Source organism: Rattus rattus, chromosome 8 (genome assembly GCF_011064425.1).
Source record: "Rattus rattus isolate New Zealand chromosome 8, Rrattus_CSIRO_v1, whole genome shotgun sequence".
NCBI classification, from domain to species: Eukaryota; Metazoa; Chordata; class Mammalia; order Rodentia; family Muridae; genus Rattus; species Rattus rattus.
The window spans coordinates 88,723,464-88,795,552 of NC_046161.1; the positions used below are offsets into that span (position 1 = coordinate 88,723,464).

Sequence of the window (72,089 nt, forward strand, 5' to 3'; positions counted from 1 at the left end):
CGGGTTTAGTGCAGAATTCTATCAGACCTTCATAGAAGACCTCATACCAATATTATCCAAACTATTCCACAAAATTGAAACAGATGGAGCACTACCAATTCCTTCTATGAAGCCACAATTACTCTTATACCTAAACCACACAAAGACCCAACAAAGAAAGAGAACTTCAGACCAATTTCCCTTATGAACATTGATTTAAAAATACTCAACAAAAATTCTGGCAAACCAATCCAAGAGTACTTCAAAACAATCATCCACCATGATCAAGTAGGCTTCATCCCAGGCATGCAGGGATGGTTTAATATATGGAAAACCATCAACGTGATCCATTATATAAACAAACTGAAAGAACAAAACCACATGATCATTTCATTAGATGCTGAGAAAGCATTTGACAAAATTCAACACCCCTTCATGATAAAAGTCCTGGAAAGAATAGGAATACAAGGCCCATACCTAAACATAGTAAAAGCCATATACAGCAAACCAGTGGCTAACATTAAACTAAATGGAGAGAAACTTGAAGCAATCCCACTAAAATCAGGGACTAGACAAGGCTGCCCACTCTCTCCCTACTTATTCAATATAGTTCTTGAAGTTCTAGCCAGAGCAATCAGACAACAAAAGGAGATCAAGGGATACAGATCGGAAAAGAAGAAGTCAAAATATCACTATTTGCAGATGATATGATAGTATATTTAAGTGATCCCAAAAGTTCCACCAGAGAACTACTAAAGCTGATAAACAACTTCAGCAAAGTGGCTGGGTATAAAATTAACTCAAATAAATCAGTAGCCTTCCTCTACACAAAAAAGAGAAACAAGCCGAGAAAGAAATTAGGGAAACGACACCCTTCATAATAGACCCAAATAATATAAAATACCGTGTGACTTTAACCAAGCAAGTAAAAGATCTGTACAATAAGAACTTCAAGACACTGAAGAAAGAAATTGAAGAAGACCTCAGAAGGTGGAAAGATCTCCCATGCTCATGGATTGGCAGGATTAATATAGTAAAATGGCCATTTTACCAAAAAGCGATCTACAGATTCAATGCAATCCCCATCAAAATACCAATCCAATTCTTCAAAGAGTTAGACAGAACAATTTGCAAATTCATCTGGAATAATAAAAAACCCAGGATAGCTAAAACTATCCTCAACAATAAAAGGACTTCAGGGGAATCACTATCCTGAACTCAAGCAGTATTACAGAGCAATAGTGATAAAAACTGCATGGTATTGGTACAGAGACAGACAGATAGACCAATGGAACAGAATTGAAGACCCAGAAATGAACCCACACACCTATGGTCACTTGATTTTTGACAAAGGAGCCAAATCCATCCAATGGAAAAAAAGATAGCATTTTCAGCAAATGGTGCTGGTTCAACTGGAGGTCAACATGTAGAAGAATGCAGATCGATCCATGCTTATCACCCTGTACAAAGCTTAAGTCCAAGTGGATCAAGGACCTCCACATCAAACCAGACACACTCAAACTAATAGAAGAAAAACTAGGGAAGCATCTGGAACACATGGGCACTGGAAAAAATTTACAGAACAAAACACCAATGGCTTATGCACTAAGATCAAGAATCGACAAATGGGATCTCATAAAATTACAAAGCTTCTGTACGGCAAAGGACACCGTGGTTAGGACAAAACGGCAACCAACAGATTGGGAAAAGATCTTTACCAATCCTACAACAGATAGAGGCCTTATATCCAAAATATACAAAGAACTCAAAAGTTAGACAAGAGGGAGACAAATAACCCTATTAAAAAATGGGGTTCAGAGCTAAACAAAGAATTCACAGCTGAGGAATGCCGAATGGCTGAGAAACACCTAAAGAAATGTTCAACATCTTTAGTCATCAGGGAAATGCAAATCAAAACAACCCTGAGATTTCACCTCACACCAGTGAGAATGGCTAAGATCAAAAACTCAGGTGACAGCAAATGCTGGCGAGGATGTGGAGAAAGAGGAACACTCCTCCATTGTTGGTGGGATTGCAGACTGGTACAACCATTCTGGAAATCAGTCTGGAGGTTCCTCAGAAAATTGGACATTGAACTGCCTGAGGATCCAGCTATACCTCTCTTGGGCATATACCCAAAAGATGCCCCAACATATAAAAAAGACACGTGCTCCACTATGTTCATCGCAGCCTTATTTATAATAGCCAGAAGCTGGAAAGAACCCAGATGCCCTTCAACAGAGGAATGGATACAGAAAATGTGGTACATCTACACAATGGAATATTACTCAGCTATCAAAAACAACGAAGTTTATGAAATTTGTAGGCAAATGGTTGAACTGGAAAATATCATCCTGAGTGAGCTAACCCAATCACAGAAAGACATACATGGTATGCACTCATTGATAAGTGGCTATTAGCCCAAATGCCTGAATTACCCTAGATGCCTAGAACAAATGAAACTCAAGACGGATGATCAAAATGTGAATGCTTCACTCCTTCTTTAAAAGGGGAACAAGAATACCCTTGGCAGGAAGAGAGAGGCAAAAGATTAAAACAGAGACTGAAGGAACATCCATTCAGAGCCTGCCCCACATGTGGCCCATATATATACAGCCACCCAATTAGACAAGATGGATGAAGCAAAGAAGTGCAGAAGTGTAGATCGCTCCTGAGAGACACAGCCAGAATACAGCAAATACAGAGGCGAATGTCAGCAGCAAACCTCTGAACTGAGAATAGGACCCCCGTTGAAGGAATCAGAGAAAGAACTGGAAGAGCTTGAAGGGGCTCGAGACCCTATATGTACAACAATGCCAAGCCACCAGAGCTTCCAGGGACTAAGCCACTACCTAAAGACTATACATGGACTGACCCTGGACTCTGACCTCATAGGTAGCAATGAATATTCTAGTAAGAGCACCAGTGGAAGGGGAAGCCCTGGGTCCTGCTAATACTGAACCCCCAGTGAACTAGACTGTTGGGGGGAGGGCGGCAATGGGGGGAGGGTGGGGAGGGGAACACCCAGAAGGAAGGGGAGGGGGGAGGGGGATGTTTGCCCGGAAACCGGGAAAGGGAATAACACTCGAAATGTATATAAGAAATATTCAAGTTAATAAAAAAAAAAAAAACAAAAAAAAAACAAAAAAAACCTTTTATCGATTCTTTGTGAGTTTTACATCATGAATTCTAGTTCTGCTTCCTGTCCCCTTGTATCCACCCTTTACCCTTGTAACCTCTCCCCAAAATAAAACACACACACACACACACACACACACACACACACACACACCACCACCACCACCACCACCACCACCACCACCATCACCACCATCACCGACAACAACAACAAAACAAAGCACAGAGAACATCTCATCACGGAAGCTGTAGTGCGTCACAGTGTGTCCCACAGTACATCCCTCTGTCCACACATCTTCACTTGCAAATGTTCATTGCAACGAGTCATTGGTTTAGTTCAAGGTCTCTGGTTTCTGGGACACCATCAATATTGGATCCTCACTGGGACAGCTTCCGGTTAACCTGTTGTTGCCCTGTGTCATGGTGATCCTGCAGGGCTGACCCTTTCACTTATGACAACCATTCACAGATGATACAGATTTTGATGTGACCAATTCAGAGCCCTGGATCTGGGCCTGGGTAGCAGCTGAGCTAGCTGGTCAGTGTACCAGTTCTCTGTTATCTCCACTGCCAGAGTGAACTCTCCAGCATTGCTCTGGCTAGGTCATCTACAGCAGCCGTCAGAGGAAGCAGGGTCAACAATCTGGCTCTCATGCCCTTGGGACCAGCTCTCCCAACTACTTAAGGTTGTAGGGGTGGGGGAGGGCATCACCCCACACCTACACCACCTCCCAGTAGAAGAGTGGTGAGGCCACCTCATCCATACTCTCACCCTCAGGGCTGGCTCACCCACATCCCCTCCACCAGGGGCAGCACTTCTCTGAGGTACAGGGCCTACTCTCCTGTTTGTTGTAGCTGGTGAGGGGCAGAACCAGCTCACCTGCTGTCATGACTCCAGCCAGGGTCAGCTCTCCCAAGTGCCTCAGCTGAGAACACACTCACCCCCACAGGTCACCTCTGGGTAGAGATGTCATCTCTCCCTTATTGTGGGGCTGGCTCACCTGAGCTCCAGTCCCCAGGGTGAGCTCTGTTGTGCTGTCCTGGTGAGGTGCAAAGCTGGCTCTCCTGGGTGTTGCAGCTGGAGGGAGGCAGGGGTAGCTCTCCTAAGTTCATGACCGTGTGGCAGCTTTCCAGGCTGGTGACATGGAGATGGTGACAGTCAGGTGGGCTCAGCTCTCCCACACTCACACCCTGTGGGCTGGTTCACCCACACCTCCACCACCATGACCACAGCTAGCTCCACTGTGCTGCCTGGGCGAGGCTCAGGGCCCTCTGTCCAGAGTGCTGCTGCTAGTGAAAGATGAGGCCGGCTCTCCAGAGTGCTGTAGCCAATGAAGGATGGGGCCAGTTCTGCACAGCCCCTGGATATCCACATGGTCCCACGTTGCTGCCCTTACCAGGGTCATCTCCATGTTCTTCAGTGATAACATGAGCCATGGGCATCAACACTGACCTCTGCTGCTGCATAGCCACAGACTCAGACATGGCCCTCAGAGGCAGCTCAGGATCTCTCCATGGCCCCAGGAGGCAGGGCTAGCCACTCCCAGCAGGCCACTCCTCTCCTCTCTGGAGTCTCCAGTTCCATCTCTCTTCACAGTGCTCAAGCCGCTCCACTTTTTCTCTCCCATCTGACCACCACATCCTCACACATTGTGATGCCTCTGCTTGGAGGCTGACGGGCCCCTGGGTAACAAAGGTAGCCGGTGCCATGCGCTGGAGGGCAGGTCTGTCTGTGGTTGGCATGGTAGTCTGTAGGTCTCTGTCTTCTTCCTCCTGAGCTGCACTGCCTGGATTTGATTCGATCATTATGAATCTTAGGCGTGAAACGGCTTTGGCCACCAAGCAGGCATCAGTCTAGGATGAACAAGGGACAGCCATCTGCTCTGCCCTTGGTGTGTAAGAACAAAACCAACAATGTGTCTCCCCCTGCTGGGGGTTGTGGGGAGAACATTCTTTAGTAGAATCTTGAGAAATCCCAATCCCGGGCTGGAGAGATGGCTCAGCTGTTAAAGGCTAGGCTCGCAATCAAAAATATGAGAGAAATCCCAATCCTAGTGATGTCACTAAAAATGTGGCTTTCTGCATTTCTGCCTGTCTTCCTGGGCATGGCAAGGTCACATATATTCCTTTGCTAATAGATGTGCTGTGTGGCTGGTGTTGGAGCTGTGGGATCGGCTTGCTTATTTTGCAGGAGACTCTAAGAGTCAGTGTGATTACCAGTGCTTTCTCCTTTGCTGTGGGGAAAGTCACAGAAGGTCCATGCATGTCAGCCTGTCTTAGGGTGGAGCAGAGAGGGGCATTCATTAAGGGAATGGTTCGGTTCTTATCATATGGTGTTGATTTTAGGTTGTTAATCCTCAGATCATAATCATATAATGTAACCAGGCCATGACTAACGGGTAAAGCCTCTTCCGCTAAAACAGCCCTGTGTTTTCCCTGCTGAAGGGATCGCCCTGAGTTTCAATTGCAAGTGAACTAGAGGATAGAAATTGCAGCCAGACTGTGACTAGACACATGGATCACCTCAAAGTCACACAAACTGAAGAAGATTAAAAATGGAAAATCAAAGAGGATCACAATGGCACTTAAAAGAAGCACAAAGATTTCAGTTGTCAGAGTTTCTCCATCTGTCATAGTTTTCCTGCAGAATAGCGACCAAAACAATGTGTGACAGATTTTCTTTTCCAGGGTATCCTTGACAATATCTGCCACCCCATATGCTCTTCTGCAGTGTGACCTTGGCATACCCCAAAGAGTGGGGGCTCGTTTCCACATCCTAGAATCTGGATGGGCTGTGGCTGCCTCGACCATGAGAAGCAATGCTGCCCAGGCCTTGACGGGATTGTTAACTGTTGAAAAGCTTCGCCATCCTGCCTGCCATTTTCCAGCCTTCACGTAGAGAAGTCTGACTACTGTGAGTTTTCAGAGTTGACCGAAGGTCCAAGAGGAAAGTTTAGGCTCTAGGATGAGACAGCACCACAGAAATGAATCCTCTATGGTGAAGGCCACAGTGGGTGTTATACAGGTGAAGATGAAGTAATAAGATGGCTTCCTTTCAGTTCTAAAGATACATAATCATGAGGGAAATGAATGGCTGTATGGACTACTGTGTATTGTGGACAAACAAAACACAGACAAGCAGATAGCAATTTATATCTGCATCTGTATGTATAGCTCTGTCTCCATCTATATATTTATATCTATATGTCATCTATACCCATCTATTTATTAGTCCACATGTCCATCTGTCTACCCCCACCCACCACTCACCCACCCACCTATCGATCTATCACCTATCTATCTATCTATCTATCTGTCTGTCTGTCTATCTATCTATCTATCTATCTATCTATCTATCTATCTATCTATCATCTATGTATGTATCAATGTAGTATCAATCATTATCATCTATCATCAATCTATTTTTCTATTTATCACCTCAATTATCTATCTAATCTATCTATCCTCTATCAATTATCTACCTACCTACCTATCTACTTACCTACCTATCATCTTTCTTTCTTTCTTTCTTTCTTTCTTTCTTTTCTTTCTTTCTTTCTATCTTTCTATCTATCTATCTATCTATCTATCTATCTATCTATCTATCTATGATAACAGCACCAAAAACGTGGGTGGTGGGGGGAATGTTATTTTTCTCACAGCTGTTATAAACTACAAGAGACAACTCAAAGGGGGAAGAGGTTAATTTTGGCCTGTAGTTCATGATCACCTACTTCCATTGTTCTCTGCCTAGGATGAAGCAGATGATGACTTTTATGTAAACATAAACATGTGCAACAGGTGCTCATCTCGTGGAGTCTGGGAAAAAAAGAGAGGGAGAGAGGGACTGAGTAGGGAGTGCCATTCCCCACACAGGTATGTCTTCTATAGCCTACTTCTGTTGGTAGCCTCTATCTGCTAAAATCTCTACCACCTCCTGTGAGAGGACCAGCACTTGACGGCCAAGACTTCAACACACAAGCCACAAGCCAGTGTGGGACCCTCTATACTCACTCCACAGAGTCACCGTTGAGCCTGTGTAGGACCTCACACACTCACTTTAACACTGAATAAACACCCTGAGTCTGTGAGGGACCTCGCACACCCAGTCCAGCACAAAAGACTTGGCTTGTTTTGTGATTTAAGGACAAGGAAATGGGTGAGTGTTTTTCTTGGGGCCTTAGGAACAGGGAAGACTAGCAGGCAGAGGTTCAGCCTAGCTCAGGGCTTTTCCACAACAAACCATCATCTGACACAAGGGATCCTTTAGGTGCACCCTGCAGCTGGCCTTAATGAGAAATAGAGCTTGGGAGACAGAGGGCTTGCTTCAGGTCACCCCGAGCTTCTGAGACACCTATTACCCAAGATTCTTGTCCTCTGATGCCTCCGACTGGCTTTGTCCTCTGCAGGGTCTGGTTCGATTAGTATTCATCCGCAAGAAGAGCCACGGGTGCTGGAACAATAAAAACATGTTTTGTTGTCTTTGTTTCTCAGTAATGCTCTGTAAAAGCAAATGATAATTCTCAAAGGAATATTAAATAAAAAACCATAAAGTAATCTCTGCCGCGGGCTGAGCATTTGCAAGGAGATTTGCTGTGCGATAGCTGGATTGTTTGAACCAAGTGAACTAAGGAGAGGAAGATACACAGGATCCATCTCTACCGCAGGAGTTCCCTGACCCACCCTGCATATCTACTTTCTCCACTTTGAAGCCTCATGGACACGGTCGCCATATACTATGATGACAGCCTCACCACAGAGGATGGTTCAACTTACCAGTTTTCAGCTGTAAGCTGGGATGCACCCCGAGTGAACTGGGTAGAAACCATGCAGCACATTTCGAATACCTTTTACCAGGCTAGCCATATTGGATGCAATACTCTCGGGTGATGCTGGGCAGTGGGAGGGGGTTGCAGTTTTCTGTCAGCCGTGCAGTCACACAGTCACTAAGGGGAACAATGGCTCCCGTGTACTGTGTCACCAGAAGGTCTATTTGCATTTTGTAACTCATGTTTCCAATAAATTACATGCTCCGTCCAGTTCTTGGTTAGACAATGGGCTTTGTGTTAGGTAATTTTTAATTCAACTGCAGGCTGGTTTGATGTTAAGTGACCTGAACCTGTTTAAAGGAAGCTCAGCTAAGCTAGGATGTTTGGTGGATTCTGTGCCTTAAATGCATCCTTGGATTACAGTTTCTTTAACTTAGAATTGGTTTATTGGGGTTATAAACCCACTGTAAGTTGAGGAGAACCTGTATAACAGTCACACACTTAAAATGCATGTATGCACACATATAAGTTATATAATGACGTGCTCATCTTATTGAATGGGTTAAGCTGCCATCATTGCTGTCAAACTCAACTGTCAGATCTCTTCATTTCCCTCCCGATGTTACCTCCAAAGGATTCCCACAACTTCCAGTCTCTTGTCAGTTACGACAATCTCATTTTCAGGTGTCAAAACGACTCATCAAATTGAAATACAAAATTTAATATTATATCACATCTCCTACGCTTTCCAGTCAGGATGGCCCAGATATCTAGGGACCTCTAGTGGAACAGGAGGACATGGTGACTTCTTTCCCTTCCCAGCTGTCATCCTGCCTTGCTGTACTAGTGACTCCTGAGTGAACGCCCACAGTCTTTTAGTGATGGCTTCCTCACATGTAACGGACACTATTTGGAGGAAGATTCCATTGGAGTTCTCTAAGTCTTGTGACATCCACCGGACACACCAGAGCTACACATCCTTGCATCTCTTAAAGTGGCAGTACAGTGTGCTCAACTTTACCACATCTCTCTTTGGGTCAGCCGAGTACGCATGATTTCCCAGGTGTTGGGGTAGAAATCTCAGCTCTTGTCCAGACAGAACACCAAACCAACATGGCTCCAGGTGGAGAGGGTTAATGAGAGAAGAACAGAAGAAGAAGAGAGGAAAAGGCTGGCCATGAGCACGTGGAGGGAAGGGGGGGTGGTGATGGGGAGAGAAGAGGGCAAGAGAGTAGAGAAGAGGAAAAGCAAGAGAGAGAGGAGGGGGCAAGCAGCCCCCTTTATAGTCAGGCACAGCTGGCTGTTGCCAGGCAACCGTGGGGCGGAGCATACCTGGCGGTTGCCCGGTAGCTGTGGGGGTGGAGCTTAGACAGAATACCCACACCAGGCAAGAATCAATCATGAGTCGCTATGTCCCAGACTTCCAGAGGAAGTTGTTAGTGTCTGAAAGGTTCTTCCCTTTGTAAAGAAACCAACTATTGGCACAATTAATGTTATCACAAACCACCCCCAAACTCAGCGGCGTGTAACTGTGTGCATGTATTCTCATCATCACGGCTGCAGTCCAACCAGCACAACTCAGTCTTGCCAAAGCAGCTTGGCTGAAACTGGTTCTTGTTGGTCTTGGCTCCTTTTGGCTGGGCTCAGATTGGATCTGTGCAGTTCCATCTGCTTCACTGCTTCTCAACCTTCCTAATGCTGCGACCCTTTAATCGAGCTCCTCATGCTGTGGTGACCCCCCTTCCCCATAACATTATTTTCATTGCTGCTTCCTAACTATAATTTTGCTACTGCTATGAATTGTAATATAAGTATCTGTGTTTTCTGATGGTCTTAGGTGACCCCTGTGAATGGCTATCCACCATAGCGGTTGACAACCGCAGATCTAGACCGAAGGTAAGAAATGACAGCTACTCCAAGGAAGCAGTGGTTAAGAGATGACGGAAGTGTAAAGGAACAACCTTCACACTTCATACCGATGTTAGCCTCTGCTCATACCACACATAGCCTCGGCACGTCCTATGATTGTGTCCAGGTCCCCTGGATGCAGTGGTGGGAGTGTTCTGTTTGCTACAGTAAGACATCAATGGAAAAAAAAACAGCCCTGAGGAAAAGGCTGAGGGAGCGAATGTTTGCTATCAGAGAACTAGCTGACTATAATCCCACCATCTTGGGGTAGGAGAGGTTCCCAAGCATCCCTCTTCAGTCATTTCTCCCCTTTCTGTCTTAAGAAGGCACTCCTGCTCCTCATTGCACAGGAAAGGAGGAGGCGGGATTCAGTTTGTGTTCAGCGAACTGCTCCTGGGACTCTCTCTCCCTGTGTGTCACTGGCTGCTGGATCTCAACAGCTGCTGTGTGCCATGTTCAGAAATTTGCTTGGACTTGAGTGTCTACACAGTACCTTCTTTCTGAGCTTTATTCAACCAGATAAAGAGTCCCTAAACCAAAGGAAAAGTTCTGTAGTATTGTATTAGAATCCCTACTGTCTGCCTCTCTAACCTTTATATACAGTGCTGAATATCTCTCTCCATGCCAACACATATGCCCTTCTCCCATTGTTATTTAGGATCTTACAGCGTTTAAAGTAAGGCTCTATCACTGTTTCACCAAGACCTTGGATGGTATGCAGAGAGCTGTGTGCATGCATGTGTGTATGCACGTTTTGTTCTTTTAAACAGCATCTGACATGTGTCTTCCTACACATAGTCCTAAAAACAAGATTGCTGAAGCAACAGCACTGTTAGGAAGATTGTACTAATTTTTCTTTCATGGAAGGGAGCCCAACATAATACTTTCATATAACGTTTCTTTACAACTGCTGTTGCAAGAGGCATTACTCTCTGTCACCTTTGCAGACTGGCAGTTCTGATGTAGAAATTGGAAGCCCCAGTGATAAATCTGATTTAGACTTGAGAGGATAAAGCAAGGAAAAAAAAACCCACCACAGTTGCCCACTTCTTTCCTATGCTGTCTCTAAATTTTGCTGCGTGCACACTGATGGACAGTGAAAGATTGAAAGGCTGTTTCAAGGCCGCGGGAGAGCATGAGAGTCTGAAGTGCGAGCTCTGCAGCTACAGCAGGTGGAGCCGATCCCCTGAGCCCACCTAACGCACGGAGTGTGGCCATCGTGAGGACAGCCTTTCAATCAGCAGCCACTTAACGGAATGGGCAGACTTCAGGCTGTGATTATATCAAGGGCTCCTGAAAACGTCAGATACACCACGGAACAGAGTACCCATGTATTCACTGGTAGTAATAGGCAATAGCTAAGCGTCCATTTTTTTTTTTCTTTTTGCTATCTCTGCTGTTTGCTTTCCTATAACAAGAACTTAAAAAAAAACCCATTTTCGGCGCATATCTTTTCTGATTATTGAATAAATATATTCTCTTTTGAAAGTAGAAGGAAAGCAAAAAAGATACAGGAAAAGATTTGCTCTTAATCTCTCTCCCCACAGGAGCTGAAAGAACAGATGCTTGTGTTTGGCTCTGACATTACACACATACAGCTGGCCCTCTGCACCCGCAGGCTCGGCATCCAAAGACTCAGCCAACCGTGGTTCCTGATTTAAATATTTCTGATCTAAAATATTAGATCAGAATGCACTGGTACTAAACAGGCATAATCTTTTTATTGTCACGATTCCCTAAATAACACGCATTTACATAACATTTGTATTGTGTTAGGTGTTATATGTAACCTAGAGATGATTTAACATAAACAGGAGGGCGTAAACAGGTTATGTGCAAACACACAATTTATGTAAGAAACCTGAACACCTGCATATCTTGGTATCAGGGAGGGTGGCATGGGCCAGGGAGATGGATGGACCCAGAAACCAATCCCCTCATATATTCAGAGAGAACTGCACTGTGCTGGGTCTGTGGTAACTGTGTACCACCCCCTGGTGGAAGATTTTTGAGTTGTAGCTGATCAGGTGATTAATCATTTGCAAAGGAACGGAAGGAGAAAGGGAGCTGCAGTTTTTTCAGTTCTGTAGTTCCCCTTTGCTTCAAGAAAGAAGCTTCTGGAAGCTTCACTGGGGAGCAGACAGTATAGAAGAAGCACGGACTTGGGACTGTCCAGAGGTGCAGGAGAGGCTTAGGAAGAGGTTATTTAACAAAGCTGACTGTTACTGTAGGAGGTGTTAGCAATTTCTCTAGGCTCTGTGTAACAGCTACCTAGCAACAGCTTGCATCTCCTCTTGGCAGGTATGAGCCAGGAGCCAGGCATATAAGGACTGCTTGGCCTCTCTCTCTCTCTCTCTCTCTCTCTCTCTCTCTCTCTCTCTCACTCCCCCTCTCCCTCTCCCTCCCCCCACCTTTCTTTCTCTCTTTCTCCCCACCTCTCCCCCATGTGGTGTTCCTGAGCAGTTTCTTCCTCTCTTCCTTTCTCCACTCTTTTTCTGTTCTTCCTCTCCCTACTTTTTGCCTCTACCCCTTTTCCAGGTCCCCTTCCCTTCCCGCCAATAAACTTCCTTCACACTGGTTTGTTACATGGCTTCGTTGTTCAAGGGGATATCTTGCCTAGGCTTGCTAAGGTACTCCCTTCCGCCCACATTATACCGTGCTGTTTTATGAAACACAACAGTAGGTGTCCTTCATATTTTCATTAAATGAAACTGAGCAAACAGACCATTTCTATTGCTTGGTGGTGTGGAGGAAGCCTAAAACAGGTCCCCCAGATCTGAAAAACAGGCAAAGGTTTTGCTTTTAAAGTGTGCTTGCATGCGCGTGCCCACACACGCGAATGTACACACACACATTTGTGTATGTGTGCTTGGAGAGAGCAAGATAAACAGAAGAAGAAACCCAAACAAGGAAATCAAAAAATTCTTTTTGTGTCTGAGTTGGGAAGTGTTGTGTTTTATAAAACGGTGGTGGTGTAACGCAGCGGGAGGGAGCATCTTGGCAGGCTGGCCAAGGTGTCCTCCTGAACAATCAGGCCATACAACAGATAGAAATAAAGGTTTATTGGCCAGAAGGAAAGGCGAACTAGAGAAGTTTGGGTATAGGCAGAGAAGGACAGAATGAGAGAGAGAGAGAGAGAGAGAGAAAGAGAGAGAGAGAGAGAGAGAGAGGCTGGAGGGAACAAGGTGGAGGGAAGGATGGAGGGAGGGAGGAAGGAGGAGGGAGGTGGGAGGGAGATGGAGAGGGAGGGAGAGGGGAGGGGGGAGAGAGTGAAAGAGAGGGGAGGGAGGAGGGGGGAGGAGAGGAGATGGGGGAGAGGAGAGAGGGGAGAGAGTGGGGAGAGATGGGAGAGAGAGGGGACAGAGGGGAGAGGGGAGGGGGGAGAGAGGGGAGAGAAAGAGGAGGGAGGGGGGAGGGGAGGGGGGGAGTCGTCTTATTATATGCCTGGTTCCTGGCTCTTACCTCGTGGGTGGAGGTGAAAGCTGTTACTGGGTAACTGTGGGGTGAAGCCTAGAGGAAATGCTAACATTCCTCCATTTTGGTTTCATAGAAAGGAGGAACTAGAAAGAGGTAATGATGGGACAGGAGTGGGGTCTTCATGTTCTTTAACTAAGTCCTGCTGACTTTGGGGTGATGGTTGTCTCTTGGGAACCTAAGAGAATTGGATAGGAATGCTGGTCAAGTACCAGGAAAGATGGCTGTTTCATTGCTGTTCAGGGTTTATGGGACCCTCTATGGCTAAGAAACCACAGTAGAAGCATCTGTGGGTCGCATCTCTGGAGCTGTCCTGGATGTAGATTCTGATAAACTCCTGAACTTGACAAGATGCTGAAACACATATGCATATTAGAGGCAGAAAATAAAGTTATGTGGACTTGGAAGAAAACCTTTTTCTTAGGTGTGTATCTGAAACCCTTAGGCCCATGGTCTTGATGGTTTTATGAAGGGGAGTTCATAAGGAACTAGGGAGGAATCCTACCCTGGAATAGGCAACAGTTGGGGAACTTAGGCTATTGATCGGGAAGGGGTACTTATCTGGATGGAAGTTTATTTGACCCATGAGAGGTAGAGCCTACTGGGTTTCTTGGAGCCTACAAGATTCCTTTTAAGTTTAAAAAGAAGATAAATTTGTTAACAGCATGAACAGTCTTTTTTTTTTTTTTTTTTTGGATGTATTATTCTATTTATATGAGTACACTGTAGCTGTCTTCAGACACACCAGAAGAGGGCATCAGATCCTATTACAGATGGCTGTGAGCCATCATATGGTTGCTGGGAATTGAACTCAGGACCTCTGGAAGAGCAATCAGTTCTCTTAACCACTGAGCAATCTCTCCAGCCCTATGAACAGTCTTTAAAAAGAGCTCACAGGAGAAAAAAACCCCTTTCATGGGGGTAAGAGGGGCTTTTTGCCTGTATCCAGAAGGCTGTATGTATATAAACTTAGCATAACAAAAAATATCTTTAAGTCTATATTTAAAAGACAATAAAAGGAAACTTAAAATCTTGAATTTCTGGACCATATAGATTTAGTATGAGAAACACCTTAAGTCTATAGTTAAAGAATAACAAAGAAACTTAAAATCTTGGAACTTTTGATTATGGATGTGGACCATACAGTGGAATGTTTTATTAGAGTTAGGCTAATTCATCAGAATTCCATTGATTAATGTTAGAACTCTGAACTTTTGAAGTCTTAACATAACAGTGGCATAGCAAGGGGAAGAAATCGGAAGCATTTTGTACCTTACATTATTTTCCTATCACCATCCAAGTTTTTCATGTCCTTCAACCTTTATATCTTACAATTACTGGCCTCAAACCTCCTTCCTAGACCCTCAAACATTTTCTTAGATCCTCACAACTTAAGCGTTAATATCCTCCAACTTTGCCTAAAGTTTACATCTTTCCATACAATTATTTACCACTAAACACAGGTGGTTGATCACTGGGAAGTTACTGCAAACTAGTTTTTTTGTTTGTTTGTTTGTTTTTTGTTTTGTTTTGTTTTTAGATAAGGGAGTAATAAATGGTTACACCTGAAACTTGTGTATCTTTTATCACGAAGCCTGTGAGCAAAGTAAAACTGTTTGTTTTTCTGATAAGAGATCTGGTAGTCTTAACTAGGTAATTAATGGGATAATGAGCTAATTCTGTGGTGCATTACCTTGTGGTGAGGAGCTTCTTGTTTGCTCTATAGCTGTCAAGCTGTAGTTAACTTAGTCATTAATGTAATAAAAAAAACCCTGAGGATAAATCACAATCTAGATGTCATATAGTAATTAAAATGGCAGAGGTTAGCCTATAGTCCGCTACCTAAACTGTTTTTCCAGGTCCCTGTGGTCTCCATGGCAACTCAGGCAGAGGTCGTCTGGCTGTCAGGCCTAGAAGATGAGAGGCTTTTTTTTTCTGTGGAGGAGAAACACAGGAGAGATGACCTCACCTTGTCTTAGACAATATGAGACATCCCATTTTCTGGATATCCTCTGTTTTTCAGTAGTTTAGACCAAGCCATGGCATTGGACAAGGCATTGGGAGCAGTGTTGACCAGTGGTTGGCACAATCCAGGTGGAGTCCTTTGTCACTGTGCCAATATCTCCTTGGAGAGCTTGCAGGGGCGGGGGGGGGTCACTGCTAGGATTTGGGAGTCTTCCATAGTAAGTTTAAACCTTTAATATTGATCAGATCTCTGATAGGATTGAGAGCTTGTATCTATCAAGCATATCTGAGTTAGAGAATCTGTGTCCGTTTCTAGTTATCTGCTTTAGCTGTAACAAGCAAACATAAAACAGGAGGCTAAAGCTTAATATTGAAATTAACTGCATTGACTCTTAGCATGGATTTAAAATATATTTCTGAATATATTAGAGGGTGCGAGTGTTTAGGATGACTGGCTATCAGCTTGTATTTTTAACTATAGTAACTTTTATGAGACTAGAACTGTTATAGTGGCTTTTGAAACTAAAGACTGTTAGGTTTGAGCCTTAAAATTTATGATTTTGAGTTGAAGATCTTTTAGTATCAAAAAAGAAAAAAAGAAAAAAGAAAGGAAGAAAGGAAGAAAGGAAGAAAGAAAGAAACCTTTCAGTCTACAAGTATAGTCCATAAACTTTTGGGACTCTTTGGTATTTGCATGATATATCTATAGCTTATAAAAATACAAGGCTACTTTATAGCTTAATAACATTAGCAAAAACAAGGCTAACATATCTTTAAGGCAGTGATCTTTAGCCCTTTAAACATTATAAAGTGATATAAAAAATAAACTATCTTTTAAAAAGTCAAAACATTGAGTAATATAACAATTTACTCAGACAGGATAGAGACCATATAAGAATCTTATCTCAATTCAAAGGTACTTTTGGAAACTTGACTTCCTACTCTGTTCGGGTCACTCATTGCTGCTCATAAGCAAGATGGCAGTGAGGCAAGACTTCCCGCAACAAAAAATGGTTGGCAGTCATGTGACTGCCCTTCATCATGGTGGTGAAGCTATGGGTCAGCCTTTTTCAGACCTTAGCAAAGATGGCAATAAGCCATGTGTTGGTTACTTCTCAGAATCATATATATCAAATGAATACAAAATATAAAATACAAAAATCTATACCAGGCATGTGGGGCTGCCTCCGGGGAAAGGTGTAGATCCTATCAGGTAGGCACTTGTGTGCCTGCATGATCCAGGCTGAGCTCCTCCACGTGGTGCCCTGCCTCAACCCGACTGGCACCCTGCACCCGACCTAGAATTGGTATGGACCAGGGAATCCAACTGTTTAATTAAAACCTTTTGGGAGTTGGGGATTTAGCTCAGTGGTAGAGCGCTTGCCTAGCAAGCGCAAGACCCTGGGTTCGGTCCCCAGCTCCAAAAAAAGGTGTTTGAATCATTTGTGGTGAGAATCTGGATATCAGAAATAAAATCTGAAGAGTGAGCAAATGTCCGCAGGCAGATGTTTGTAAACAAGGGGCAGGGGAGCCAGAAGGAGGGATGGGGAGGGGTGAACACTGGTCCATGTTGGCTAGCTGAGAGCTGGTTCCCTGTGGAGAGTAGACCTCCTTAGAATCTGGAATTAAATCACAGAGAAGTGATCCATAAATCTCAGGGGTAGTTTGATTGAGACCGGGCAGGAAGAAGCAAGGCTTTGAAAAAAGAGAAATAGAGAATCACTTTCCATTTCCCTTGATTGCTTGTAGTCGTTGCAGAAGTTTGATTTGAAAGGCAAATAAATTTAGGTCTGAGGTTTTTTGAGAGGCATCCCAGGGTGGGGAATGAGAGGGTCATTCTGTGGATGAGAAAGGGGAAGTGGAGTGTCACTACAGCCTGTAGTTCTGGGCATTTTTAGACCCAGGGAGGACAAAAATGTGGACACAGCCGTTCAATGGGTCATCACACACTCAACGGGGGTGGGGTGGGGTGGTGTCAGAGCTTGGCTAAGCCGGGAGTGGGAGGGGGACTCAGTGCCTGGTACCAGGGCTTTTGGAAAAGCCAGAAGGCAGAGAACGGAGCTCCTGAGAGGAGTTCCATCCACAGGAAAGATTTGAGGAAGAGGCAGGAAGGGGCACAATAGCTCAGCAGGGCCTATGGAAACTGCACCTTTGAGGGTGATGGGATGGGGGCAGGTGAAGCAGGCGGGATTTACAGCAGCATTAAGGGATGTGGCTGAAAATGCCTGTGCCTAAGGGTATCAGAGGAGTGTCGGACATCGAAAGGTCACTTTCTCGAGAGATGTTAAAAAGACCAAAAGAGAAATTTACTTAATTGTTGTTGTTGGATGGGGTGATGAGTCATCAGTGAGCCAGAAGGCATAGTTGTCTAGGATCCTGGCGCGCATGAGCCTGTCGAGTCTTTTGGCACCAAAGTGTTTCATAAAATGGTAGCAGGGTAATGCAGTGGGAGAGAGTACCTCAGTGGGCCATCCAAAGGTGTCTCACTAAACAATGAAGCCATGCGACAGACCTAATATAAAAAAGGATTATTGGTGGGAAAGTGACCTGGAAAAAGAGGGAGAAGCAGAGAGAAGAGGGGCGAGCAGAGAGAAGAGAGAGGAAGGATGAGGAGAAGGAGCTGGGTGGGAATATGTGGGGGGGGGTGTGTGTGTGTGTGTGTGTGTGTGTGTGTGTGTGTGTGTGTGTGTGTGTGTGTGTGTGTGTGTGTGTGTCTTATAGTCCTTTTTCCTGGCTCTTACCTGGTGGGGTGGAGACGTAAGCTGTTGCTAGGTAACTGGTGGGTGGAGCCTAGAGGAATTGCTAACAGAGGAGCCTGAGAAGCTGGCCAAGAGGCTGTAAGCAGAACAACCCAGAAACTTGGAGATGGGGTTTATTTGCAGGCGTTAGGAACAAGGGTCCTTGATGGCATGACTCGCTTCTCTCTGAAACATGCTCTAAAGGTTTCCATTTTAATTGTATCAGTCATGAGTAGAGGCACACTGCTCAGTTGTGAGTTAGAGGCACACTACTCAGGCATTGCCTAGGTAACCCTCCCACATGGATGCCCAACCCGCGCAGAGGCCACAGAGAAGACCACTGGACCGCACCGCTGCACCTCAGCAGGGATCTCTGACCCTGCCACGTTTGTGGGGCTCTTTAAATGTCAACATATTCCATTATCCCCACAGGCCTAGAGGCTTGTGCTTTTAGCAGCTATTTGTGTTTTTGACCACAGAGCTCAGGTGTAGGTTCCTAGAGTGTCTGTGTTCCTGAAGTGCTTGGGTTGCTCTGGGACCCAAATGTTGGTGCTTTTAGGTCAAGAGATCTCTGGAAGCTGACCTTGGAGATGGTGATAAGCCACCCAAGATGTCCTTGGAAAAACTACAAAATAAGCCTTCACACGATGGTCTTAGGGCAGAATCAAGCTCATGACTGGCAAGTTCTGACCCTGACCTCTGGGCTTAGAACCTGAATTTTTCTTTTGTTATTTTTTTCTCCTTATTTCTTTGTTTGTTTATTTATTTGAGACATGGTTTTCCTATAAAACCTTAGTGGGCCTAGAGCTCATTATATAGCTCAGGCTGGTCTTGAACTCTTGGGATCCTCCTGCCTCAGACTCCTGAGTGCTGAGTCGACAGGTACGAGCCATTGTACCCAGTTCTAGAGCATTTTTACTGCCCTCCTTTGTAGAATCAGCATGCGTTCATGTTTCCCTGGGGTCTGCCATTTTCCCAGAGTCCTGGAGAGAACCCAGGAATCTCCATGGATCCTGCACTTCTTCCTCTGCCTTGACAGAGGAAGCTACATGGAGACAAGACCTAGCCAGTGTAAGGACTGTGATAAGATCCTGCAGCGGGAAGGAGAGAAAAGGACATGGCAAGGCACCCTCGACTTAGCTGCTTTTCCTAAGTGACAGTCCAATGAGGTACCCTTCTGGGAATCCCACAAATGATCGAGGCACTCTGCCTGCCACCCAGGCTGCCCCTGCAGACCTCGGAAAGAAGAACTTGCTTCTGTAGGTGAGGACAACCCATTGGGCACTGAGGTGAGGTCTCCCACCAAAGGTGTGTCCTTACCTTCAAGCCTCTTCAGCACTCTGGTCCCTAGAGAAGTTCATGCTTGCTTCTTTATGAACCGTGGCTGTTTGTGTCCGCCCTCAGCTGACCTGGGGCTTGTTTTGATCTGGGAAATAAACACTCTAGTCCAAGGCACTGAATACCTGACTCAGGACACCACTTTACCCTCCTCGTCAGGAATGGACACAAACCTGTGACTGTGGAGACAACAATGTGGTGGGAGGCAGAGAGGAAAGGCAGTCTTTGAAAATCAAAAAAAGCATGCAGGAAGGGCCAGGCTGTGCAGGAAGGGCCAGGCCGTGCAGGAAGGGCCAGGCCGTGCAGGGAGGTCTGAGCATGCAAGAAGGTCTGAGCATGAAGAAGGAGACACAACATGGATGCAGGAAGGGATGCTGCATGCAAGCAGGGTGGAGCTGGGCTAGAGAGGCTAATATGACCTCATTTGTGAGTATAAATATATTTCCACCATTGGTGCCCTGGCATCTGCATAGTACTTTAATTATAGCACATTGCTCTGAGAAATTCAGTGTTTTAGCTGATTGGCCTGTCCTAATATAACAAGGAGGAAGGGTCAGCATTTTGAAGTTATCAGAACCCCTGCTGTAACTCCTAAGCCACAAATGAGGACTTGATTGTGGGTTGGTACTGATGTAGGACCAGGAACAGAGCAGTTCCCCTCTGCCTGCACCCTTTGACCTTTGCTTTCATTCTGGACCATCTGTGAGCATCCTAGTCTCAGCCATGGGACAAGGCAAAGACAAGGGTCAACCTGTACCCATCACAGGCTTGGGGTCAAGGCTGGGCTGTCACTCAACATCTCTGTGCCACTTCTGAGTCACGTGACCTCTCTGTGCTTCAGTTTCCTTACTGGTGAAACAGAGACAATAGTGCCCATCTCCTAGGGCTGTGAGCCTGAAAGGAGCCAGCGTCTGTAAGTTGCGTGGTACAGTGCCTGGAACACAGTGAAACACCAGTCGCTACTTTTAACTTCTGTGACTCACTGTCTGGTCCTCATCGATTACAGGATCAACTCAAAATCTTTTTCATGGACCCTTGCAGTGTGGCAGTCAGAACCCTGGTGTCTCATTCATATGAGTATCTCATTCATATGGTGTATCTGACATATGAGTCCTCCAACCTCTCTCCGGTGCACTCCCCTCCCTCATAATCCCACTTTTCTTTCTCTGCTCCTCTAATTCTTATTTTTGTGACCCTAGAATGTTCTGCTCTTGGGAAGCTTGAACCATAGCCCCATTCCCCACTCCCTAAGCCCACAAAGCGGGAGCCTTGGCTTTTCCTCCACCATTTCCTGCACACTGGCCCACTTTGGGCCAGGTTGGTGCTATTCTGGGCTAGCCTTTATTGAGTGAATTTGTCTATTTTAGTGCTTAGAGAGGACCTTCCCTTGTCTGACTTTATTAAGATAAAAGACTCCCCTTATTATGTTTCTTGGAAGAAAAAAAGTCAGAGAAATAAGCCTCCAAACAGACACAGTTTTATTGAGAAAGCATTATTTCTGAGCTAAATGATCTTTATTTTCATGAAGGAAAATTCAGAAGTTGTAGCTCCTGGGGAAGCCATGTAGATCCATAGATGCTCAATTCTGCTTTGAACCTATTATGCCAACTCCTTCAACTCAGCATAAACAACTCTAGTTTCTGGGGCAGGGTTGGGCTTGGCATGAACATGTACCCCTTGCCCATCTCTCCAAATTGTATCTTCCCTTAGAGTTAGTTAATTATTCGCCCAGCATATCTACACAACCCAGCTTCTGGGTGGTCACTAGCAAAGAAGCCAAAACAGAGCGCTTGGAAGCAAGGACAGGCGAGTTCTACTGTTCTGTCTTGACAGTGCCAGCCTTCAGCTCTAACTGCCAGCCATACTTCTCTTCTCCCGCAGTGGGCATCAGAATGATTCAGGAGCAGAGACTGCAGGTGTGGATGCTGGCCCATATGTACAAGACCATGCCTGTGTGTCTGTGGGGGTACAGTTGCTCACATGACTCCCAGAATGTATTTCCTGTGGGGAAAAGGGACCAGCGTTGACAACTGCTTTTCCAGGAGTCCATGTGTCTGACAGAACAGGCATTTTCAGGGGCCATAAGGTTCTCACCAGGCTAAGGTTATGGCACCTCCTTGCCTTGTGTATGTTCCCCTGCTGGGGCACAGGGGGTCTCTCTTTTCTCCCAGATTAACCTTAGATTCATATTATCAATTAAGCTCATGCTGAGTGGAATCTGAGATTCATGTATTAATTGATCTGGGAGAGGGACAGTTGCATAAATGATGCCGGTAGTCTAAGTGACACCAACATTTTCTATAAACGTCACTTCTCACCATCTCTTAAGACCCAGAGAGACAGGGTGTAAGCAATGAAGGCCAAACAACTCAAATCAACTGGCTTCCCCTCCAGTTTGCCTTTTGTCTTGTCTATACCAGCTGCCCTCTCCTGGAGAGGCCACCCTCCTTCACCTCCGATGGTGACCCTGTCTTCAAAGCCTAGCTCTGGTCTTGACACTGCCAGGAGCCATATCCCACCACCTCAGTTCCCTGCCTCAGGCTTTTCAGACTCTGATCAGGGCCTGGGCCATTGCATAAAGACTCTGTAGGTGATTGTGGAACTCATCTGCTGTTGAGATTGAGGTGAAGCCATGTATGACAAAAATTGCTTTTCAGTTTGGCTTGTCTTGTGGTTAAGAAGCAACCTGAAGGTGAGAGCAAGCTTTGCAGTGTTTCTGAGCCGCCTCGCAGAACACTTTTTGTGGTTTATTCTAGAACAGCAGTGTTCTAGAATACAAGCTAGTGTTCATAGCGCCCAGTTTCAGCTCTATCTAGTCTTGCCCAATAGCAGTTTTGAGCTGTTAGTTCTTGGTCCCAAAGCCACCTTTGTATACCATTGGGTGACACTGGGCCTGCACCAATACAGGTGGCATTTTCCTTTGCCAGGCAACATTTCTAGGTCTTTTATGGGGGGCAAAAACATCTATGAGAGGGGGACAGATTCTTTCTGCTTGCTCACTTTTTTTGTGTGACATCAGGGTAGGAGGCAATGGTGGGTGAGGACGTGTGTGCTGCTGTCAGCTTTCCACCTGTCCCTCTGTTCCTAGGCCCACCCTATCCCCATGGAAGCCCCTAAGACATCTGTACAGGCTGGGCAGTAAGCTGTCTCAGAAAGCTGGGTCCTAGTTCAGAGCCGAGGTTGAGGGTCTGCTTCTGATAATCTCATTTACCTCCTGTCCCTTGGGGTTGCCAGTGGGGTCGTCACTGTTTTCCCGGTGCCCCCCTTCTGTCATCTGTCCTCCAGTGCCCATTTAACCAATTCTTCGTGTTCAGTCCTTTGTTAGAATTATCTATGGTGTTGGTGGTGTATGTGCATGCGTGTGTGCATGTATGTGTGTGTGTGTGTGTGTGTGTGTGTGTGTGTGTTGGGGAAGAGGGTGGATACTGCTGTCCTGACTCAGTTGATAGATGAATACCCACCTACTTCTGTTGGATCCTCCTTGGTTGTCCTCAAACATTTGAGTCACACTTTAATTGCTTAAAGCACAAAGTTCTGGAATTTTCCTTTTTCCATTTGGATGTGTCCATCAACCAGTGCTTACCTCACTCTTGCCCTGCCCACTGGAATCCCTGCCCAGATCAGGCAATTGCAAACAGCTCTCCTGCCTTCCTCAGTCCCATGGTCCATTCCAACACTAACGGAAACAACACTAACAAAAACATGAATAGGGTAGAATAGTGCCTTGTATTATATCTGTTCTCATGGCTTCAGAGTCACTCATGCCCCCAGATGCTCTTTTTTTTTTTTAATAACATTTTAAATTTACATTTAAAATGTTATCCCATTTCCCAGTTTCCCCCCAGATGCTCTTAGGCCCTACAGATGTCCTTTGCCTTGCTTCCCGTATGTCAGCCTCCCTGCTATGTCATTTTCCCAACATACTAAGCCCCCTGCTGCTTCAAGGCCTTGACACCTGCTGCCCTTCTGTGAAGACTCCATTTCTTCTCTGCTTATACCTGGCTGTCTCCTTCCTATTCTTGAGGAAGCAGCTTCAGGTTCTTTAAGGAGCCGTCCTGTCCAGAGTTCACACTTCCCAGGCTCCGCCTCTTTCTTTCCTAGGGCTTCTAGTCATTTCCAATCAGCTGAGTGTCTGCAGGGCGGGTTTCCGATCTGTTTAGTTCAGGGCCATGTTGTCGTAGGCCAACCCATCACCACCCCTGGTCTCACTATAGACATGCTATAGGGTGAATTTAGAAATTTTTTTTTGAGGCAGGAAAACTTAACTAGCAGCTGTTCTGTCACAGTGAGAGATCTTTTCAGGCGTGCTTTGCTACTGATCCCTTCTGGAGCCAGAGCCCTTCCTATAAAGAAAGGTTGCCAGGATAGAATATGTACATGGAGAATGGCAGTATATATTTGTATTTAAGAATCTCTTGGTTTTATTTAGGACCCGTATACAGTTCTAAAATACGTACAAAGTCTGTATCCCAGGCATGGTCCTCAGAGGGGGATGTCTACGGATCGTAGCCTCAAGGACTGAAGAATGGAAGACAGTGTCGCTCCTGTTCAGAAACTCAACTTGACTTTGGAAGACTCAACTGCTGGTTTGGTAGCTTCTCAGAGACATCAGCTTCTTTAGTCCCTGCAGGCAAGTTCACGTCGTATCTAGAAAGGCAGCATTGGGATGTATGGATTCTTTGATTGCACCGTGGTCGTTGTCAGTGCCGTGAGTAGGCGCGATCACGATAATGCGATATTCACACAGTTAATTTTTTAAGGTTTAATTTCACTTTAGCTTATCAGGAGTGGAATCCCTGCTGGCGTGTCATTTAATTTGCTTGCTGTACTAATGATGATTCCAAAGCCTTTCAAAGAAACGATTATATGATAATACCAAATTTGATGGTGGATCTGGCCCATCATTTGCAGGGATGGGATTGTAACAAAGCTCCCTGGGGCATCCAGTCTTGTAGTTCATACCAGGAATTCTGCTGCTTCTCCTTTGTTCCGGGTTACCGAGGAGTGAGAAGAGGGAGGCCTGGCTCTTTTTATTGGCCAGAGGTAGACTTCCGATCATGGGCAAAAGCTGTGGGAAAACATGGGCTTAATAATTAGGAAGAACATTCTCACAGTGTTGACTGCTTTGGATTGAGATAGATTACGTGTTGAGGAAAAGCGTTCCTCGCCAATTGCTGATTTGCTCAGACACCTAGAGTGAGTCAGGCCAGCACTGAATGAACACCCAGGGGTCTCCCTTCAAGACAGATCAATCAGAACAATGCCCCCCCCCAGGTGCATGCCACTTGTTCCGTACATAGCACCATGAATTCTGAGCCCAGGATGGAACCCGAGCTTATACAGACCTGCAGGCCTGCTACTTTGTCTCTTAGGTTCATCATAATGAACCAATCACAGCAGGTTATGATGTCAGACTTTATTGGCTTTTAGGAGACTCCTTTTGGAAAACCCAGAGGTACTGGAAACGTCCATCTACAACCTCCTTGAAGAATGTGGTGAGAAAAATACATACATATACATATAGGTATCTCTATGAGCAGTAGAGTTCTGAGGGGTACTCCAAGGCTCAGAAGCGCTTCTGGAGGGCAGACTGGATATTCTTCAGCAGTCCCCACTTAGCTCGGTTCTTCCCACGTCCATCTGGTGTTACCACCTGCAAGGGGAAGCAAAGAGTGCATGGGACCATCTACAGAGGGACCTAGAAGGACCATCTAGAGCCCGGGACCACTCCATCTCATTAATGTCCCATAAGTGCGCATGGTCAGCCCCTCTTTAGAGATGAACAACTCCAGACTGGGTACCACAGAGATTTCACAGTTGTTGTATGTGGCACTTCAATTCTACACATCAGGTTCTACCTCTCTCAAGGCAGTTCATACAACCGAATGTGGACAAACATGACAGACTAGACCCCAACTGGCCTTTACCACAGAACATCCCCTCAACCCTTGCCTCTGGAACTTTGTCTCTTTCCCGTCTTTCAAGTTCTAAGTTTCAGCTAATGAGTGGTTTCTTTACTAAACTTGGGGTGACCTGTTTAGGGTTTTGGAGAAAGGACAGTTTTTGTTTATTTGTTTGAAGTCTCTGTAGTCTCAACACTGGTTAAGTATAGAGAAGATTCTTAGAGATGAGCATGAAAGATGAATAAAACAGAATTTGCAAGTCATCCAATTTTCTCCATTTTATACAGACAAGAATGACCTGTACTAACTTTAGTATGGTCAGTGACTCAGTGCTACCCAAGAAAGGCAAGGTGCTGGACAACAGGGCTAAGGAGACCTTTTTAAAAACCCCACTGACTCAACTTCATCATGCTTCCCAGTGACTTACCTTGGAGGTGGTAGGCTTCTCCATTCCTCTGACCCGTATCGTTACCATTCCCTAATACACATTTGCTGAAGAGGCATTTAGGGACTAAAGTTGGGATGGAGGATCCCACTGCCCATACAAATTAGGACACATGACAAAGGAGTAGATGGGGTGGGGATTGGGTTAGATTGGTGAAGAGAAATGTTTATACACCACACAAAGTCTCTATGATAATGTTTTTAATCTTTTATATTTGTGTCGGGCAAAAGCAGGGATGCTGCGTGGATACAATCCTGATAAGGATGAAATGAAAAATGGCGGACGCACAGAGCTGCTGGGGAGGGCGAACAAGGCCTAACGGTATTGTGGTTATGGGGTTTGGAACTGCATTTGAAAATACACGTTTTACAGTTTTGTCTCAAACCACAGTGAGGGTCTTCAAAGCCAATGGCTGTGCAATGGGATGGAACAGAGGTGGCTGAGGGGTGTTCGTGAGCAGCAGCAGCAGGCAAAACAGAGGACAGAAGAAGCAAAAAGACAGGAACATAAAATGCTACAGAAATTGAAATGACAGTTGGCACCTCCTTCCTCGTCCCACACTGAAGCTGTGTAACGGGGCTGCCCCAGAAAAGGAGAGGAGAGTGAGGGTCTCCAACTCCTAGAAGCTAGATTTGAAATATCAATCCTGGACTCCAATAAAAACAATATAAATGAGCAGTGATGTGCCCAATCCACTTATGACCATAGATATAATCCTATAAAATTAGAATATGGTAACAGAAATAGCTGTTAGGATGGCATATTAAAGCAATACATGATGCTAACCATGGGCTTATTTCATGAAGAGACAAGGCCGCCATGGTGAGCTGGGGATGATGCTTAGGATAGGCCCCGGCTTTAGTTTAATTCCTGGCACCATAACCAAACTAAACCAAACCAAACCAACTAACCAAACAACCAAACAAGACCCGTCATAATTTACTTCATGGATAAAGGCCTAATGGAGAAAAATCATGTGATTATGTCAACTAGTGCAAATCTCATTCTCCATGCAAAAGCTCTCAGAAACCTGGAAATCAGAAGATGTTCCTTTAGGTGAATGGCTATAAACCTAAACATTGAATGAAAAACAATAAAGTCAATGGAGAAAGTTTAGTGTCAGCATATGACAAATGTGTCTACTTCTGCCATTCTGTGTCTGACTCAAGGTTCCCACTAAAGTGGTTAGGAAAGAGAAAGAAATATAAACTCAAAAACTCTGAGAGATAAAAGCACCATTACTTAGAGATGATAAGATTTTGTGCCTGAGAAAGCAAGGCAAACCAACAGACTATTGGAATGATAGAGTCCTTAAAGATTTGCTAGGACTCAGATTTATCTATAGAGAACAATAGTTTTTCTTCTGAACCAGCCATCTGTGAGGAATATACTACAATATAAAACAAACACTCATAATATCAAAGGTTGTGCACTAATCACCTTTGTGTTTTTCCTAGATATATTTAAGGGTGCAACATATTTGGATACACAGATGCACGGCATCAATTTGGTATATCTGTTACTTCACATGATCACTGACTTACCATGTGATTATGCATCTAAAATCATAGCAAATTAATCACATATGACATAGTATACAGTGTAGTCTTCATGCGGTTCATTAGATTACTAAACTATGTAGCTTACCCAGGAACACAAAGTTGAAGACCTAGAAAACCTCACACAAAGCAGTTTGAATAAACGTTCAGGTAACATAGCAAACATATCAACTGTCTTCCAATTAATTTCTCAATGACTTTCTAACCCAATTCTGTTGTGATTAAAAATAAAATAACTCAAACAATAACCACAAGGAGTTCCTTTGATGTTTATATGACTAAGTAAGTCTCCCTGATTATCTAGTCTATTACATGGGTAATGATGATGCCTTGGCACTTCATGAGGACAGCACAAAGCTGAGGCTAAACCGCAGTAAAAGCAGACGAGCACTGATGGGAGAGTGGAGACCGATTCGTGACATCCCCAGTCTTTATCTTTGGACATCTTCACTTTGAGACAAAAACCTCACGTCTTCTATGTTTTTGGTTCCTAGCCCCATAACTCACAGCACTGTTAGCCCTCTTCACTGGCCCCATGGCTCCGTGTACAGCCTACGCTCTCATTTCACTGTTATTAGGGCTCTACACATATATTATCTCCATTTTTCCCCTAGCAACGGGTGGTTTGCTACCATTTATACAATATTATCTTTACCTTGCATGGGCCTTGTTTTTGCTGAAGCCATTTTTTTTTTGTCAGTGTAGAAAGCATAATGCTGAAACATAATAGGGGATTCAGGAATGAGCCCTAGATATACAGGCAGCGAAAATAAGATCAAAATAGCACCATGACTGTACCCAGCCCAGTCCTAGTAGACAACATTGGACAAACAGGCTCAGTTGTGGCAGGACAGGTGCATCTGTTCTTTGCATTGCATTGAAAGGTAGACTCTGCATTGATAAAACTCAAAAGGTGAAACTATAAATTTAATAAAGGAGCACGTAGAAGATTATCTTTGTGATCCAAGTCAAGGCGAGGACATTTTTAAACAGAATTCCAAAAGGTCATACCATAAGGAAAAACCTGTTATGACTTTGATTATTTGAAAGTTTAAGGCTCCTGCCATTTCATGGAGTACAGTATGAACAGAGGTGATAAGGCAAATATCAGAGGAGCGGAAATATTAGCAATGTCTAAAACCATCATTTAAAATACATGGTGTCCTGCGAGTCACCCAATCAGGACTCGGTGCAGGTGTGGGTGGGGTGAGAAGGTAGAGATGTAGGCAAAGGGTGTTAATGGACTGATGATGGGAGGAATCCTGGAAGAGCATGAGCATTTAATATGAAATGTAGGAAAATAAAATGAGTTGATGTGACTATCGTGTAGTAGATCGTGATAAATGCAGGCTGAGTTTAGGATATCAGGTCTTAAGGAATATTCATGTGTGTGTACACTGCCGTGTTGGTTTGTATATGCTTGACCCAGGGAGTGGCACTATTAGGAGAGACGTGGCCTTGTTGTTACTGTGGGTGTGGGCTTTAAGACCCTCATCCTAGCTCCCTGGAAGCCAATTTTCTGTTTACCGTCAGAACAAAATGTAGAGATCTCAGTTCCTGTTACACCATGCCTGCCTGCATGCTGCCATGCTCCTGCCTTGACGATAATGGACTGAATCTCTGAGCCTGTAAGCCAGCCCTGATTAAATGTTGTCCTATAAGAGTTGTCTTGGGGGTTGGGGATTTGGCTCAGTGGTAGAGCGCTTGCCTAGGAAGTGCAAGGTCCTGGGTTCGGTCCCCAGCCCCGGGAAAAAAAAAAAAAAAAAAAAAAAAGAGTTGTCTTGGTCATGGTGTCTGTTCACAGCATAAAACCCTAAATAAGACAACCACCTAGTTTATGACCCAGAAATTTTAGTCATAGTGCATTTCTTATGTTAAATGAATGATGATTCTCTAAAATCTACATGTTGTAGTCCTATTCTCAGATATGATTCTGCTGGGTCAGGTCCTTTAAAGAGGCAATGAAGCTAAACTGAGGCTGTTAGGGCAGCTGTAATGTAACCCACTGCCATTGTTGTAGGAGGAAATTTGAATGTGGACTTTAGGGATACATGGGGGAAAGATCACTCAGGAGCACAGTGGGAAAGATTTTCATTCAGAGTTGTGACTGTCTAATGATCCCCGATCTGTACCAACTTGTTAGTGTAACTCTACCTGAATCATACTAAAACCAGAGAGACTTTTACAGCTCCATCCCAGCCACAACTGGTCACATGTTGTCTACTGTAGCATCAGTGGAGGTAACTTGGGTGTCCACACTGAGTAGACGGGTGACACGCAAGAAGCAGATGCACGCTACGAAGGACGGCATAGCATCAGAAATTCAGGGACAAAATACCCATAACCATAGATCAGTGCTTCGTGGGCTGTGATGCTCTTGAGGGGTGGAATGACCCTTTCACAGGAGTTGTCTAAGGCTATCAGGAAACACAGATGTTTATACATTTTGATTCACAGCAGTAGCAAAGTTACAGTTATGAAGTAGCAACAAAAATAATGGTTGTTGGGGGAGTCACTACAAAGGAAAGAACTGTATTAAATGGTCATAGCATTAAGAAGGTTGAGAACCACTGATGTAGACAGATCATTCAGACACAGTGTTTAGAGAAAAAGGGACAAGGCAGGGGGAGATGAACACAATGCCATATGTGTATGTGTATGTAGTGACACACAACAAGCAGCCATACGTGTGGTGTAAGAACACATCAGAACAAAGAGAAACAAATAAACCCTCCTTAGAACAGACGTCACAAACTGGAATATAGAAATAAGGCACAGTCCTTGCAAAGACCAGTGTGGATGGAGAGGGGTATATAATTAATTAAAGCTTGTGTACATGAGGTTAAAAACCAAGCCAGGTCTAGTTTGAACCCAAGTTATACTTGTTCTCAGAGTTCAAGCTTCTCCAGCTACAGGGTACGTAGGAAAGGACTAGAAGAATTTTACTTATAGCAATGGTTCAGACTTCTTTGGGAAACTGTAGAGCCTCACTCAGGACACAGGATACAAAGCATGTGTGGGGGCTGGAGAGATGGCTCAGCGGTTAAGAGCACTGACTGCTCTTCCAGAGGTCCTGAGTTCAAATCCCAGCAACCACATGGTGGCTCACAACCATCTGTAATGGGATCTGATGTCCATCTTCTGGTGTGCACAAAGACAGGAAAGCATGTGTGGATCACTTCAGGACCTGGAGCCACTGTGAGTGAGTGGGTGTCTAGGGTGGAGGTGGCAGTCCTGAGGGTGAACTAGAGTCAGTAGCACGATCTTCAATCTCAACCCTTAAGATGTGTAACAGCCTGAGTTGAGGAAAGTTGGGACTTAGTGGGAGAGAGGCTGCCTTGTTCTGTGCCAGCACCTCAGCTGCAGTGCAGGCTAAGGAGACCCAGGGTGACCAAAGAATGGTCTCTTCAGTACATAGATATTATTGAGAGACTGACAGACTGAGAAGGACTTATCTGTCCTTTTTAAAATGGACCATTAGGCTCCTTGATGTTAGAGGCTTTGAGACAGAGACAGAGCCATGAGGAACCAGTAAGACCAAATGGTATCCTATTGCTGTGGAACTAGCAAGCTAGTGTTGTTGGGGTTGGACTCGGGAGCGTGAGCACAAATCTGAAGTTCTTTTCAACACACAATTCTGTCTCAGAACCAACAATTGATCCATCAGAGACTCAACGCTCTGACATCACTCCCCAGCGTCATGCACTGTGTGACTCCAGGGCTGAGCACAATCCTCCTAGGCTTATTTATGTTTGATTATGGTCCAGGAGACCAGAATTCTGGCTTTGAATACAGACCCATCCCCTGTGTTTTCTCCATAAGAACTTCCTCCTCGAGGAAACATCTGAGACTCCGGGCTGATCAGTGATAATGGATAATGCAGAGTTGACCTTCAAATGTGACCTTTAAAGTGTTGGCTAGCAAATTTCCTTGTTGCACGTATTATGCACCAAGGAAAATTTTTTTTTTTTACAAAAAAATTCAACAAGTCGGGCTATGCAAATCATATATAAAAGATTTTCTTTCACGTCTTTTATAAACGTACATACGATGGAATTGGGGAGGTTGGGATAAGACGTGATTATGCTACCTCATAGGCACATTCAAATGAAACCTTTCAGAAATACTCGCACACCAGTGCCAAAGGAGAAAAAATTCGAGTTTTATAGGAAAGAGCTAAAGCCATTACTTTTATGAAGCTTTATAAATGTCATTCAAACACACCATCTTATTTTCATTTGCTGGTGAAGCCTTTACTTATGCAAATCATGACAAACGTTAAGGAAGCCAGCATTTCCTTGGGAATGCTAATAGAACCGCAAAGGGGGGAGGAAGAATTACTTCTGAAGGAAAAATCTATACTGGAGAGCTTTGAGTCAGATAAAAATGAAGCTTCCAGAAAACCTCATTAATTAGGGTTCTGCTCACTTAGATATTGTGTGAAAAGGCAAAGAGACAGACATGCATTTCCCTCTCGTTCAGAGAGGGCAAATTAATCGCATAAAGACAGATTTAGGGGAGGCTGTTCTTTGACTGACTGTATAAAACATTCTGCCTTCAGGCGTCTTATGATACTTTGCGATTATTAATTTTATTTATCAATTTACTCCCTCAGTCCTTAATTTAGACATTCACTCGTACATTCATTTGTTTGGTTACATTTTTACTCATGTTTCCGCTCAATAACCGTTAAGAGGCTGCTGTGTGCAAACTGCTTCGGTAAGCACCACAGGAGAGCGAAAGATGAATTAGGCAAGAATTTTGTTTGTAAGGAGGTCACAGTGTGAGAGGGATGAGAGGACCCAGGAGGGTAAGGTGGCAGACTTGCCTCGATCTCTCTATCCATCCCCAATCCTCACATCTAGAGATGACAGATGATTCACTAAGAAAAATTAACTACTGAGTGCCCTTCCTGGGTAAGACATTTCCAAGGGAGTCTAAAGGGGGAGTCAGATTAAAAGAAAATCCATAGTCAAGAGCACAGAGTAGAAAATGTAGCAATAGGTCATAGGCTTCAGGGCTCTGGAGTGAGAAGGTCTCCGTGGCAACTGTCAAACAGGCTGAGAGGTTGGCAGAGGAACAGGTAGCTGAGCAGCCAGGCAGGCTCTCTCATCGCATTTCTTGGCATGTAAGTGTCTGGCCTCTGTGGGAGGGGGAGGGAAACACGATGCCAGGTGATAGGACTAGCCCCACTCTGCAGAACTCCACTTCCTTCCCACTCTCCACCATCATGAGAAGGAACAATCCATCCCTCAGACATCTGACTGGATTATTAAAGCACAATGAATCCCACTAAATGGCCTTGAACACTTGGACCACTCAGGGCATGGATGGAGACAACCCAAGAGTCCATGAAAGCTGGGTTTAGTGGAGCAGAAACTTAGAAGGGCCTCAAAATAAGGCCGATTCAGAGAGAAGTTGACAGGAAAGAAGGAAGAAGAGAAGAGAGGGGAGAAGAGAGGAAGAGGGAAGGGGAGGGCAAGAAGAGGGGAAAAGGAGGGAAAAGGAGAAGAGGGGAGAACAGGGGAGGAGATGGGGAGAAGGAAGGAGAGAGGGAGAAGGAAGGGGAGGGGCATGGGATGGAAAGGGGAGGAGGAAAGAGAGAAGAGGTGGGGAGAGAGAAGGGTGATAACTTTCTAGTTTCTGTGGACATCAGATTAGACAGATACATCTCTTCTAGGCGTGTCTTAGAAGTTTTCCGAGGCTTCCTTCTCTCGGTGCCATAAATTCCCTTCTTCCAAACTCTAAATGAACAGACCTGGCCCTTTTGCTTTTAAAGAACCTCTAAGACTTATTTGGATTCCAAAGAGCACCTTCACAGTTAAATAGTATGATAGCTCTTGACAGTCCCGGTATCCTCAGTATCACTACAATGGCGTTCACGTGGAAGTATGCCATTACTGGGAATTGAGAGAAGCATCAGTTCTCCATCACAAAAAACAATGGTTTGTTTCTTTCCTTTATGGAGCCAACCTGACCTGCTCAATGCCTTTTTTTTTTTTTTTAACTACCAGAGAAACCAAAAGTAGTTTTAGTATAAATAAGTCTTAAATATTGCACGGGATGTTCTTGTACCACAAGTTTCATTTGCCTTCTGTGGGAAATGCTGATTTAACTGGCTGCCTATCTCTTTGCTAAGTTTCACACCTCCTCTTTGCAGGGAGCACTGCTTCTTTGGAATTTCCCATTGTAATTATTTCTTACTCTTCTCATACAATGACTACTAGTCCCTGACTATGGCCGAAGGGGGCATTATGCTTGGTTGTACTCTGAACTTCTGTGTCCTAACACAAAGCCTAGATCCAGTAGTTTTGAGTTCAGCAGAACTTATGATCCTCAGATGTGGCCTGAAAAGTCTGGTGGAGATGAGAGACGCCATCATTGGCAGAGAGTTAACCAGCTTTCTGGCTTAGAGGCAGAATTCTCTGTGATCTCTGCTGATCTTCCCAGTTAAGCCAATTCCTGACTCTAGGAAGACATTCCCATCTGATGGGTCAGAGACATGACTCAGCTGGTAAAGGCTCTTGACAAGCTGGAGACCCTCAGTTTGAGCCTCTAACATCCATCTGCATACTATGTCATGCATGTATGTATATGTGTGTGGGCATGTGTGCATATGTGTGACTCTCCAATAAAAATTTAAAACTTAAGACATAAGTAATAGAAAAAAAGTTTAACCTAAGAAGCAAATGTACACAGTACCTTGCAGATGTCACTCCACTGCCCGGGACCGTTTTCATTGATGGCTCTAACCTTAAACAAATACTCGGTGTTGGGGGTCAGGTTGTGCAGCTCCAGGTTCTGCTGCATGATGTCTCGAATTTGTCCACAGAGCTCTGTGCGAACATTATTAGGAGGGGTGGTGATGAGCTCATAGAATTCCATCTCAAAAGAGTCCACATCTTCTGTTGGGCACGTCCAGTAAACCTAGGAGAATTGGGTGTATGAGCATGGCACCAACACACATTGCTCTGTTCTTCCCATAAGGATTTGTGCTGTAGCCTGTCTGTGGGCTGTACTTAAGCTGACCCCATCTTTACAGCTGCTGAGAGCTTTGATTTAGACCATGAGTAAGGGTCTTGGGAAGCTCTGGTGAAGTTTCGTGTGATACATGGAATGGATTTTGGGAATGGGTGTGCTCTTCAGGGTTCTGTTACTGTCACTTGACATGAAGGCCGTGGCCGTAGATAAATAGTGCTTACCAGATGCCTGTTGCGTATCAGCTTTCAATCAGGCATTTCTATCTACAAATCTGATGAATTCAGAAGCCTTGGGAGGCAGATTTTATCCTCCCACTTTATAGGCATGGAAGGAGACATTTGGCAAATACCAGTGGACTCACACAGAACACGGTAGAGTCACACATTTGTCTGGGATGCAAAAGTATTTCCTTCTCTACTCCTGAGGAAATATCCAACAATAACGACAGAATGTTCATACTCAAATCATAAGATATCAACTCCCAAGAAGAGATAGAGTAACAAGTCTCAGAGAGCAGATAATGTTTGGCATAGAAACAGTTTGTGATAGTAGTGTTTTCATATTTGTTTGTTTGTTTATTTTGTGTATGTGTGAGTGAGCTCACTTGCATGCATGCCAAATACCATGGAGTACATGTGGAGGTCAGAGGACAAACGTGCTAGAATCTGTTCTCTCTTCCAACCCCACGGGTCCTTGGAATAGTACCCAGGTTGTTAAGCTTGGTGGTAAGTGCCACCATGTTGCTGGCCCTCAACTTAAAAAAATGTATTTTTTTTCTTTTTTCTTTTCTTTTTTTTTCGGAGCTGGGGACCGAACCCAGGGCCTTGCGCTTGCTAGGCAAGCACTCTACCACTGAGCTAAATCCCCAACCCCAAAAAAATGTATTTTTAATGTACAATTTCATCAGCACTAAATTTCAGAAATAAAATCATTCAACTTAATAAAATTAATTCATATTCTTTCTGATGATCAGAACAAGCACATTTATGGTAGCACACGTTGGAAATGCAGAGGAAGTATAAGGGAAGAAAATAAACATCTCCCCTAATCCACACATTGATTCCTGTAAGTCTTTTTACTGTCAGGGGAGGCACAAACACACTCATGCATGGAATTGGGATTGCATGGATCTGATGTATTTTCTTAACTTACAGTTCATATATCTTATACCATCAAAAATCTGGTAAAGCACCACCTTTAAAAACTGCCCACAGAGGCCAGCAAGATGGCTCAGAGGATAAAGGTACTTGCTGCCAAGCCCGACAACCTGGAGTTTGATTCCCAGGAGCCCCATAGTAGAAGGAGAGAACAGACACTCAGGTTTTCCTCTGACCTCCACTTGTATTCTCTGGCAGATAGATGTTCCCTTTCACACACACACACACACACACACACACACACACACACACACACACACACACACACACACAGAGAGAGAGAGAGAGAGAGAGAGAGAGAGAGATAAAATGAATAAATGTAATGGAACTATAAAAAACTGTTTCAGAAATAACTATAGTTATTTTTTATTCTATAGTTGAGCAGTCAGATAAATGCTGCAATGAGTATTTTGGGGTATAAATCCTCATCTTATTTTTTTTTGTGGGGGAATAGTTTCTTAAAAAATTATTTCTAAAATTCAGATTGAATCAAAAAATCTCTAGAGTTTTGGAATACATACTAATATCTTCTAAGACCAACTTGAACATTTTCTACACAGAAGTCCTGAAGATTTGGGGGCCAGGTTAAAATAGACTTAATTTATATTGTAGAGCACAATGGATCCTGGGAAAGGCCCATTTCAAGACCCTAGAACAGGGATTTTCTGCATCACCATCATCACCACCACCACCACCTCCACCACCATAATCATCATTTTACATTAGATCACTGTCTGGCCATAGTGAGGTGGCAGAGACTTGCTTGGTTGCCTTGGTAGGTGTCCCTCTCTCCAACTTATCCAGGGATACCTCTTAGGCAGCACATGTGACTTCTCCAAGTCCAACTGTGGAGCAGACCCCACCAGCCCTTGTGCTTCAGAGCAGGAGCTGTGGGCTCCCTGAGAGCCTGGGGTTGGCACTGAGAAGAGATACAGTGTCCCCAGAGTTCACTGGATGTCATCTATGCCCCATCTCTGTGTGAAGGACAGGGAGAGACACTTGTGCTGTGTTTGATGGTCTCCAGGAGGGCATTGTTCTACCTGGCACATTTTTTTTTTTGTGTCATTAGTTTTTGCCTCCAAAGCAAACATTATAATGTCTCGCAGTGGGAGAAGATAAAACCTGGTCTCTGGCTGGACTTCATTTTCTTGGGTGTAGACCCGACCTACTGAAGTGCAGTCTGCAGACAGCAGAACTGGCAATACCTGGCAGCTTGTGAGAGCCGGACTCTCAAGCCTGGAAGACCAATGACACGGAACCTACCTTCTAACAAGTCTTCAGGAGATGGCAGTGTTTGGAAGCCACTAGTCTACAATATAAGATGCCTAATATCTTTGAGAGAGGGACAGAAAAACCGATCTGTGCCATGTGGAAACAGGCCACAGAGTAATTCGGGAGGTGTGTCCGTGTAGGAACCTCAAAGGAGGCAAGAAACTCCAGTTGCCCAGCAACCCTTCGCCTCTTGGAATTTGAATAAGGTACTCCACAGGCAATTTAATTCAGGCTCAGCTGGATCTCAGAGAGATGGTGAGGGGAAGAGCTTTTGTTCACTGTTAGGTTAAGAAGGCCAGTGGCCAGTGTTGGCATATGAGACAGCAGGTGAGGAGACCTGTAAGATACTCCACTTTCCACATCACCCTTAAGAAAGAAGATGGGTCTCAGCAGAGAACTGGAATGTTTCTGGACATTGTCATCCCAATCTTTTCAAGCTCTGGGGAGCCAGGATCTAAGAGGGTAGCAGTTTAAAGGAACATAGAGCTGGCAGCCAGTGGAAACTGCACGTCTAATTCAGTCCTGGACTCTACCCGCCACCTCCATGACCTCCCAAGCCAGTTTGAGACTTTCCTTAGTTCCAATTTGACTCTTTCTTTTGGCTTCTTTTCCCTTCCTTCTTCCTTCCTTCCTTCTCGTGTGCTGTGTATATATATGTGTGTGTTCAGCACACATGTGTGTGAACCCACTTGACGGTTTATGTTAGTGTGAAGAACAGGGGTCAACACTGTCTTCTACTGTCGTCTCTCTCCCATATTCTGCTATGTATAAAAAATCCCACCCACTCTTCCATCCATCCATTCATCTATCCATTCATCCATCCATCCATCCATCCATCCATCCATCCATCCATCCATCCATCCACCCACCCACCCATCCATCCATCCATCCATCCATCCATCCATCCATCCATCCACCAACCCACCCACCCACCCACCTACTTACCTACCCACCTACCAACCTATCCCTGAGGCAACATCTGTCATCTAGCTGGAGCTCCCTGTTTCCACTAGACTAGCCAATCAGGAAGACTCTGGACCTCCTTGCCTCGCCTCCTCAGCACTGGAAGTACACCAGGCTTTGATATGTGTGCTAGGGATGCAAACTGAGTTCTTCATGCTTGCACAACAAGCCCCTTGCCCGCTGAGCCATCTTCCTAGCCTGTGTTTTTCTTTCAATAGAAAGACTGTCACATAGGGTTGGGATTTACACGCACCTATCATTATGATTTCAATACATGAACTGGATTAATAAACATTTCGGAACCTACTGACTAGGCTGACTGCAAAGAGTCTGGAGGAGTAGACTCAAGTGATCACATACTAGAGGCCAGAGAGGAGTAGACAACCTTATTTGACCTCTCTCTTTCTGTGCCCCTCATCTTTCTTTGTCTTACCTTGGCCGCTCTTGGGTATACTAGAGTCTGGTAGATGACAATTGGGCCTGGGGTCCTCACAGAGGTGTCGTTGAAAGAATACCAGTTGTGGAAGCTGTTGCTACTCTGCGGAGGCTGGGTTTCCCCTGTGGCACTCCAGTAAGTATAAAGGCCATCAGTTGTTTTGGCAGGCGCGGCAGACTGGGCTCTCCCATAGTTCTCTAGACCCGCCTTGCCCTTGTCGTTGGCGGTGTTGAAGGATATCAAGGAAGAGCTCCGCTGGTATATCTGCTGGTTGCCGAAGCTGTGGGTGCTGAATGTGACCTTCCTGGCGACCATCATTTCCGAGTGGACAGGATACTGGGAAGGGAGTGAGTCCCCTGAAGAGCAAGTCTTTTTGGGTCCTGTAGGAAAAAGCTCGTGGATGGCACTGGAGAGTTCTGCAAAGTCCAAGGGAATACAGTGTAGGGAGTGAAGCCGCAGCTGAGGGTCAGGCCTGAAGGTATTCTGGATGCCCTCCTCAATCTGGTCCACCAGGATCTTGGCAGACTGCAGGAATGCCACCTGGCCTGTTTCCTTCAGGGCTTCCTTGGAGTAGGCAATCAGACCATCCATTTCGTTCACTTTCATGGTTGTGATGTATACATATTTCTCAATTTCTTTCTGCCTGGACACTTCTAGGTTCTCGATCTGTTCCATGATGATCTTCTCTTTCTCTTGAAGGATGGCTCGCAGTTTGAGGAATCCATTCCGGACCTCCTTCCTCTTTGCTTCCTTGTCAGCTTTAAAGCTGCTCTTTAGAATGTTGAATTCCATCAGGTCATTGTCAATCTCATATCGGACTGAAACACAACCACGTTGATACCGTGAATACTTTCATCTCCACAGATATCAAAGCCATATCAAAGTGGAGCAAGTCTCTGTGGACTCAGAGGAAATGAATGGTGAGAGAGAGAGAAGAGAGAGAGAGAGAGAGAGAGAGAGAGAGAGAGAGAGAGAGAGAGAGAGAGAGAGAGAGAAGAGAGACACCTGACCTGGAGCTGGGCTCACACAGGCTAGAACAGGCTTTTGAAATAAATTCCCCTCTATTCTTCCATGTGCCCCTGGCATATGTAACTTTTCCCTGAACCATGTCTCTCTTGTAGCAGAGAAACAAATAACTTTCTATAAATTTCTGATGTCTACTAAATGGTGCTTTACCAATCAAGCTTGTGTTCTTTCAGTCACTGATGATAGACCATTCCTTATAGACATGGACTATAAGTAGTAATAATTCCACTCCACCCCCAGCCCAGTATTTTTATAAGAAAGTCTTGTTTGCCATTGTTTGACACTTGTGTTGGAGAGTCAGGGTGTGTGACTTTCTGGCTGCCTTTTGCTGACCACCTTATTTAAGCACAGTTGTCTTGTGCAGGGATGGGATAAGCACACATCTCATCTGTGCTATATGGTTATTGAGACTGGCATGGTATGTTCCTAAAGTATCCTGGCTAGGATCATCTGAAAGGAAAGAATCTTTAGAGAGAAAATGACTCCATAAGATTGGCTTGTAGGCAAGTGTGAAGGCATCTTTTTGATTGGTGATTGATGTGGGAAGTCCCTAGCTCTCTCTGAATGGTGCCAGCTTGGGCAGGTGGTCCTGGGGACTATAAAATAGCAGGCTGAGCTAGCCATGAATGGGCAAGCCATGAACAGCATTTTCCCCATGGCTTCTGTCAGTTTATGCTTCCAGGTTTCTGTCCTACATTCTGGTCATTATTTCCTTCAATGATAGACTATGATGCTGAAGTGCAAAATAAAATAAACCCTTTCCTCCCCAAGTGGTTTTTGGTCATGGTATTTTTATCACAGCAATAGAAAACTAAAGACAAAGGCTTATATGAAATGGTCCTGTATAGGCGGAGCCATTCCCTAAATGGATTTCTAGGTCTACTTGGGGACAGCGACATGTCTGACCTGGTTAAGACACATTTCGATATTATGAACCTTTTACTGAACTTTACGAATATTATTGTTCTTCACTCCAATATAAAAAGCTGGGTTTGTTTTTATATAAGTTATATTATACAACCAATATGGACAACCATGACAGAAGGATAAAAGCAGCTGGCCAGAATAATGCTGGCTATTCTGGAGTTTTCCTGTTACTGTTTCCTGTCCATTAGAAGCTCTTTAAATTTGTTGCCTACAACTTGGACAGAACGTTTGTGGAAGATAACTTCAACTGAGATAATTCTCAGCATTAGATTAATTATTTCCCCTGAAACAGGGAGGTGGAGTTAAAATTAACTGTCATGTTCAGAAAAAAGAACCACTACCAACAACAAAAACAACAAACACCCTACCTAAAAACAGAACTTCAGGATGTGACTAGAGAAAACTTATTTTTCCCCTTTGGAAAATGGGGCTAAAGTTCAGTAAAATTGTAAACACATTGTACGATTTTTATGTGCTCATTATATATACTCCAAGTTTTTTTCCAGAGGTGAGCGAATGTTTTATAAGAAAATCCATTTATTCTTCACAACAATCCATTGAGGAAGCTACCACTATCCTTCCCATTTTATAGATGAAAATACTGAGTCACAGAGACACTAACTGGCCAGTGATAGCTGTCAGGGATATCCATGACAGTAGCTGGCCATCTCAGCTCTCCCAGTGTTTATATTTCTCCACCAGGTTGAACAAGCCCCCCTAACAGGTTGCCCACACCATCATCTGGTCTTTTTCACAGCTGGGAGTTACTATGAGGGGGAGCAAGAAACAGACCAGGACCTGCTTTGAACTTGGCGATGGCGCTGAAGAGGGCTGCAGACCTCTCGGAACAGGCGTCTATGAGGCTGACCGTGTCATGGCCATTGTGGAAAGCGATCTTGCAGAAGGCGCAGAGTAGCTGGTTGTCGCTGCGACAGTACTCGTTGATGCGGCTGGATGGATGGTGGATGCAAATCTTCTCATCCTGATCCTCGGCGCTGGTGTCCACGAAGACGTGATCCTGCATGGCCACATCCGAGTGGAAGGCCTTGAGACAGTCATTGCACAGGTTGAGGCGACAGGTAACACAACGCTTGTAGGCAATGCGCCGGGTGCGGCACACTTGGCAGAGGATGGGTCCCGAGGACCGGTCGAAGCGCCACTTGAGGTAGCCATGCTGCTGCATGTAGCGTTTGGTGAGGCGCCCGCGCAGGTAGTTTTCGGGCAGGTGCATCTGGTGGCTGTAGGGCATGCAGTGCGAGCGGTTACACATGGGGCAGATGAGGATGAAGAAATTCTCAGTGACCTCAGCGTGTTTTTGCAGCTGCCGCAGGCACTTCTCACACAGGCTGTGGTTGCAGGGAAGCATGAAGGAGTGCAGGCGCAGCCGGTTGCACATGGGGCAGGTGAGGTGGTTCACCAGGTGGCTGCTGGCCGGCATGGTCTTGGGCTCATCCAGCTGAGTGTCGCTGCTCCCCACGCGGAGGGCGGTCTTTGAGCTGAAATAAAAAGCAAGCCCAGGCTTCAGGAACACACACAGAAGTTCTGGAATGACCTGTCCAGAGAGGTGGCTCATAGAACAGGTGATAAATGGTACCTGCATGTTACCTGTCTTGGCTTGCCTCTACTCTCTTAGTAAATGAACTCTGGTAAGGCATTGGTACCTGCTGCTGGTATCCATGCCATAGAATTTTAAAAGATCATGAAGACTGAATTTAATGCCTGCACTGACTGAGGAGCTCTCTTTGGATCAAGCCAGAGCACTGTAGTGCCTTCCTACTAATTTTAATTTTGAGAGGGAGAAAGACAGTAGAGAGGAATGGCATGGTTAGCTGGGCTTGGATGTTCCCATGCATACCAGCAACACCACAGAACATCAGATAAGACCACAGTAGCTGTGATGTATCAGGGCAGAAGTAATACCGCCTCAGGATGCTGGATCAGAATATCGTCCAAACCACATAAATGGCCTCCCATGACCCTTCTCTGGGGGAATGAGAGTGATTGTGTCTGTTCTTTTTCTTTCTGGTAGCAGATTCAGGCTCGAAGTGTTCTAGGTGCTTTCTAGACAGGAGTAAGAGAACCAACAGATTGACTCCATTCTCATGAACACAAGCCCCAGTTTGTCAGGTACCTCACACTGGCATGGAGTGGGGCATGTTCCCACTTGTTGCACATAAGTCAATAAATCCAATCTTACTCAATTACAGACACCCTTCTGGTGGCTGTGCCTGGAAGCCTGTGATATTACCATTAATGTTGTATGTGGGATGGGCCAGAGGAAGGTAGTAAATGGGTTAAGACAGAAAGAGACAATTTCTGAGCTGAACCTAGAACCCATGACTTGACTTCCAGATCAATAGCAATACGAAGGATCTGTCTCGGGGAAATTTATATATGATGGGGCACGGCACATTTAGAGTTAGTTGTCCATTTAGAGGGAGTCTTAATCTCTTTTGTGTTCTGTTTCTCCAGCTGTAAATCAAAGATTGCAGCACTTCCTTCATGGGGGCTTACGAAGTGTAAATGAAACTAGATTGTTTCATTTAGATTAATGAAGCAATCCATCATCAGTGCATGTATGGTGTCTGTAATCACTCTCTTGTGCTATTCAACAGCTAATGTCCACAAGAGAGGAGGAGACCACAAGAGAAGAGAACAGTAGTCAAGCCTGTGAAAGCCCACGCATTCTTATACTGTTGTGAGTTAAGGGTCTTTATTTGGCTGAGGTCGGCTTCATGGATTCAATTGAAAGAACCACAGACGATGAGACTATATGCTTGTGTAATTCAAGTGCATGTTATGGGAGGCTGCAGTCAGAGTAAAGGCAGTTTAGGAAATAAGTGACTCAGCTGTGGGGATGGAGATGCAAGCCAATGCACAGTCTGAGGCTCTTCCTATAGTCTCTGTTCATAGTAAGGTCTTGACGTTGGGCTGTGTTCTCTTCTGACCTTGCCTTCGTGCTTTCTCTTTCTTTTTGTCTCCTTCTTGGCCAAGGAATCCCTGCCTCAGAGTACTTATAGTCAAAGGTGCTTCCTAAGAGTATTGCCCTAGGGTAGCCCTGAGATAACAGTGTCCCTATATATATATCCTTAGGCATCCAGAGAGTTGGCTTATCCCTCAGGACTTGGATGCTGAGATCCAGACTTACAGCCTCACTGTTTTCGGCCGTATTTCTTTTCTGTGTCCCAGCCTCTTGCTTGGTCCCTGCAGTCTCACCTGGAGTCACAAGTCAGTAATACATACAGTAGCTGGATGGGCTTCTCTGATAAAAAAAAAAGGTAAGACTTGGGATCAGTCTGGAGGGAGTGTAAGAGATCAGAAAGAGGGAATGAGGGAGAAACGAGATACTGTGTGAAGATTGGGCATGGCTGAGAGAACTCTGCGAATGGCCCGAGGAACTGGCTTAGTTGTGAGAAAGGGGCTGAGGAAAGGAATGAAGCCAGGAAGTCTAGGTTAGACCAGAGTGAGGGAAGGCTAAGTTAGACCAGAGTGAGGAAGAAGCGAGGCTCCTGAGCAGGATTGGGAGGGAAGGGCTTCGAAGACCAGGAGAGGGGGTTGGAGGTAGGCACCAGCACGTTAGAGTAGCTGACTCCCTGGCACTGAAGTTCAAGAAGGGCATCTGCCTGCCCCCAGATTTTCATGTAAAAGCAGCCACCAAGTCTCGCAGCTTTGCCTTCCTGCCCTGGTGCCTCTGCTCCCTTGCACAGCCCACTCCCCGCTGAAGTCTTGCCCCATTCTTGAATCTGCCTTCCAAGCCTCCAGGTCCCAGTTCTCCCTGTTAGAATCACCTGATAGGGGTAGAGTCCTTACAGTTCTGAAGCCCACGTTGTACCCCAAGATCAGTGAAAAATAGAATGTTGAGGTATGGAGAGCAAACGTGAGCGTTTATTTTTATTTTATTTTATTTTATTTATTTATTTATTTATTTATTTATTTATTTATTTATTTATTTATTTATTTTTGTGAGCGTTTATTTTTAAAGATCCCCAGGGGATTTCAATACATTTCTGAATTTGGGAGCCGCTGACACCTCAGACTCTAAAGCACTGTCTGTGATCTTCCCTCCCATCTGAATCTCCCTCACCCCTGATGTCCCTGGCATGCTGGCCTGTGGGGTAGCCACGCTCCCCAGTGACTGAGAACCTCACAGTCATGACTTTGGAGGGGAAAGAAAGGGTAGCCGTCAGCTCAGGGCACTTCTGTAGGTTACTACGGTCAGTCAAAAGCGGCTCCTAGAGTTCCGATACATCAGGTAAATGCTGCAGTTCCCAGGAAGGGGATGAAGAACAGTTTGTATTTTTGGATCATCAAACAGGTTACAGAGCACATATCATGATCTCCATTTTATAATGGCTATTTTTTTTAAAAAAAAATTAATACCATTGGCCTAGCTCTGGATTCAAGCCATGCTGCATGGTCCTGGGCAACTTAATATCTCCCAGCTAAATATTTTCCTGGTTCCAGTAGGCACAAGGCGAAGAGAGGAATGGATACATGAACAGTGGTTTGCGAAGTTTGCAAGGTGAGAGCCCTTGGGGTCAAAGGGTTCATGCAGGGTACATTCACATAACTAATGGAGCTTGGCTGTTTAACTGCTCCAAAATTATCAATGATTTTTTTTTCCACGTAGAGTGCTCTCTAAGAAGCCCTGGCCTGCTCTGGAGTACCCACAGCTGGCACACACTTCCCAGTTATTTTGGGGCCAACGTAGTCACCCAATGGATGGCCAGCACTGACTCAGTACTTACGAGGTGCGGATGCTTCGAAGGCGACCCTTTCTAAATGTGACGGTGACATTGCGGCAGCAGCGGCTCTCATAGTAGTAGCACTTCAGATTGGTGCTGGCTGTGCAGCAGCACTTACAGTTGGGGTCATTAGCCCAGGAGCAGCAGCACCAATGGCAATTGGGGTTCTCCGCGCAGGTGCAGTGGCAGAACTGGCAGCTCCGTTCATCCTTGTAGGGGCAGGGGAAGCAGGTGCAGTTCCGCTCGGAGGTGAAGATGAACTTGCAGCATAGACAGGAGAACAGCCGGGGGCAGCATCTCTGCCACGTGCAGCATGGAGAACAGACACACATAGCTGTGTCCATGGCTCTTAGATCCCTGGTACAAGGCCTCTGGAGTCTTGACAGCGTCCACTACCGGATTCCTGAGATCACTTCTCTCCCTTCGGGACTCTTGCCCACTCTGGTGAGGCTGGCAGTTTGGGAGTTGTGGCAGGAAGCTGGCCAGTCTATGAGGCCTTCACAGGTGATGTTCCTCCTTCTGAGCCGGATTACCTATTTCAGCCTGTGGACACTGCTTATGTCATAATCCCTGTCTCCCACCATGTCTTAACATGCTCAGTAGTAGGTAAGAGGAGGGCACCCAGGGGTGGCAGCTGGTATGTGAATGCATACTGTGTGTTTCTCATGAGACTAATGCCCCAGGAGTGGTGGCACCATGGAGCTCTTGGAGGCGTTGGCTGCCATTTGTCCTATTTCAAGGGTTCACATGGACCTTAGATGCCATCCTTCCTCTGTTGGTACCTTTCTCACTATTTGGGTAGGTTGACTTCAGGGACTTTTTTTTTTTTTTTTTTGTCTGTGGTGACTGAAAGACAGGGGTATGACTAATGAGAAATACAGATCAACACAATACTGCTCTTCTATTAGCAGAACTCCGACCAGTAAAGCACATTGTTTACAAATAATGGCACCGTCACAGTTAAAGAGACATCACTATTCAGAAAAGGGACTAAAGGGACAGAGACGCAGGTTCACTCATGCCCTTTCAGAGGTCATGTGCATGAGGCTTTGTGCTTAAGTCACCCACAGGTTTAGGACCCAGGCTTCGGTTCCTTCTCCCCACCCCACCCACCCACCCCTACCCCACCCACCCCACCATATTCATTTATCAAGAGGCATAGAATCATGCCTCTGCCAGTGTGCACTCAGGAGCCCTAGCTATCAGGGGGAGTCTTGATTTCCTCTTCATGCAACTTGCAAAGATTAAAGGAGCAGAGGTTTCACGGCCGTGCCACCCTAGCCCAGAAACACTGTCTCATTATGCTTCCAAAAAAACAGCAGAAGTGAGAGCTGAATTTGGCTTCAGGAGTTTAGTGAATAATTTATTACCTCTTCCCATGATTATCCCCCTTGTAGTAGGAAAGAACATTCACCGAAGTGCTAACTGGGCCAGCCTCGCATGGAGTTTAGATCTCTACAGTTGAAAATTCTGGATCCTAGGGTGTGCACTTTACTTTTGGTAGACATTACTAAATTACCACTGCAAAGCATACTCCAGATCACACCAGTGCCAGGAAGAGGTGTATGATACCTCCTCTTGAGATGCCCAAACTCAGTTTTATCAATAAGCCTCCTTACCCTTGGGAACACAAAGATCTGAGTTCTATTCACAGGCCATTTTAACGTTGGTCTATATAAGGCATCCTTTCCCTTCTGTTCTTAAAAACATTAGCGAGGTGTAATTCACTTACTATTAGAGTGATCCGGTCAATGCCTTTTTGGCCTATTCATTAAATTGAGCAAGTATTCCCATTATCTAATTCCAAAACATCTGTCACCCAAAAGACATCCATTAGAAGTCATTTTCTCCTCTATTCCCCCAGTCCTCATTAAATAATCTTTCTGATTTATGCGTTCTACATATGGAATAATATGCAGTCTTTTGGGGTCTTGTTTAATTTAGCATGTTTCCAGGGTTCATGTTGTACCAAATATGAGATTTCATTGTTTATATGTGCATGTGTGCATACATGTGCATATACACACATGCAGATATGTGGAAATGTGCTTGCCTGCATGTGCACATAGATGGGTGTTAGAGATTGCCCCTAGCTACAGAAGCCAATCTTTTTGCAGAGATTCATAATTGGTCAAAGTGTTAAGAATATGTGACTTTGAATGGTTAACCACAAATGGGCCATCCGTGTTAACTTCTCCTAACTCAAGGATCAGGGCCAATGAAGAAGAGTAGACAGAGGAAGGGAAGAGCAGGATGGTGAGGAAGAGAGCCATGATATGCTATCTCTGGCACAAGAAGGCCATTGTACACAAGAATGAACAAGAGTTGTGCTTATCTGCATGTATCTCCAGCATTGTGGGGGGGGGAGGACTGGTTCTAAGGTCCCACCTCCAGCTGAGGAGCTGTGGCAGTTTTGACTGCCTAGTACGGTCCTATTTTCTTGGGGTACAGCATGTGCCCATGCCCTAGTGAATGATCCTACACGCACTATGTTTGTGGACAACACCAATTGGACTTAATTGGTGATTAATTAAAAATAGAAAGGGAGAAACCAGGAGGAGTCCTGGTGTCAGTTGGAGGGAGGTAGCGGGGGTGGATATTATCAAAATCCATTGTGTTGATATGCTATGAAACTTTTAAAAGACATATAAAAGATTAGAGAGTCCCATGTGATCTGATCAATTATAGAGACTATCAAACAAAGGGGAGCTCCCTAATTATTTTTATGTGACGAAAATGAATTCATTAAACCTAATCTGACAAAAAAAAATGAAGTTGAGAAAAGGCAAACCAGAGCCCATCTAATGTAATGGAAGCTTTTAATAAAGAATTAAGCAGATTGCAGGAGCATGTTTAAGAAATCGTCCAACTTACCTGTTGCTATTTTTTCTAACAAAATCTTCTCTCTCACCACTGTTTGAGTCATCTGTATGTGTGCAGAAGTGGCATTTGGCCTACTAGGAGTATTCATGTTAAAAATACCAAACACTATGGGGATTCATATATAGTTACTTTATTAAGTCTTGGTAGATGGCCCAGGCTAACAGAACTCACGACAATCCCCTTGCTTCAGCTTTCCAGTGAACAGGATTACAAACATATACCACCTTACCTGATTAGTAGTTGACTTCCTTTCCCCCCCTTTTATTGGTTTTTTAAATTTATATTTCAAATGTTATCCCATTTTCTGATTTCTCCTCCAGGAGCCCACTATCTCCCCCTGCTTCTGTGAGGGTGCTCCCCCACCCACCTACCACTCCCTCCCATCTCCCTGACCTGACATTCCCTCACACTGGGGCATCTAGACTTGAGGACCCAGGGCCTCTCCTCTCATTGATGCCAGACGAGGCCATCCTCTGCTACATATGCGGATGGAGCCATAGGTCCATCCCTGTGTACTCTTGGGATGGTGATTTAGTCCCTGGGAGCTCTTGGGGGCTGGGGGAAGTCTGTTTGGTTGATACTGTTGTTCTTCTTATGGGGTTGTAATACTCTTCAGTTACTTCAGTCCTTTCTCTAACTCCTCCATTAGGAATCCTGTTCTCAGTCCAACGGTTGGCTATGAGCATCCACCTCTGTATTTGTCAGGCTCTGGCAGAGCCTCTCAGGAGACAGTAAGTCTTAGCATCTGCAATATTGTCTGGATTTGGTGGCTGTATATGGGATGAATCCCCAGGTGGGTCAGTCTCTGAATGGCCTTTCCTTCAGTTTCTGCTCCAAACATTGTCTCCATATTTCCTACTGTGAGTATTTTTGTTCCCCCTTCTAAGAAGGACTGAGGCATCCACACTTTGGTCTTCCTTCTTCTTGAGTTTCATGTGGTCTGTGAATTGTATCTTGGGTAACCTGAGCTTTTGGGCTAATATCCACAGTGAGTGCAGCCCATGTGTGTTCTTTTGTGACTGAGTTCCCTCACTTAGGATGATAATTTCTAGTTCTGTCAATTTGCCTAAGAATTTCATGAAGTCATTGTTTGTGACAGCTGAGTAACACTCCATTGTGTAGATGTACCACATTTTCTGTATCTATTCCTCTGTTGAAGGACATCTGGGTTCTTTCCAGCTTCTGGCTGTTATAAATAAGGCTGCTATGAACATAGTGGAGCATGTGTCCTTGTTATATGTTGGAGCATCTTTTGGGTATATGCCCAGGAGTAGTATAGCTGGATCCTCAGGTAGAACTATATCCAATTTTTTGAGGAACCTCTAGATTGATTTCCAGAGTGGTTGTACCCACCTGCAATCCCACCAATAATGGAGGAGTGTTCCTATTTCTCCACATCCTCACCAGCATCTGCTGTCAACTGAGTTTCTTTTATCTTAGCCAGAGAGTTGACTTCTTAATATATCAGTCGCAAAGCCAGCACAGTGTTTGAAAACACCACGGGTGTGCCTGGTGCCTGCAGTGGGTGTCGGATCCCTTAGAATTGAAATTATGGATGGTTGTGAGCCACCATGTGGGTGCTGGGAATTGAGCTCATGTCCTTTGTAAGAATAAGGGCTCTTTTTTGTTTTTCCTATTTATTCATACATTCACTTTACATCCTGACTGTTGGATTGATGCTTCCTTTCTTCAGATCCCCCCTCACAGAGTTTTTCCTTCCATTCCTCTTCTTCTCTGGGGTCGGAGGGCCTTCTTGGGTATCCTCTGACCCTGTGACATCAAGTCTCTGCAGGGCTGGTGCATCCTCTCCCACTGAGGCCAGTCAAGGCAGGTCAGTTAGGAGATCAGGCTCCATAGGCAGATAGTAGATTTAGGGACAGCCTTTGCTCCAGTTGTTGGGGAATCCTTATGAAGACTGAACTGCACATCTGCTACAAGTGTGCAAAAGGGAGGGTTGCTAGGTCCATCCTGTGATGATCTTCCTTTGGTGGTTTAGTCTCTGAACCATCTCCCCAGGATCCTCCTCCTTTTTAACTCATTACCCACCCTCCCTCTTCCTTCTCTCCTATCATCCTATCTTCTAGTAATCCTGGTCCCACATTCAGACTGACTTTTTTATCATTCATTTTGAGGGAGACTACGAAGCAGTGACTTTTCCATATCTAGACTATTTCACTTGACATAATAGTCCTCTGTTCCATTAATTATGCTGCAAGTGATAGAATACAGTTCTTTTAATGGTTGAATCATATTAGAGTATGCACGTATATGCCACATTTGTATATCCTATTGATGGACACTTTGGTTGATTTTTGTTTAAAAATAAACATAGGATATGCTTTCTTTGATATACCTAGACCAGTGGTTCTGAACCTGTGGATCATGATCCCCTTGGGGGTTGCACATCAACTATCCTGCATATCAGATATTTACATTACAATTCATAACAGTAGCAAAATTACAATTATGAAGTAGCCACAAAACACTTTTATATGGTTGGGCTCACCACAGCATGAGGAACTGTATTAAAGGGCTGCAGCATTAAGAAGCTTGAGAACCACTGATCTAGAAGAAAAATCACGAGTCCTGTAATGGCTTTATTTTCAGGTTTTGTTTTTAAGAACCTCCATGTTACTCACCTAGTGACCTTTATTTAACTCTCCTACCAATTGTGGCTAAATTTTATTTTCTCCGTGTTCTTCCTAACAATTTGTCAGCTTTTGTCATTCTAGGTAACAGCTGTTTTAATGGAGGTGAGAGATAGCTCATTATGTTTTTTATATTATTTATGTTTCCCTGATAGCTAATGATAGTGAATATTTTCATACATTTATTGGCCATTTGAATTTCTTCTCTTAGTATGTGTGCATGTGCCTGGTAATACCCTTTGTCCATTTTAAATTGGATTTTCTGTCTTTGCTACTGAGTTGTTTGTTTTCCTTATGTATCCTGGGTATTATTTGAATGTTATTTGAATGCTTTGCAAAAAAAAATAAATAAATTACCAACTCATGGCTTTCCCCTACAATCTTGATCATTCCCCTCATTGTGTAGAATCTTTGTACTTTGATTTAATCCTCTTTGCATATTTTTGCATCAGTTTCTCATGCTTTGGAAGCCTTAGGCAATACAAAGCCTAAAACCCCTACAAAGATTGTCTTACCTCCTATCTTGAGGCAGTCCCCACAAGATTTCTTTGAGTTTCACACTTTTTATTTCTGCATTTGAACCTATTGAGCATACTTTCTTTTTGTAAGGTGATGCAGAGGCCAAGCTTCAGTCTTTCGCATTTGAATATCCAGTTTCCCATCTGGAATGGCACAAAACCAAAAGAAAATATGAATCATCGTGGACAGAGACAGATCAGGTAAAACCAAACACCCACAATGTCTGACTGAGCTGCTAGAAGAGTGAGACCCTCCTCTAATGGTCCAAACTGAATCCTGATATACACAATTCAGTGAAAAGAGCAATGCACAGACGATATATAATACACCACCACTCATTTCAGGAAAAACCTTGATTCTCTGATTTATATTTTGTATGATATGTAAAGATAAACTAAGTTAGATTTATGAGGGTGCAGAGGCAAAGTGGAAGGGACTATACATCTTAGTTTATAAAAATGATTTTAAAGCCATCATCTAAATATATTTTTATATAATTATAAGCCACGGTGAGCTACAAGAAACACATTGAAACAAATAAATTTTACTATAAGTTGAGTTCTGAATAGGAGGACTTTTATCCTTTAGCATGCAACCAACACAAAAGTGGCTGGCTGTACGTCAAACAACAGTGTGAATGAGAATGTATGCTGCTATTAATAAAGAAAGGACACACAAACAGGTGATGGATGAAATCAAGAAAACCTAGATGTCTTAGTCAGGGTTTCAATTCCTGCACAAAACAGCATGACCAAGAAGCAAGTTGGGGAGGAAAGGGTTTATTCAGCTTACACTTCCACATTGCTGTTCATCACCTGAAGGGAGTCAGAACAGGAACTCACACAGGGTAGGAACTGAGGCAGGAGCTGATACAGAGGCCATGGAGGAATGCTGCTTACTGACTTGCTTCCTCTGGCTTGCTTTCTTACCCAAGACTACCAGCCAAGGGATGGCATCGCCCTCAGTGGGCTGGACCCTCCCCACCTGGATCACTGAGAAATGCCTTATAACTGGAGCTTATGGAGGCATTTCCTCAAGGGAAGCTCTTCTCTCTGTGATCACTTCAGCTGGTGTCAAGCTGACACACAGTACACTAGCCGTGCTAAATTCCATTGGAAATATCAATGGCGACTCATGCTATTTTTTTTTTTTGAAAATAAAAATTAGCCTCATTTTATAAGCTGTCTCCAGTTGTGTCCTGTTATCTCTGGATCCTTTGCTTAGCCATTGTGATTGATTAGCAAATGAGCTGAGAGAACGTTATCTTAAAAAATATTATTGACTCTGGCCACACAGAAGGCCCGAAGATCATGACTTACCCAATACTTTTGTTCTTCAGACTGTGGTCCCTGGACATCACTAAGTGGCTTTATGGAGGAATGGGTGACCTCAGATCTGGGCAAGTACACAATGAACACGGACTTCTATCTTATAACACTTAAAAGATCCTCTCAGAACTTAGTTTTACTTTGGTAGAGGGCCTACAACAGGAGGGACAGCAAGCTAATATGGCGGGAGTGGGGTGGGGCAATGACAGTTCAGAAGAGAAGAAATGAGTAGGTAAAGTGATGCTGAGGTGTGATACCCGGGAACTTGAATAGAACACTGGAGGACTCCTGGAGTGCCAGCTACTCACAGCTCAGCTAAATATTTAGAGAAATTGCTTACAGTGAGGAGGGCAATCTCATCTAGAAATATGCCCGTATTTACATACCATCCCTGAGGTAAAGTGAGACAACCTTAAAGGGTTTCCCCAGCTGCCAAGGAGGTCCTGTTGGATTGGCTGAGGTTTACATCTTTGATTATATTGCAATCTTTTTTTAATTTCTGTTCAGTCCTGCTTATATCAGTTCCTAGGGCGGTTTAGATAAGAAATGCCTCCCAGAGCTCAGGTACTTGAAGACTTGGTTTCCTGTGGATCACACTGTGTGGGGAGATTGTGAAACCTACAGGAAGTAGTCTTTTTGAAGGAAGCACATCACTTGGGGCAGGTCTTATGGGATTATAATTTTGCCCCACATCTAGTTCACTCTCTCTGCTTGGTGTTTGCAGCAGAAGGTATGGTCTTTCAGCTTCCTGCTCCTCTCAGCTGTTTCCATGCTTCTCCTGCTACTGTGGATGCTCTCTCTGTCTCTGTGTCTCTGTCTGTCTCTGTCTCTCTGTTTTAGTCTCTCTCTGTGTCTCTGTGTCTCTCTGTTTTAGTCTCTGCGTCTCTCTGTGTTTCTGTGTTTCTCTGTGTCTCTCTCTGTCTCTGTCTCTTTCTATCTCTGTGTCTGTCTGTCTGTCTCTTTCTATCTCTGTGTCTGTCTGTCTGTCTCTTTCTATCTCTGTGTCTGTCTGTCTGTCTGTCTCTTTCTCAATTATAAACCCAAATAAACTTTCACAAGTTGCTTTAGGTCATGGTATTTGTTACAGCACCAGAAGTAACCTATCTAGTCCCCAAGTCTAGTCCCCAGTAAATCACTTTGTACAAGTCTGCATCTCACTCTGTTCCTTGTGAAATCTGGATGAAGAAGACCTGGTTAGAGCCTCACTGCCCATCAGATCCAGCCCCATCCTCTGTCCTGCTTCCAGTGGTCCTAGTACAGGACACAGCCTGTATTCACAGCTCTCTATGGACGCCCACTAGGCATTTAGTTTATTCACTGTCCTCCCAGACCAAGTGTAGCTTATTATTTGAGGTCATTTTCATCATGAGCAATGTTGCCAGGTAACATTGCTGACTGCCCACCCTTTATTAGTTTCCAGGGGAACGGAGCTGGATAGTTAACCCAAGGTCATTCTTCCACAGAGAAAGAGAATGCGCTCTGTTAACTATTTATTCAGACTTTAGAAGCCATGAATTCATGCAGATAACTTCAGGTAAACAAAAATGCCTACTACCCCTATTTATAGGATATGAGGAAACTCATTATTTCGCAACCTGGTAAAGAAAGGGAATGGGTAGTTTATGCAGACTTTTTCGTGTACACTGTGCCTTAGGATAATGAATACTTTGCTAAAGGGGATTTTTTAAAAATGAAATGATTCTGGCTAATAAGGAAAGGAGTACAGAATTAAGATATCATCCTTTTGCAGCTTCTAATGAAAAGATGAATCTAGGCCTTAATCATCTGCGACTGCTAATAGCACCAGAGGGAGATGACTTGATGCTCTGTACCTCTGATGGGAGCTCACAGCAAGACTTGCAATATTCTTGCAGAAAATTTAAACCTAAATATGATCAGAATTCTAGTTCCTAATACCAACTGTCAGGGATCAAGGATTGTGCTAAATGATACTGTGATACTGTTCCCAACATCCGGGCTACGGGAACAATAGGAGACAAATGAGACAATTTCTTCAATGAAGACAATGACAGAGAGGAGAGAAAGAGAAGAGAAAATGGAGGGTGATGAACAACAGATGTATAGAGAGATGAGGGTTTATAACCAAGAAAGTTGAAAGGTGAGGGACGCATGTCAATCAAAAGCAATTCTGAGCCATGTTTAGTGTCTGATCTGAACAATCCGTGAAAATGATGACTCAGCTGAGGAAAAACGTGGAATTGACTGAAGACCATGCAATACAAAAGATTATTAATCTTTAGCTCTCATAGATAGGTTGAATATTCCTTACTCAGAATGCTTGGCATCAGAAGAGTTCTAGAGATATTTTTTAAAATTTTGGAATATTTACTCACACACTACAAATAATATACGTGTGTGCATATATGTGTTCATGCACACCTGTGTGTGTCTGTGTTTTTGTGTGCACATGGGTGTGTGTCTATGTGTGTGTGTGTGTGCCTGCATGTGCGTGTGTATGTCTGTGTTTTTGCATGCACGTGTGTGTCTGTGTGTGTGCATGCATATATGTGTGCATCTGTGTTTTTGCCTGCACATGTGTGTGTGTATGTGTGTGTATGTGTGTGTATGTGTGTGTCTGTGTTTTTGCATACACAGAGGTGTGTGTGTGTATGTGTGTGTGTGTGTGTGTGTGTGTATGTGTGTGTGTTTATGAATGCATCTTGAGTGGAAACCAAGCCTAAAACCCAAGCTGACTTATTTTGTCCACACCTTCTGCCCATAGCTTGATGGTATAATTTCACTCAGTATTTTGACATTTTGTGCACAAAGTTTTATGGTGTATAAATTTCTGCTTGTGATGTCACACTGGCTTTGGAAACATTTTGAGTTCTAGAGCATGTCAGAGTTGTGTGGTTTTGGATTAGGGATGTTCACTCAGCTTGTTCTTCCTATTGTGATTAACTTAAGTTGCTTTCAACTTGTAGAGGTAGAGACAGATGAAATGGTAAAATGATTTGTTTTTCTCCAAAAGAATCTGCACTATGGGGAAATGGGTAGAGAATTAAGTAAGATTAACCATGCATTTATAAACACTGAAACTGGGAATTGGTTTGTTGGCTCAGTGTTCTGTTTTCTTTACTGTTACAACTTTGAACATTCCTTTGGAATTGACTAGAAGCACAGATACATTTACATTTAGGTACAATAATCTTCAATCAAGAAAATCTATCCATAGATATCACCTGCATTATTTGGTTCTTACTATTTGTATTAGGTAAGGTTTCCATTGCTGTGAAGAGACACTGTGACCATGACAACTCTTTTAAAGGAAAACATTTAATTGGGGGCTCATTTAAAGTTCAGAGGTTTAGTCCATTATCATCAAGGCAGGAAGCATGGTGACTTGCATGCAGACATGGTGCTGGAGGGGGCTAAGAATTCTACATCTAGAACTTCAGGCAGCAGGGAGGAAGAATGAGTTACTGGGCCTAGGTTAAGCTTCTGAAACTTTAAATCCCACCCCAGTGACACACTTTGTCAAACAAGGGCACATCTACTCTAACAAGGGCACATCTCCCAGTAGCGCCACTCACTGTGAGCCTATGGGGCCATTTTCACTCAAACCACCACACTATTGCATATTTGAGAACAAAATAGACAGTACTAAAATATGTAAGGGGAAGGTGGAAAATGGGGACTGGAAGGCTGAGGAAAGGTACTCCTTTGTATCCTATTCTTTGGCTACTGGGTGGTTTAAACAGAAATGTGCTTCTTGTAACACTGCATAGCATGAATTGGTACATAGATCAGAGGTCTCAGGGCAAGTTGCTGGCAAAGCCACATTCTCTGAGGCTCCAGGGAAGTTATTTGGTCCAAGTTCCTTGTTTTCTAATTTATTAATTTTTAGCTAGTATCTAAAATAATGATACATGTATGTTAGCAGAACATAGTTAAAAGAATGACCCATAGTGAACAATGCCCTTGCTTTAAAAAAATACAGAAGGGGAGATGTCAGCATACAATTAAAAGAACGGCATATGGTGAACAATGCCTTGTGGAACTGTGGGAGAGACTCCAGGACAAAAGGCAGAGGGCCATATTCACATTCAAGGTACGTTCACCAGCCTAGGTTCTATAGCTCTGGTCTGACATCCAATAAGGACAAACACATTTTATAAATTGAATGCGTCTGTCCCAGGAGGCACAAAATCACGTCCAAGAACAATCCAGAGAGTAAAATGCACCTGAGATAAAAGACCCTCTGCCTTTTCTCCTGGAGCCTCTCTCAGAGTTCCCTAAGGAATTTTTCACCAAGGGTCACTCTTTTGACCGTGTTCCAATATCATATCATTATACATTCTTCTAGTGACTTACATGCAGACGTGGTGCTGGAGAGGGGCTAAGGTCTTCCCTTCCCTTGCTGCTCTTCCCCATCCAGCTGGTTTTGTTTTCCTTTCGAACAAGCTTCTCTTCTGTTTCCATATTGCATACCTATCGCCCTTTCTCTCTCCCTCCCCAACCCTTCACCATGCTCTTAAAATCTCTTCCCCTCTCTCTCAGGTTCCCCATGTCTACGTTTACTTAGACATTTTGTGTGTGGTGGAAAACTTAACTATTTACCTTTCTGAGCTTGGATGGGCATGGCTCGTTCAAATATTAAAATAAGTTTGTGTGTGTGCATGTGCATGTGTGTTTGATGTGTGTATGTGCGTGGACATGCACATGGAGGTCAGAGGAGAACTTTGGAGCCTGTTCTCTCCTTTCACCTTTATGTGGTTTCCAAGAACCGCGTTTAAGTTGCCAAGCTTTCACGGTGTGGTGGTTTGAATACAAATGTTTATCTCAAGCTCAGGCACGTGAATCCTCGATCTCCAGGTGGCGTTACTGTTTGTGGAGGTTGTGGAACCTGTGGGAGATAAAGCCTTGCTGGAAGATGTGTGTCACTGGCTGGACTTTGAGGGTTTATAGCTTTGTCTCACTTCCTGTTCGCTTTCCATGCTCTGTGTTTGAGGAGCTGTGTTTGATATCACAGCTTCCTGTTCTTGCTACTATGCCTCCCTCACCACTGTAGGCTTTCCCTCTGGAGCCATAATCCAAAAATAAGCTTTTTTTTTTTTTTTCCTAACTAGCTTTTGGTCATGTTGTTTTACTGCACCAGTGGAAAGTAATTAACATAGACACAAACAACACATTAAAAGAGAGTTATTTTATGTGTATGAATGTTTTCTTTGCATGTATGTAAGTACACTCTATGCCTGGCAGAGGTCAGAATAGAGCATCGATCTCCTGGAACTAGAGTTACAGAAGGTTCTGAGCCACTGTGTGGGTGCTAGGAACCGGACTTGGGTGTTCCGCAGGACTAGCGAGTGTTCTCAGTTGCTGAACCATCTCTGGATCTCCCAAAATGAGAAATTAAAATGTTAAGACCACATGGAGTAACACCCAAAAAGCACTTGCATATTCACACATGTATGCCCACATGAACAACATGCACACAATTAACATTAAAAGGAAAAGGAAAACTGATGATAAAATATAAACAATAAATTATAGAATAGACAGGAGAAGATAGTAAGAAAAATGGATCAAAGGTTCCTGTGGATAAGATGCTTGGAATGCAGATCTTTCTAGTTCGTGTGACCAGCACTGCAGTTGCCACAATCCCATGATCCCAGTGGTATTATCAATGTTTCAGCTGCAGCGAACCCTTCTCTGCCTCAAGTGTTGGTGACCTAAGAAACTGTCAGGTGTTTAAGCCACAGTGCGTACACATTAGCAATGTACCAGAGCGTACGGAACAACCAAGTCACCCAGCTCTGCTTTGGGTAGGTGGGGTTTGCCACTGCAGAGCTTGGCAGTTTCAGAGGTATTTCTAGAAACGTCATTGACCACACTGCTTTTCATTCTCTATTCCAGTTCATCGTCACCCACTCAAACTTCTCACTTGACTCAAATCAATGGCTCCCTGAAGCTGTGATTGTTTTGTGTGTGGCCACATCCGTTTAGCCAATGCAAGGCACAGTGCTCATGGGGACCCTGAATTGTGGTCATTACTGCTCTCTGCTTCCCCAGTTTAGTTCCTAAGGATTGGACTCTAGGCAAGATGGTAGTGCTTTGGGATTTCTGTTGAATTCCTCAACAGTATGCTTGTCATACAGGTGGAGCCTTTGTTCAAAACCAAGTCCCTGAAGTGACTTTAAAGCATGTAGGAGCCATGGGTTTGCCAGGCTCGTAGGACTGCTGGTCCATGGATTTTCAGTGCTGATGTTGCCAGCTCACCTTGTGTGGCAGCCTGTGCTGTGATTTCATTCTGCTTTGCACTGGGTTGCCTTTCACACTCTCTCCTGCTGTGTCCCTATCTCCCCCATTTCTCTGTTGGTTGCCAGAGTTCCCCGTGTTGTCTGCTTACAATATGATTTTTCCTCTGCTGCTGATTCTCTTCCCACCCACAGAGTCGAGTAACAGATGTTGAATGATTGTCTAAAAAAATATCTGGGTTTCTGAGGTTGTTTTGGGGGTATGAAAGGGCAAAGGAGATGCCAAGTGGAAGAATGTTTAGATATCTCTGCTCACACTCGACTCCATTACCTGGTTAATACAAGAAAATTTCTATCCATGGCTTTTATAGAGAGGTTTATACATAGTGGTCTACACATAGGGAGTATGATGGTTTATTTTTATTAGCAACCTTTCTGGATTTGGAAACACCTAGGGAATACGTATCTAGGTATATATGAGGATGTTTCTAGAAGGCTTAACTGAAAAGGGAAGGACCACTTTAAATGTGGTAGTGCCATCCATGGGCTGAAGTTCTAGACTTAATAAAAAAGGGAAAAGGAGGAAGCATGTCTCTGTTTCCTCATCATCAAGGGACATTCCTGGTTGTTGAGCTGTGAGCTACTCCTGTTGCAAGTCTTCCCTGCTATGGCCTACTCTATGCCCTGTGAGCCCAAACAAATTGTTCTCCCTAAATTGCTTTTTTGTTAGGTGTTTGACCACCTTGATGAGAAAGTAACCAAATACCAATGTTTATTATGGTATTAAAAATGGCTGTAAATAATTTCTTTTATTTAGTTAAATTTCCATGTGTGAGGTTTCTTTCTTTGCAAGTTTTTAATTCATAAAATCCATTCAAAAAGGATTCCCCTCACATGTGATATTTTAAACCTTCTAAAGCTCTGCCAAGAAGCTCTAGTTGTAAAGTGATAGATCCTATTTCTCCTGGTGTCCCTGCATAGACAGTCATCAGGCAATGATAATGATGACATTGTTTCTAGTTCATTGAGCTAGACTTACTCTAGGAAAGCAAAGGATAAAGTTGCCTATTGTCAAAGTCATAGCTACACACAGCACAGCCACAGAATGTTAGAGGCTCTCAAAGATGACATAATTCTGACTTCTTGTGTCTTAGCAGAATAAATTAAGAGAATAAATTAAGGTCAGCCCAGCACAGCTGACTGTAGAATCCAGGTGGCCTGTGCTCCAGGTGCTTGCCTTTCCCAGGTGTCCTCCGAGCAAGATGAAGGAGTGTCTCTACACAGCTGTGGAAATGAAGGGTGAGAGGAAGTAAGTTCTGAAGACATTGCATGTGACATTTACCATCCCTGAGAATTCAGGTTTACAAGCTTCCCCACATTCAAGTGGCTGTTAAACTCTCTAATTGCTCATTTACCTGATGTTATAAAAATCAGTCCCCATAGAGACAGACTGACAGGAAAATAGCTTGATGAGGATGTATTCAAAATGATAAACTAACACAATACATCTCCTTTTAAGAGAATTCTCCAAAGCACACTCTCGCAACGTGCGACTTGTGGTAGTATTTCTCTGTAGTGACCATTGACTGCAACATTCCAGTTTTCTTCCTTCCTTCCTTCCTTCCTTCCTTCCTTCCTTCCTTCCTTCCTTCCTTCCTTCCTTCCTTCCTTCCCTCCCTCCCTCCCTCCCTCCCTCCTCGCTCTCTCTCTCTCTCTTTCTTTCTTTCTCTCTTTCTTTCTTTCTTTCTTTCTTTCTTGATACTGCATCTTTTTGATCCATGAAATATTGCACTTTAAGTAGAGTTGCCAGCTCCTTGTGGGGGCATGCATGACAGAGCAATTTGGTAAAGGTTGAAGAAATCACTTGTAGGATTGGTATTGAATCTAGAGAAGCCTGCTCCTCTCCAAGATGTGTTTTACCTCGAGCAAGACTATTTCCTGATGCCTCTCTCCCCTTTCCCTGCCCTAGTAAAATGAGAGCAAGAAAGAATTGTAGTAGTGTTTACCTCATTGCGGAGTTGTGGGAGTTAAATGGAATATAACTATACAGCGACTCATCCGGTGCCTGGCTCCTTCTCGGTGCTGATTAACAGTGATCTACACTATTACAGCGAGCACTGACTTTAAGTGCCAAGCTTGGACTAATGGCAGAGGTATCCTGCAGGTTCGGGGCAACTTGGTATGGTTTTGGATTCTACTTTCTCAGTGTGGTTGTTAAGTAGTCATGCAGCAGCGCATGGGTGAGCTTAATTTTTTAAAGTTGCTGTTAGCTCATCTGTGAAATAGGGAGCACGGTGATAAGAGTGTCTACTTTAGGGGCCATTTTTACATATAAATGAGTTGCCGGTGAATCCTCAAACAATGCCTTGTGTTTGGTTAAAATAACGATTATGATTTTCTAGAAAGTACCATTCAGATACAATGAACCTGTGGTGACGGAAGCAAATTACTTGACAGTTCCTCTAACCCAAGTGTTGGATGGAGCTCATATCTCCAGATGACGGCAGACCACTTGCCTGACAGACTGTTGGATCTTGTGTGTGATTAGCACACTTGTGAGTAGTTGAGGAAGAAGCGATGAGAAGGACACACCCCCAAGGGAGGGACTGCCCCTCCGTGACTGGAAAGGAAGTCAGTCATATGCTAATGTAACAATAGCCCCTACCCACTGCTTCTCCAGACCTCATTGCATTTCCCTGGCAAAGGGAGAGTTTTCTTTATCTGCCCAGAGAGACCCATTTCAGTTCAGCTCTGGAGAGGCTCTAACATATGGGAAGCTCTTGAGATAATATGTGGCAAAGCCCAAAGAAACAGTCATTCGGGCACTTGGAAACATTGTTTTCCTCTTATGAAACACTTTTAATTGATTTTGGTTGACCAACCAATTTGAGGAATGTTAATACTCCCAATAGGTGAACCACATCCCCCCCCCCAACATACTCAATGTTTTATTTGCAATAAAAAGGTTTTTTGAGTCACACAGAAAAAAATTAGTAGCTTCTTGTAGAATCAAGTAAACAACCTATTTGTTTTGCATTAGCCTCAAGCTGCTCTCAAAATCACAGGGTTCTCTTGTGCTAATTATATGAAAGGGAGCATCAGCCTTGTTATTCAGTCATATGTGTGATAGTTCAGAGCTTGCTTGACAATAGCTGGGCAATGTAGCTAGTTTAAATAATCTGTGCCCTTGTCAACTCTCAGGCCTGACTTCGCTGAGTAGAAAATGTTCCTCACCAGACATAGAGACTCGCTGCAGTGATCCAGTTTTCTCCAGGTGTCTGGGGTTGATCGTCCCAGGCAAGCCATTCACTGCTTTGCTTGTTGGGTCACTAGCATGTAGAGGTTGGTATGACCATCTCTCAGGCTTTCTCAAATAGTAGGGCCTGGAAGTACAGGGACAGAAGTGCAAACTCTTTACTGATTATTGAGGGTACTGATAACACCTAATATCGATAAGAAGAAGACAACTGGTCATTATTTGATTCCCAGACCCACATGTAGTTGCTGGGGGGGAAAGGAATGCCATATACTGGATGTGTTTATAAGAGCATCCTTGGCTAGATACTGTACTAACCCGTTCTTTAATGAGTCTTCAGCATCTCATTCTGTGATCTGATCTGTCTATTAGCTTCTAGGGTTTGGGAATTATAAAACAATTTGGGATTCCATGAGGACAAGCCATGTATTTCTTTGATGATGAAATGAGTTATTTGGTTAGAAACAATAGAAGAAGTAACAGGCTAGTAAGCAAATCATTCTTTAAAGCCACAGATGGTCATGGGCAGCATGGGATAATTTATGTTCAGTAGGAGTATGGAGTTCAGTAAGGGCAGATCATTGCTCCTCTGTGATGGAGGGGCTTATGTAATCAGTCTGCTAGCATGTGACTAGATGCTCTTCCTGGGATGGTCCCCAGTTGACTCTCAGCATTGTTCTCTGCTGTGGACAGCTACCACTGAGCAGTGGTAGTAGGCACCCTGAGCGTAATGAAGGTTGGTCCTTTTTGGGCTCATGTACATCTTCCACCTCTGTCATTGTATTCAGAAATGATTTTACAATGGCCTCAGCAGAAAGAGGAGGGTAGATATTGATCACTGTCTCCCTAGGTAAACCATCACACAGGACAGACAATTATAATCGGTGCCCATATCAAGAGAACCATTCACACAATTTCCCTCCAGATGTCCTGGGCACAACTATTTTTCTTTCCAAATTTTCTAGCCAAGAAATTGTCCAGTGACTATGAATCAATGTAGACCTGATTTTCTGGTAGTCTTACCTAGATAAATTAGATGGAAAATGTTCAGTTCAAATGTTCTTCATATACTATGAGGTCATCACTCATTCTGTCTTTTGCAGCACTTCTAATTAGAGTTGGAACTGTGTAGCATTCCACTTTGGCTTGTGCTAGTATGTTTCATAGTATTGTCTGCAAACCACACCCAGGGTGAGACCTATTCGGACTATTGAAAATGGGGTAGAGTAAAGTGATGTGTTAGAGCTACAGGCTCCCCCAATATGTGTGCCATTGACCCTGAGATAGGTCTTCAGGCTGCTCTATACCCCTAACCTCATGGTTTTGAAGTTCAGAGATGGCCAAGTTCATGAGGAATTTTTCATGTGTGGTGTGGTTACTTGACATTTCATAGGGATTCAATCTCTCCCATACTGCATGTGAAAAAATTTTTTTAAACATCTTAACAGTTAACTATATAGAAGATGCACGGCCTTGCTCAAAATCCTAACATTTCATTCTTTGTCCCTTTCTTGGGAGACTGTCAAAGGTTTCATGTAGTGTCCCTAGTTTACCTCAGAGACTGTGGCATAGCAAATTTCATGTTATTAAATTTGATATTTAAAAAGAGCCATATTTGATTTCTTCTGCCACATGAAAATGGGGGTCATATGAAAAACTTGGTAGATTACTTAGAAGAGCAAATCAAATATAGTCTGTATTGCCTTCAGATTCCCAAGGTCTTCTTAAGCCTGGGATCTCTTTCTTTGCTGTAGGCAACGCAAGGGACAGACAGAACTTTTATTTTGAAGGGTATATCCTTATAAATCCTTAGACCCTTAGGTCCTCAGAAAAGGTCTTCAGAAAATGCACAGTTTTAATTGGTTTCTGGGTGTTTGTGGTATTTATTTTCTATTTGCCAGTATACAGCAGTAAGTATTTTCTATTTCTTTTTTAGCGTATTTGGCTGGCATAAATGGCATTTTTAAATCTTTATTAACTTGAGTATTTCTTATTTACGTTTTGATTGTTATTCCCTTTCCCGGTTTCCTAAACCCTCCCCTTCCCCTTCTATACTGGTGTTCCCCTCCCCATCCTCCCCCCATTACCACCCTCCCCCCAACAATCATGTTCACTGGGGGTTCAGTCTTGGCAGGACCAAAGACTTCCCTTTCCACTGGTGCTCTTACTAGGCTATCTATTGCTACCTATGAGGTTGGAGCCCAGGGTCAGTCCATGTATAGTCTTTAGGTAGTGGCTTAGTCCCTGGAAGCTCTGGTTGGTTGGCATTGTTGTTCATATGGGGTCTCAAGCCACTTCAAGCTCTTCCAGTCCTTTCTCTGATTCCTTCAACGGGGGTCCTGATCTCAGTTCAGTGGTTTGCTGCTGGCATTCGTCTATGTATTTGCTGTATTCTGGCTGTGTCTCTCAGGAGAGATCTACATCCGGTTCCTGTCAGTCTGCACTTCTTTGCTTCATCCATCTTATCTAGTTTGGTGGCTGTATAAGTATGGGCCACATGTGGGGCAGGCTCTGAATGGGTGTTCCTTCTGCCTCTGTTTTAAACTTTGCCACCCTATTCCCTGCCAAGGGTATTCATGTTCCCCTTTTAAAGAAGGAGTGAAGAATTCACATTTTGGTCATCCCTCTTGAGTTTCATGTGTTCTGTGCATCCAGGACAATTCAAGCATTTGGGCTAACAGCCACTTATCAATGAGTGCATACCATGTGTGTTTTCTGTGATTGGGTTACCTCACTCAGGATGATATTTTCCAGTTCCATCCATTTTATGAATTTCATAAAGTCATTGTTTTTGATAGCTGAGTAATATTCCATTGTGTAGATGTACCACATTTTCTGTATCCATTCCTCTGTTGAAGGGCATCTGGGTTCTTTCCAGCTTCTGGCTATTATAAATAAGGCTGCTATGAACATGGTGGAGCATGTGTCTTTTTTATATGTTGGGGCATCTTTTGGGTATATGCCCAGGAGAGGTATAGCTGGATCCTCAGGCAGTTCAATGTCCAATTTTCTGAGGAACCTCCAGACTGATTTCCAGAATGGTTTTACCAGTCTGCAATCCCACCAACAATGGAGGAGTGTTCCTCTTTCTCCATATCCTCGCCAGCATTTGCTGTCACCTGAGTTTTTGATCTTAGCCATTCTCATTGGTGTGAGGTGAAATCTCAGGGATGTTTTGATTTGCATTTCCCTTATGACTAAAGATGTTGAACATTTCTTTAGGTGTTTCTCAGCCATTCGGCATTCCTCAGCTGTGAATTCTTTGTTTAGCTCTGAACCCCATTTTTTAAGAGGGTTATTTGTCTCCCTGCGATCTAACTTCTTGAGTTCTTTGTATATTTTGGATATAAGCCCTCTATCTGTTGTAGGATTGGTAAAGATCTTTTCCCAATCTGTTGGTTGCCGTTTTGTCCTAACCACAGCGTCCTTTGCCTTACAGAAGCTTTGCAGTGGCATTTTTATAATACATCAGTATAATGCTTTGTAGAATTTCAAGATAGTTAAGCCCCAGTTGCTAGATTATACAAGCAAAAGGGTTACCATTACTTTGAGTCAAGAGAGTGAAGGCATATTGCTGTTCTCAACATGAGAGCAAATGACTTCTAAAAGGAGGTGAGGTAGAGAGGGAAGAAGAAAGGAAGGCAGGCAATCAGGAGAGAGAGGGGAAAACTTGCAGATTAACAGCTATCTATCGAGTGCCAAAGGCAACGATACTTTTTTCTTTTACAAGAGCACCATAGTTGGATCACCAAATTTTAACAACAAATGGTTATACTTTATATTTTAAGACCTATTTATCGGGGTATTTTGGGGGCGGGTAGGCAAGAAAAATGTATTAAGCATGTGGTGTGATAAAAATTATTACTCCTCGCTTAACCATAAGTGGGACCTCTATAGCATAGCCTCTCCCTCCAAAATTCTAGGAACATCAAAGAAGAGTGAGTGGAAAGATTGTAAGGGCCAGAAGTCAGAGAGGACCTTGGAGAAGCAGGGTTTCCCATCCAGGAAAGATCACTGCCCTCCAGAACTCGCCACAGTGGTGGTTGCCTGCACTAGATCCACATAAGATCAAGCCAATTAAAGCATGATTGTGGAGGGGTCAGAGGCTCATGAGAACCCACTCCTAGCTGAGGAGCTGTTGACAGTTTATGGCTTCTAGGGGAAAGAGAGTCAAAGTCTTTAAAGAGTATGTATCCTGGTATGTCAACCATGATCCAGGGTATGGCTCCACACCTGTCCATTTATTGGCAGCACAAACCTGATTCAATGGGGTATTAAACAAAAGGGACATGAAGTTGGGAAGGGGTGAAAGATGTATTCAAATCTAAAATGCTATCAAAATCTAAAAATTTGCATAAAATGTGAAATTCTCAAAGAATTAATAAAATTATAACAGGGATCATTTTTCCTGCATTTATGTTATTCTTTTTTTCTTTTATTGGTATCTTTTTATTTACATTTCAAATGTTATTCCCTTTCCCAGTTTCCGAGACATAAGCCCCCATCTCTTCCTCCTCCTCCTCTTCTTCTAACAGTGTGTTCCCCTCTCCATCCAACCCCCCTTCTTGCACCCCTGACATCCCCCTACACTGGGGGCTCCAGCCTTGGCAGGACCAAGGGCTTCTCCTTCCATTGGTGCCCAACAAGGCCATCCTCTGTTACATATGCAGCTGCAGACATGGGTCAGTCCATGTATAGTCTTTGGGTAGTGGTTTAGTCCCTGGAAGCTCTGGTTGGTTGGCATTGTTGTTCTTATGGGGTTGCAAGATCCTTCAGCTCTTTCAATCCTTTCTCTAATGCCTCCAATGGGGACCCCAACTCAGTTCAGTGGTTTGCTGCTAGCATTCACCTCTGTATTTCACACGCTGTGGCTGTGCCTCTGAGGAGACATCTATATCCGGCTCCTGTCAGCATACACTTCTTAGATTCATCAATCTTATCTAGTTTTGGTGGCTGTATATATATGGGGCACATGTGAGGCAGGCTCTGAATGCCCATTCCTTCAGTCTCTACTCCAAACTTTGCCTCCATATCCCCTCTTATGAATATTTTTGTTCCCCCTTTTAAGAAGGAGTGAAACATCCACATTTTGGTCGTCCTTCTTCTTGAGCTTCCTGTGGTCTGTGGATTGCATCTTGGGTAATTCGAGCTTTTCGGCTAATATCCACTTATCACTGAGTGCATACCATGTGTGTTTTGCTGTGGTTGGGTTACCTCACTCAGGATTATATTTTCTACTTCATTCCATTTGCCTATGAATTTCATGAGATCATTGTTTTTGATTGCTGAGTAATATTCCATTGTGTAGATGTACAACATTTTTTGAATCCATTCCTCTGTTGAAGGGCATCTGGGTTGTTTCCAGCTTCTGGCTATTATAAATAAGGCTGCTATGAACATAGTGTAGCATGTGTCTTTGTTGTATGTTGGAGCATCTTGTGGGTATATGCCCAGGAGAGGTATAGCTGGGTCCTCAGGTAGTGCAATGTCCAACTTTTTGAGGAACCTCTGGACTGATTTCCAGAGTAGTTGCACCAGTTTGCAATTCCACCAACAATGGAGGAGTGTTTTTCTTTCTCCACATCCTTGCCAGCATCTATTGTCACCTGAGTTTTTGATCTTAGCCATTCTGACTGGTGTGAGGTGGGTTCTCAGGGTTGTTTTGATTTGCATTTCCCTTATGACTAAAGATGTTGAACATTTCTTTAGGTGCTTCTCATCCATTCAGCATTCCTCAGCTGAGAATTCTTTGTTTATCTCTGTACCCCATTTTTAATAGGATTATTTGGCTCTCTGGAGTCTAACTTCTTGAGTTCTTTGTATATTTGGGATATTAGACCTCTATCAGATGTAGGATTGGTAAAGATCTTTTTCCAATCTGTTGGCTGCCATTTTGTCTAATGACAGTGTCCTTTGCCATATAGAAGCTTTGCAGTTTTATGAGTTCCCATTTGTCAATTCTTGATCTTAGAGCAAAAGCCATTGGTGTTTTGTTCAGGAAATTTTCCCCAATGCCCATGTGTTCAAGATTCTTCCCCACTTTTCTTCTATTAGTTTGAGTGTATCTGGTTTGATGTGAATGTCCTTAATCCACTTGGACTTGAGCTTTGTACAGTGCGATAAGAGTGGATCAATGCATTCTTATACATGCTGATCTCCAGTTGAACCAGCACCATTTGCTGAAAATGCTATCTTTTTTCCATTGGATGGTATTAGCTCCTTTGTCAAAGATCAAGTGACCATAGGTGTGTGGGTTCGTTTCTGGGTCTTCTCTTCTATCCCACTGGTCTACCTTCCTGTCTCTGTACCAATACCATACAGTTTTTTATCACTATTGCTCTGTAATACTGCTTGAGGCAGGGATGGTGATTTCCCCAGAAGTTCTTTTATTGTTGAGGATAGTTTTAGCTATCCTGGGTTTTTTGTTATTCCAAATGATTTAGTTAATTGCTCTTTCTAACTCTATGAAGAAACAAGTTGGAATTTTGATGGGGATTGCATTGAATCTGTAGATTGCTTATGGCAAAATGGCCATTTTTACTATATTAATCCTGCCAATCCATGAGCATGGGAGGTCTTTTCATCTTCTGAGATCTTCTTCAATTTCTTTCTTCAAAGAATTGAAGTTCTTGTCATACAAATCTTTCACTTGTAGTTTAGAGTCACACTGAGGTATTTTTGTTATTTGGGACTATTGTCAAGGGTGTCATTTCCCTAATTTCTTTCTCAGCCTGTTTATCCTTTGAGTAGAAGAAGGCTACTGATTTGTTTGAGTTACTTTTATACCCAGCCACTTTGCTGAAATTGTTTATCAGGCTTAGTAGTTCTCTGGTCCTTAAGTATGCTATCATATCATCGAAAATAGTGATATTTTGACTTCTTTCTTTCCGATTTGTATCCCTTTGACCTCCTTTGTTGTCTGAGTGCTCTGGCTAGGACTTCGATTACTATATTGAATAAGTAAGAGAGTGGGCAGCCTTGTCTAGTTTCTGATCTTAGTGGGATTGTTTCAAGTTTCTCTCCATTTGGTTTAATGATAGCTACTGATCTGCTGTATATGGCTTTTACTATGTTTATGTTTGGGCCTTGACATCCTGATCTTTCCAGGGCTTTTATCATGAAGGGGTGTTTAATTTTGTCAAATGCTTTCTCAGCGTCTAATGAACTGATCATGTGGTTTTTTCTTTGAGTTTGTTTATATAGTGGATTATGTTGATGGATTTCCATATATTGAACCATCCCTGCATCCTTGGGATGAAGCCTACTTGATCATGATGGATGATTGTTTTGATGTGTTCTTATATTTGGTTTGTGAGAATTTTATTGAGTATTTTTGAGTCAATATTCATAAGGAAAATTGGTCTGAAGTTCCCCTTCTTCGTTGGGTCTTTGTGTGGCTTAGGTATAAGTGTAATTGTGGCTTCATAGAAGGAATTGGGTAGTGCTCTGTCTGTTTCTATTTTGTGGAATAGTTTGGACAGTATTGGTATGAGGTCTTCTATGATAGTCTGGTAGAATTGTGCACTAAAACCATCTGGTCCTGGGCTCTTTTTGGTTGGGAGACTTTTAACAACTGCTTTTATTTCTTTAATAGATCCTGATTTAACTTTAGAACTTTGTATTTTTTCTAGAAAATTGTCCATTTCATCCAGATTTTCCAGTTTTGTTGAATATAGGCTTTATTTAGTAGGATCTGATGATTTTTTGAATTTCCTCAGATTCTATTGTTATGTCTTCCTTTTTATTTCTGATTTCTTTAATTTGGATACACTCTCTGTGCTTTCTGGTTAGTCTAGCTAAGGGTTTATCTATCTGGTTGATTTTCTCAAAGAACCAGCTCCTAGTTTTGTTGATTCCTTGTATAGTTCTTTTTGTTTCTATATGGTTGATTTCAGCCCTGAGTTTGATTATTTCCTGCCTTCTATTCCTCTTGGGTGTATTTGCTTCTTCTTGTTCTAGAGCTTTTAGGTGTGCTGTCAAGCTTCTAATGTATGCTTTCTCCTATTTGTTTTTGGAGGCACTCAGAATTATGAGTTTTCCTCTTAGCACTGCTTTCATTGTGTCCCATAAGTTTGGGTATGTTGTATCTTCATTTTTATTAAATTCTAAGACATCTTTAATTTCTTTCTTTATTTCTTCCTTGATCAAATTATCATTAAGTAGGGAGTTATTCAACTCCCATGAATATGTGGTCTTTTTGTTGTTTTTGTTGTTAGTGAAGACCAGCCTTAGTCCATGGTGATCTGATAGGATGCATGGATTATTTCTATCTTCTTGTATCTGTTGAGGCCTGTGACTGATTACATGGTCAATTTTGGAGAAGGTACCATGTGGTGCTGAGAAGAAGTTATATTCTTTTGTTTTAGGATGAAATGTTCTATAAATATCTGTTAAGTCCATTTGGTTCATAACTTCTGTTAGTTTCTCTATGTATCTGTTTAATTTCTGTTCCCATGATCTGTCCATTGATGAGAGTGGGGTGTTGAAATCTCCTACTATTATTGTGTGAGGTGCAATTTGTTCTTTGAGCTTTAGTAAGATTTTTTAAAAGAATCTTACTAAACCCTTGCATTTGGAGCATAGATATTTAGGATTGAGAGTTCATCTTGGTGGATTTTTCCTTTAATGAATATGAAGTGTCTTTCCTTATCTTTTTTGATGACTTTTGGTTGAAAGTCGATTTTATTTGTTATTAGAATGGCTACTCCAGCTTGCTTTTCTGACCATTTGCTTGGAAAGTTGTTTTCTAGCCTTTTACTCAGAGGTAGTGTCTGTCTTTGTCTCTGAGGTGTGTTTCCTGTATGCAGCAAAATGCTGGGTCATCTTTATGTCTAGTCTGTTAGTCTATGTCTTTTTATTGGGCAATTGAGTCCATTGATGTTAAGAGTGATTGTTGCTTCCCATTATTTTTCTTGTCAGAGGTGGAATTATGTTTGTGTGTCTTTCTTCTTTCGGTTTCATTGCAAGAGATTACTTTCTTGCTTTTTCTAGGGTGTATTTTCCCTCCTTGTGTTGGAGTTTTCCATCTATTATCCTTTGTAGGGATCAATTTGTAGAAAGATATTGTGTAAGGTTGGTTTTGTCATGAAATATTTTGGCTTCTCCATCTATGTTAATTGAGTGTTTTGCTGGATATAGTAGCCTAGACTGGCATTTGTGTTTTCTTAAGGTCTGTATGACATCTGCCCAGGATCTTCTGTCTTTCATAGTCTCTGGTGAGAAGTCTGGTATAATCTTTCTATACCTTTCTGCCTTTCTATGTTACTTGACCTTTTTCCCTTACTGCTTTTAATATTCTTTCTTTGTTTTGTACATTTGGTGTTTTGACTATTATGTGAGAGGAGGGATTTCTTTTCTGGTCCAATCTATTTGCATGGTTCTTGTATGTTTATGGGTATCTATTTCTTTAGGTTAGGGAAGTTTTCTTGTATAATTTTGTTGAAAATATTTACTGGCCTTTCATGTTCAGACTCTTCACTCTCTTCTATACCTATTATCCTTAGGTTTGATCTTCTTGTTGTGTACTGGATTTCCTGGATGTTTTGGACTAGGAGCTTTTTGCATTTTACATTATCTTTGATTGTTGTGTTGATGTTTTCTATGGTATCTTCTTTCCCTGAGAGTCTCTCTTCTGTCTCTTGTATTCTGTTGGTGATGCTTGCATCTATGATTCCTGATCTCTTCCCTAGGTTTTCTATCTCCAGGGTTGTGTCCCTTTGTGCTTTCTTTATTATTTCTATTTCCATTTTAAAATCCTGGAATGTTTTGTTCAATTCCTTCACCTGTTTGGTTATGTTTTTCTGTAATTTTTTTAAGGGATTTTTGTGTTTCCTCTTTAAGGGCTTCTACTTATTTACTTGTGTTGTCCTGTATTTCTTTAAGGGAGTTATTTATGTCCTTCTGAATGTCCTCTATCATCATCATAAAATGTAATTTCAAATCCAAATCTTGCTTTTCCAGTGTGTTTGGAGATCCAGTATTTTCTTTGGTGGGAGAACTGGGCTCTGATGATGCTAAATAATCTTGGTTTCTGTTGCTTAGGTTCCTGCGCTTACCTCTTGCCATCAGGTTGTCTCTGGTATTAGCTTTTCTTGCTGCCTCTGACAGTGGCTCGATTCTCCTGTAGGCCTGTGTGTCAGCACTTCTGTAGAGCTGTTTTCTTTCAGCCTGATCTGGGAACTGATTTCTGCTCCTGGGTTTGTGTGACCTGAAGCCTCCAGGTGGGTTGCTTGGTGCAAAAGAGTTGGTCTTACCTCTGCTCTCAGTTGTGTAGGCACTCCTGGCAACTGTGTTATTCTTGGAATCCCCAATTTCTCTCATTTTTGATGAGATGAAATATTTATTTTTGATTGACTATTTTAGTAGAGAGAGGAGGTCCCAGGGGATCCATATGTTCTTTATACCATAGTAATTCCCACTTTACAGTTCAAGTCCCTAGGTTCTGAGCCTGTCTGTGCTGGTTCTACATTAAAGAATGGGGCCTAACCACCAAGTGCATTTGTAGACTCATTGGC

At 43.6% G+C, this 72,089-nt stretch overlaps 1 protein-coding gene across 1 annotated transcript; it reads right to left on the minus strand.

The window, feature by feature from the left end:
* Positions 1-24,710: 24,710 nt before the first annotated feature.
* On the minus strand, positions 24,711-45,209 carry Trim42 (tripartite motif containing 42). The gene is made up of 5 exons (XM_032911379.1): positions 44,727-45,209; positions 40,777-41,474; positions 38,023-38,843; positions 33,919-34,143; positions 24,711-24,962 (listed from the first exon to the last, which is right to left on the minus strand). The coding sequence occupies exons 1-5, from the start codon at positions 45,065-45,067 to the stop codon at positions 24,876-24,878; spliced, it is 2,172 nt and encodes a 723-aa protein (XP_032767270.1). The 5' UTR covers positions 45,068-45,209; the 3' UTR covers positions 24,711-24,875.
* Between the last annotated feature and the right edge of the window lie 26,880 nt (positions 45,210-72,089).

Bases quoted from the DNA above. Each gene is read 5' to 3' on its own strand.
- Trim42 (XM_032911379.1), bottom strand. From the start codon at position 45,067: ATGGACACAGCTATGTGTGTCTGTTCTCCATGCTGCACGTGGCAGAGA. The intron at 38,844-40,776 runs GTCCTGGTCTGT...GTTGTGTTTCAG, and splicing joins CATCGCCAAGTTCAAAGCAG to TCCGATATGAGATTGACAAT. The intron at 24,963-33,918 runs GTACTGTGTACA...TTCCCCTTGCAG, and splicing joins AGTGGAGTGACATCTGCAAG to GTGGTAACACCAGATGGACG.